The 58,045-nt window shown below is 52.1% G+C and overlaps 13 protein-coding genes and 1 non-coding gene across 14 annotated transcripts; 7 read left to right on the top strand and 7 right to left on the bottom strand.

The window, feature by feature from the left end:
* Positions 1-6,532: 6,532 nt before the first annotated feature.
* BDZ83DRAFT_156374 (vitamin B6 photo-protection and homoeostasis-domain-containing protein) lies at positions 6,533-8,809 on the bottom strand. The gene is made up of 5 exons (XM_060501365.1): positions 8,339-8,809; positions 8,127-8,231; positions 8,007-8,070; positions 7,471-7,916; positions 6,533-7,409 (listed from the first exon to the last, which is right to left on the bottom strand). The coding sequence occupies exons 1-5, from the start codon at positions 8,495-8,497 to the stop codon at positions 6,657-6,659; spliced, it is 1,527 nt and encodes a 508-aa protein (XP_060358286.1). The 5' UTR covers positions 8,498-8,809; the 3' UTR covers positions 6,533-6,656.
* A 2,400-nt stretch (positions 8,810-11,209) lies between these two features.
* Positions 11,210-14,492, bottom strand: BDZ83DRAFT_758025 (amino acid adenylation domain-containing protein; the record flags this gene model as incomplete). Its single annotated transcript, XM_060514975.1, has 3 exons — positions 11,210-13,124; positions 13,210-13,696; positions 13,766-14,492. 3 exons carry the CDS (start codon positions 14,490-14,492, stop codon positions 11,210-11,212), a joined length of 3,129 nt encoding a protein of 1,042 aa, XP_060358285.1.
* A 1,216-nt stretch (positions 14,493-15,708) lies between these two features.
* On the top strand, positions 15,709-17,701 carry BDZ83DRAFT_156128 (enoyl-CoA hydratase/isomerase). The gene is made up of 6 exons (XM_060501364.1): positions 15,709-16,234; positions 16,645-16,775; positions 16,890-16,919; positions 16,990-17,106; positions 17,204-17,381; positions 17,498-17,701. The coding sequence occupies exons 1-6, from the start codon at positions 16,036-16,038 to the stop codon at positions 17,629-17,631; spliced, it is 789 nt and encodes a 262-aa protein (XP_060358284.1). The 5' UTR covers positions 15,709-16,035; the 3' UTR covers positions 17,632-17,701.
* A 781-nt stretch (positions 17,702-18,482) lies between these two features.
* On the bottom strand, positions 18,483-20,809 carry BDZ83DRAFT_592666 (bactericidal permeability-increasing protein; the record flags this gene model as incomplete). The annotated part of the gene is made up of 2 exons (XM_060506557.1): positions 18,483-20,284; positions 20,380-20,809. 2 exons carry the CDS (start codon positions 20,807-20,809, stop codon positions 18,483-18,485), a joined length of 2,232 nt encoding a protein of 743 aa, XP_060358283.1.
* Positions 20,810-23,050: 2,241 nt separating this feature from the next.
* On the top strand, positions 23,051-29,517 carry BDZ83DRAFT_592659 (ankyrin repeat-containing domain protein; the record flags this gene model as incomplete). Its single annotated transcript, XM_060506556.1, has 2 exons — positions 23,051-24,976; positions 25,051-29,517. 2 exons carry the CDS (start codon positions 23,051-23,053, stop codon positions 29,515-29,517), a joined length of 6,393 nt encoding a protein of 2,130 aa, XP_060358282.1.
* Positions 29,518-30,533: 1,016 nt separating this feature from the next.
* BDZ83DRAFT_745371 (general substrate transporter) lies at positions 30,534-32,538 on the bottom strand (the record flags this gene model as incomplete). Its single annotated transcript, XM_060513188.1, has 5 exons — positions 30,534-31,109; positions 31,179-31,285; positions 31,347-31,481; positions 31,556-31,597; positions 31,648-32,538. 5 exons carry the CDS (start codon positions 32,536-32,538, stop codon positions 30,737-30,739), a joined length of 1,548 nt encoding a protein of 515 aa, XP_060358281.1. The 3' UTR covers positions 30,534-30,736.
* A 4,921-nt stretch (positions 32,539-37,459) lies between these two features.
* BDZ83DRAFT_797505 (uncharacterized protein) lies at positions 37,460-38,640 on the top strand (the record flags this gene model as incomplete). The annotated part of the gene is made up of 3 exons (XM_060515898.1): positions 37,460-37,528; positions 37,592-38,178; positions 38,238-38,640. The coding sequence occupies 3 exons, from the start codon at positions 37,460-37,462 to the stop codon at positions 38,638-38,640; spliced, it is 1,059 nt and encodes a 352-aa protein (XP_060358280.1).
* Positions 38,641-39,438: 798 nt separating this feature from the next.
* Positions 39,439-39,544, top strand: BDZ83DRAFT_t303. Its single transcript has one exon. It is a non-coding gene; the product is annotated as a tRNA-Phe (tRNA).
* Positions 39,545-40,764: 1,220 nt separating this feature from the next.
* Positions 40,765-42,548, top strand: BDZ83DRAFT_745369 (transmembrane amino acid transporter protein-domain-containing protein). Its single transcript, XM_060513187.1, has 4 exons — positions 40,765-41,213; positions 41,267-41,317; positions 41,374-42,352; positions 42,404-42,548. Exons 1-4 carry the CDS (start codon positions 40,910-40,912, stop codon positions 42,495-42,497), a joined length of 1,428 nt encoding a protein of 475 aa, XP_060358279.1. The 5' UTR covers positions 40,765-40,909; the 3' UTR covers positions 42,498-42,548.
* Positions 42,549-43,044: 496 nt separating this feature from the next.
* BDZ83DRAFT_724407 (aspartate aminotransferase) lies at positions 43,045-44,474 on the top strand (the record flags this gene model as incomplete). Its single annotated transcript, XM_060512654.1, has 4 exons — positions 43,045-43,221; positions 43,294-43,778; positions 43,842-44,344; positions 44,404-44,474. 4 exons carry the CDS (start codon positions 43,045-43,047, stop codon positions 44,472-44,474), a joined length of 1,236 nt encoding a protein of 411 aa, XP_060358278.1.
* Positions 44,475-44,938: 464 nt separating this feature from the next.
* BDZ83DRAFT_758017 (uncharacterized protein) lies at positions 44,939-45,208 on the bottom strand (the record flags this gene model as incomplete). The annotated part of the gene is made up of 2 exons (XM_060514974.1): positions 44,939-45,070; positions 45,140-45,208. 2 exons carry the CDS (start codon positions 45,206-45,208, stop codon positions 44,939-44,941), a joined length of 201 nt encoding a protein of 66 aa, XP_060358277.1.
* Positions 45,209-46,469: 1,261 nt separating this feature from the next.
* BDZ83DRAFT_712333 (uncharacterized protein) lies at positions 46,470-50,364 on the bottom strand. Its single transcript, XM_060511610.1, has 2 exons — positions 49,441-50,364; positions 46,470-49,390 (listed from the first exon to the last, which is right to left on the bottom strand). The coding sequence occupies exons 1-2, from the start codon at positions 50,115-50,117 to the stop codon at positions 46,696-46,698; spliced, it is 3,372 nt and encodes a 1,123-aa protein (XP_060358276.1). The 5' UTR covers positions 50,118-50,364; the 3' UTR covers positions 46,470-46,695.
* Positions 50,365-50,723: 359 nt separating this feature from the next.
* On the top strand, positions 50,724-52,193 carry BDZ83DRAFT_156031 (uncharacterized protein). The gene is made up of 2 exons (XM_060501363.1): positions 50,724-51,142; positions 51,318-52,193. Exons 1-2 carry the CDS (start codon positions 50,951-50,953, stop codon positions 52,131-52,133), a joined length of 1,008 nt encoding a protein of 335 aa, XP_060358275.1. The 5' UTR covers positions 50,724-50,950; the 3' UTR covers positions 52,134-52,193.
* Positions 52,194-52,475: 282 nt separating this feature from the next.
* BDZ83DRAFT_156021 (uncharacterized protein) lies at positions 52,476-54,633 on the bottom strand. The gene is made up of 3 exons (XM_060501362.1): positions 53,950-54,633; positions 52,867-53,888; positions 52,476-52,814 (listed from the first exon to the last, which is right to left on the bottom strand). Exons 1-3 carry the CDS (start codon positions 54,467-54,469, stop codon positions 52,608-52,610), a joined length of 1,749 nt encoding a protein of 582 aa, XP_060358274.1. The 5' UTR covers positions 54,470-54,633; the 3' UTR covers positions 52,476-52,607.
* Between the last annotated feature and the right edge of the window lie 3,412 nt (positions 54,634-58,045).

Below are 58,045 nucleotides of genomic sequence, written 5' to 3'. Positions count from 1 at the left end.
TACATACATAGTTTATTACGCCCCGGCTAAGCTGTTTAGGGCTCGCATGATTATCTACATATTCTCCACATTCGTTCATATCCTTGCCTCCCAGAAGCCCATACAAGTCTTGTTCGTCTCCGTATGTGTCTTTTTTAGTTTTGCATGTCGATGCTGCGGTTGCTCGTGGGGTTAGTAGCAGGCCATCTCGGAGTTGTTTCTCAAAGTGTTCGACGTCCTATCGTCGGCGGCCGAAGCTAGTCCTGCTGTCGATGGCACGAGGATGCGTGGGGGTGTCTCCGGTTAATTTGATGATGTTAGTTGCGTGTGGTTTCGCTGCTGGCTGATCTGTGCATCTAGCCTCTCCGTGCTCATGGCGAACTTGATCGTCTCTTTGACAACGTCTACGCTTGGCGACCAATCCTTAGGGTCGGACGCGCGCTTTCCTCCCAGGAAGTATGACAGATTTCCTCTCCGCGTTTCCGTCTGTTGGAGCATCCGAGTCCGCTGTGCCGTCCACTGTGTGCATCGAAAGAGAAAATGCTCTACCGTTTCTGCAGATTGCCCGCAAGCGCATAGCGCCGCGGCGGTTGCGCCGATCTGGTAGAGGTACCAGTTCAGCCTTGCCATTCCGGTGCGTAGTTGCGCTAGAATGCTGGCTTCTTTCCAGGCCAGTCCGTCATACAGCTTGCGTGTGTGGTTTCCCGGCAGGGCTATGTCGATCTTCTTCGAATATGCTCCTACGTTGTCGGGCAAGGCTCCGTGCTTCTGTCGCACGCTCTGTAAAGCGATCCTAAGTGCCGTCGAGTAGGCTCTGGCCGGCCGTTTTTGTGGTGTCTTGTTTACTTGGGTACTTTCCTTTGCTGCTGCTTTGGCCGCTTGCGCCAGGTCTGACTCTATCGATGATGGAAGCCAGAAGAGAGTGACTCTGTTGCCTCGTCTCTGCAGAGCTTGCACGCTGGCATATAGTTGTCGGATCTCTTGTTGGCCTGACTGCTGCCGCGGGTTGTGCATCACCAACACTGCCGCTTTGTTGCGGGTGAAGACGTGGATGGCCCGGTACTCGAGTCTCTCTGGGAGAGACTTGACCGCTTCTGCCAGTGCCGCTAGCTCTGCTACATACGGGTTCTGCTCCGTTCTCTGACCGAACGTACGCGAGGCCGTCACGACGCCACCGCCCCCTCTGAAAGATGCGGGCAGCGTCGTCGCCGTTCCAAAGCCCACAACCTCGTTCCTTGCTGAGCTCCCTGTCGCTATCCTCACTGCCCATCCAGACCGGATTGCCTCAGAGGCCTTGACCGTGTCGTCGTCGACTACTGTATCAATACGACGTTCCCAAGGAGCGATCGAATACCCTTCGATAGTCTCCAGCTTGTCAAGGGGTAGGTCGCGATAGGCCTCCGCCATCAACTGGAAGGGTGACGGAAACCGTCTAAAGGCCACCGCCCGCAGACGTCGAAGCGGATGGGTCTTGGGAAGGCTTCGCAGCCGTACCCAGAATGTCGTTGATTTTCTGTCGTACCTCTCTTGCGCCGATTGTATGCTTGCCTCCGCTTCAGCGACCGCCGTGGCCACCGTGTTGAAGGTTCCCACGATCGCTTGGGCGCCAATCCTCTGCACTCGGTTGATCACCCTCATCTGCGCTGCTCGACACCTGTACCTCCAGACGTTCGACGCGTAGTCCATCGTCGGTGCTACGGCCGCCACGAAAAGCTGTCTGGCCGTCGCCGGAGACAGGCCTTTGAGCCGTTTGAGCCCCAGCACGGCCTCCAGCCCTTTTGTCGTCGCGTCTGCGATGTGCTTTTCGAAACGGAGTTTCGTGTCCATCATCACTCCCAATACTTTGACGTGGTCCTTTGCTCGGACAGTGTCACCTTTGATGACGAAGCTGGTTGAGTCCGCCGGCAGCCTCCAGTTGCGCGTGAAGTGGATGATGGCCGTCTTGTCCGTCTCGAACGTCGCCCCGCTTCGTCGTTCCCACGCGAGTGCTCGATCGATAATATCTTGGATGCCCTGACGGTTTGCTTCGCGCGATCGGCCTGTGACCCACGCCGTGTAGTCATCGACGAAGGCCAGCGCGCCCCCGTTCTCGTCGATTTGGTGCTGTACGAGATCGGCGTTGAAGAAGAGGAAGAGCACGGGCGAAAGCGGCGAACCCTGAGGCAGTCCGGCTTGTGGTAGCGGACGAGCCTCGGACTCGTGACCGTTAACCAGGATGCTTGCCGTTCTATGGGAGCAGAAGGCGTCCACCCATCTCACCAGCTTGTCCGGGATCCCCGCGCTCTGAGTCTTTGAAGTAGTCTCTCTTTGTACACACCATTGTATGCTCCCTTGACATCGAAGCTGACCAGACTGACCACCTTTCTCTTTCTCCACGCTCTGTAGATGTACTCCTGCAGCAGTACCAGCGCCTGCTCTGCCGACCTCTGCTTGCGAGCGCCAAAGTGGCTCGTGGGAAGGAGGCCGAACGTCTCGACAGCGTGCGAGATACGTTCTGCCAGGACCGACTCCAGCACTTTTCCGAGCGTCGAGAGAAGCGAGATCGGTCGCCAGGCCTTCGCTATACCGTAGTCGCTTTTGTTTGGCTTCTTCAGCGGGATGATCTTTGCGTGTCGCCACTGCCTCGGCAACACCCCTTCATCCAGTGAGGTCTGGAAGAGTGTAAGCACCCTCTCCTTCACCACTGGCCACGTGTGCTTCCACACTGCCACCGGCAGACCGTCCTCTCCGGGTGCTTTCCACGACTTTGCCGCAAAGAGCTGTCTCTCTACTTCTCCAGTGTGAGGTTAGGGAAGGGTACCGGCGATCGTTGTGGCCGATCCCCCTCCTCCTCGATCATGCTGGGGAGAGGAGGGAAAAATGTGGAGAGCAGCTCTTCGGCCTGTTCTGCGGCGTCTCCCGTTTGGGAACCATCCGCCCTTTTAAGTTGAGGTATCTTGTCGAAAGATGCCCCTTTACTGGCGTCGAGATACTTCGCGGCCTTCCAGATATTGGCGTCGTCGGCCAGAAAGTCCTCCCAATGGCTCTTCTTCTGTTGTCGGATGGCATCGTGATATTGCTTGGCTGCCGAGCGTGCGCGTTGCTCCAGTTCAGGTTGACTGTTACCTGCCCTTCTCTCCGCTCTCGCCCGGTTTCTCCAGTGGGTATGGATCTGCCGGAGCTGGGTGAGGTCAGCCGTCCACCATCTCTTTGCATACGGTGATGGCTTGGCCGTAGGTGTCAGTGCCTCTACTGCCTCGCACACCACAGACATCAGTCGATCCGTCTGTTGCTGCACCGTACCTCCTGTTGGCATTCGCCCTAGGTTTGCTTCTACTCTCTCATTGATTTGCTTCCATGGGGCGTTCTTGAGGAGGAGCCGTGGCCGGCTTTCCATCTCAGGCGCGGCGATGTCGAAGGTCGTCTCGATCGCCCGGTGGTCCGACCCGTGGTCCGTCTCGTGCAGGCCGCATCGTACCACCGTTCTTGCTAGCTCTTCGGACGCGAGGGATAGGTCGATCGTCGTTGCCGCATCGTTCTTCTCCCACGTCTTCGTGCCACGCGGAAGGAGGCTGCGGAGCGAGTACTCGCTCATTAGATCGATGATCGGGTCCGCCTCGCCCTGCCGGCCCTCCGACACATCGTCACCTCCCCACAGGTAGTCGTGGCAGTTGAAGTCTCCTACCAGAACCACGTCCACCCTCTCCCCTGTTCCTCCTCGGACATTCGTGATAGCTTGTCTCAGCAGGTCGCACGCCTGCCGCAGCATCTCCGGCCTCTGCACCGGCACGTACACCGACGCCACTATCAGTCTTCGATCCGGAAGCCGGACGATGGCCGCAGTGATATCCGAGGACGCTATCGGCAGCTGCTCTGTCTCTACGTCTCTGTTCACCCAAAGCAAACTCCTGATTCCCCATCTTCCTTCGTCCCTCCACTCCGTTGGTACCATCCTCGTCCACCTGCTATTGCCCATCGGAACCGTAATGACCTTACCTTCTATCCTCCGCGCCCATGGCTCCTGCACCGCTATGGCCGTGAAGTCGCGCAACGCCTCATCATTCATCAGACTTTCGTGCACTGCAGCCTGTTTCCTCACGTTGAGCTGAAGGATCTGGACCTTCCTACTCATGGGAACGCGGATACAGCTTCGGACAGTTCTTGCTGAACGACTCGTGCGGTCCGCCACAGGGCACACATGTCACGATCGTCTCACGGCATTCAGAGTGGTGGTGGCCTACCTTGGCGCATCGTCCACACACCCGGGGGTTTACGCACTGGTACGCCTTGTGCTTCGTGATCTGCTGGCAGTTGTAGCACTGCTGGGGGCGCGGCCGCCGTTCAAACGCCATCGTCGTGCCGGACTCTCCTCCAACGTGGAAGAAGCCCTCGGAGATCAGTCTACGCGCATCACCGGCCTTGGTCACGAACACGACCATGGACCCATACGCCTTGGGTATCTCTTTCTTGCTAAGCCAAGAAATCTTGGCAACCGTGGTCTCGTTTTCTCGGCTAAGTGCCTCCGCCGCTTCAGCCCTGACATTGCCCTTCTCATCCAGTACCTCAATTCGCTTCACGTTGTCGATCTTCACGGGATAGAGTTCGTCTCGTAGCACGCGTGCTCCACGGCCGAAGCTCTTCTCCGCGATCTGCTTGACATACCTATGCTCCGCATCGTCGCGACAAATGATCCGGATCCTATCCGCGTTCCTTGGGTCTACCGTGACGGCCAGACACCGCCAGCTACCCTGTCCGTCCAACGCGCGCATCTCCTTTTCCACCGCAGCCCGGATCCGGCCTGGGTTGAGCTTGTCGCTGCCTTCTTCAACTCTTGATGTATCGATCGTACAGAAGGGGTCGCTGCGGCTCGGCAGCGTCGCGTTGCCCGCCGTGGCTACCCGCGAGTCGCGACCTTGCCCACCTAAGCCGCTTCGCGCGACGTCCGCGTAGGACACACTTGGGCTGTTCCGCGTCGCAGCAACTGTTGCGAGTGCTTCGAGGTTTTCGTTCGTCTTGGCGCTTTCGTCCTCCACGCGTTCTTTCATCGCTTGCAGCTCTCCTTTGACGGCCTGTAGCTCGCTCTTGACTGTTTGCAGCTCCGAAGTGACCACGCGAAGCTCTGCCTCAACGTTTTTATTCCGTGCTTCCGACTTCTTCCACGCATCGAACATGATCTTGACCGCTGTGTGTAGCTCTTTGACCTGCTTGCCCATCGTCAGGAGCAGCCCTTTGTCGTCATCCTCTATGGGTTTCGCGCGTTCCTTGGCCAGGGTTGTGGCTCGCTTGGTCGTCGTCCGCCGGCCACCACCAGCAACCTCCGTCGCTCCGTCGGTCGCATTGTCGATTATCTCTTGATGAGTCTGGTTCAGTTGGGCTTTCGCGGATGGCTTTCGCACCCTTCGTGATGGCAGGTCCTCGTCGCTCGCTGCCACCGCCTCCCTCGCAACGGTGATGGACGTCGAATCTAGCTCGAGATCCATCGCGTCGGGACGTGCGCAGAGACGCCACGCGGTAGATCGTGCTAGTGCCACGTAGCGCGTTTCGGAGCTTCTCGACAGCGCTCAACCCAACAACGTCGAATGATTCTTCACACAATCAAATATCGAAAATTCCCCAATCCTCTGATCAATACTACAGTAGAAGTCGAATTTCTCAGTCCACCACAGTTGGTTCGGTTACTGTTCAGTGTGAGAGGGTTCAGTTCAGTTCAACTGAGCACAGGCCCCCAAGGCTTGGGTGTTTGACTGGATTTTTCCACCATGAGCCAGCTGGGATGTGATCTTCATATGAACAAGATTATAAGGTAGCAAAGAAAGAGGGTAGAGGTGTGGTAGTGACCTGGGCCAACATAGTGAGCAATGCGGCCACTGACAGCGTACGGTGTACGCAGACGGAGACCAGCACGGTCACCGCCATGGCGTTTTAGGCGCATTGGCGTGCCAAGTAGCGGCACCGCTTGACACCAGGAACAGTAGGGAGCCGGGACGGGTTGAACGGGGTGTCGGGACTGACGAGTGTCGCAGACGGGACCAAGACGATCAACAAATTACCGATAGCGAGATTGGCCTGAGCATAATCTAACAACGTAGAAACCCCTAAAATCTCCTAACGCGAAAGCGACCTTAAATTTGCTTTGTCGTTACTCGAGCACAGCCGGGAGGCCTACGTGCACGGTAGAGTATCAAGTCTACTGAGCAGAATAACCTTGCCAATTTCAAATAATGCAAAGAAAAGATACAGAATAACCCAGAGATGGGTCGGCAGACATCCGGGCCGCGCTGATCGGTATGGTGTGGGCTGTCGCTGCCAACTGCGCATCTGCGTGTGTTTGGTGTTCCCACAACACACTTCCAAAATCCCACGTGTCGTTCGCATAGAGTTCTGGGGTTATCCTTTGATGTTGCAGCAATAAGTCGCAAACATTGTTCGCATCCGGCTCAGAATGCATCATCAAGGTGGTAATCTGCTGATCTATACAAGCATATCTACCTGGACGGGCTGATACTGCAAATCATCAGACGCACCTCAGAGAAATACGACGTGAGGTAGCTATTTCAGGCAGACCTGATGATATTGAAGATGACTGTGACACAGTGACGCTATGCTGCATGTTTTAACTTCAGACCAAATCTAACGGTTGCAGGTTTGACCCCGACCATCTAGATCGTCTCCTCAACCCCCGCGACCGGCGAAATAACTCAGTGCGATGTCATCTCGTCAGGCTCCCGAACAATGCGAGAGCCTGCTCGGGTCTCCAGCACAGGAACCTCGATGTTCCAGCCCGCAGAAGCCAGTCTCCTCGCGTACAGCTCGTACTTTTCATTGGCGATTTGCAAACTCTCCTCCACGTGGCACAACATTGCTTGCTGGTCGAATTCAGCTCGCACCAAGTTCGCTTCTTCCTGTCCGCTGAGTCTTCTGGCCAGCAACAGACCATGGAACCAAGCTTTCAGCTGTGACCTCGGCGTCACCCCTTCTTTCAGGACGACAATAACTTTGATTCTTGAGGCCGCATCGTTGGCCGCGGTTGATAACTGACACCAGAGAACGTACTCCTCGCGGTCGAATGCATCCATGAGTGTATACAGGTCAACACTTGAAAGCTGGAAGGACATCTCATGGGTCTTCCCATAGGCCAAGGCTTCAAGCAGGGTCTTGAGGGGCACTCCGTACTTGCAGTGGCCAAACACTGGCCCGGAGTTCCAGCGAAAGACTTCTCCCCTTCGCTTCTCGAAGATGAGTTCTCTGTGGGAAACTTTCAGTGGTGTGAGGACTTCGTCTTTCGAAAATAGTGCCGACAGAGCAATGTTGGCACGTTGACGATTTAGCTGACGTGAGTGTACTGCTCGAACGCCCCTCCAGTTGAGAAGAAGGTGAACGCCAAGGAGGACAAAGAGCACGATCCACGATAATGTTTCGTCGGTCAGGAAATACAACAACAACGTTCCCGTCTATGCATATGTTAGTAAAGGCCAAAGCTTTCGGGGTAGATTCATCTTCATGTCAACTTACAAGCATTCCTATCAGAGAAATGGCTGTCTCCTGGCTGGCATCTTTCTGCGTACTGTTAGCAACTCTAATCTTGCACGCGTCTCCCCTGTGATAAGTCCTAGAACTTACAGCATTGAGCTCGCCGAGATTGTTCCATTTGGCAAAGTGACCACTAAGACTGCTTTTTGATGCGTTCCCAACGACGCCGGATGCGGAGTATAGAATGCTAGAGAGACAGAGAACCAAAAACCTGGCTTCTTGCGGGAAATAGGGAGATGCGCAGTCGAGAACCATTGCCGAGTCGGTCAACAGGTCACAGGCCATGCGGTAAGCCTTGCATTCTGCTTCAATTGAAGTCGCAAACAGATGAGCGAACGTGATGGTTGCGAGCCTTCCCATAGACTCTCGAGTGACTTGGATGAGCATAGCCCCAGTTGGTGACGCTAATGAGTCTCCAACACCCAGACCTTTTTGGTGGTCAGCACATAGCAAGATAAGGATGATTGAGGGAGGGAGGGAGGGCAAGATTAGCCGGGACAACGCAGAGAAGTTCTTACCTTGCCAAACAGCACGCGAGGAAATCATGCCGGCAATTGTGCCAGCAAAAGCTTGAAGAGAGTCCTACTAAGGTGTGAGCTAGATTGGATACCTCTTCGTCCGCATCGGTGTTTACTCACATAAATCTGATATTCAGCATAGTCATCTGTAACGCTATGCGGATAGCCATCTGGCAAAAAGATTTCGAGAAGCTCTTGCCAAGGCTTCTTTCTTCTGGGAGGGAGCTACGCGAACGAGTGTCAAATCACATGCAAACTCTCCCCTGTCTCCCAGCAAGATATCGATAGAATGAGGGGGACCAGGGGTCCTCCATGTTGTTCGCGGAGCTTACCGTGAGATCGACCTTAGATGATCCGGCAGTCGGAGCCGACTCGATATACTTGGTCTTTAGAGCGCCGGCTTTGTCATATTCGGCGAGGACCAGAAAACCCGATCTCTTCCTTAGTATCGTCGGCGTCTCTAGGACGGTTTGTGTCGAGCGCGTTGACATGGTCTAGCGCGCTCTCAGAAGGTTGTAGATGAGAGGACGTTTTGATTCGAACTTTCAAGATTTGGAAAGAAAAGATGAGTTGGGTCCCTTTCTTGCGAGTGAAAAAGATTAGATTGAGAGAAGATCAAAGAGGTTCGAGTTGAATGACGCGCAGGAAGGAGTATGCAAAAAAAGAATTAGCAGAGGCCTTTTTCCGGCTGGGTAAGAAAAGAAACGGATACGGGGATACGAAAAGGACTGCAGCCAGCAGCTTTTGCGCGCGCGTGAGGACCGTTTTGGTTCGTTGCCATCCGCGGCGATCAACAAACATAGTCAGCACGGCCATTAATGACTCTCTACGAAACTTTCCGGGCTGTGCAGCCGCCGCGTCTTGGTCTGGCCTCCAGGGGGGGGGGGGTGTCAAACATGTTCGATGATCTGTCATTGTTCCCGCTTCTGCCCTATGTTGACAAGTTGATGTCGGGACTGGGTGTCATGGAAGCGGAGCGCAGATGTGTGTCTATGTGGGATCTGCATGGGCCGCTGGGGGCAAAACAATAAACTCTCAACCGCAGAGTGCTTCAGAACATTGAACGATTCTCAACCCGCCCCTCTGTAGATCGTTTCAAAAGATGGGATTTTTCGTCAGATTGCGGGCATGCTCGAAAAAAGCGGACATACCGTCAGCAACACAACGCTGATCAGCTCGGGCCTAATACGAATGACACGAAATGTCAGCGACGAACCACGCACGGCAAGCCCGTCGCGAAATATGGGATGAAGTGCTTCCAAAGACGTTCCGGCAGTGGTTCATTCCGGTGGGGAGGGCTACGTAAGCCTATGGATGCAGACCGCGATTCAGCTGCCTATTTCCGCGTATTTGTCTTGTTCTACCCCAAAGGCTGCACTAGAGGTTGAGCAAGTTCCAAGTCTGGCTCCGGCTTCGGTCTCGTCACTCAGGCGATATGGAAAACTTCGCCGGGATCATAGTTCTCCCATGGCGACATCAATCGCACTCATGTGGTTGAAGTTGTGAGTTGTCAGCGCCGTGAACTGAAATGTCAAGCTGCCAAAAGGCAGACAACCATTTGCCGCTTCTGTGAGTTTGATAACCGGGTGACAGAACTTAGTTCTCACCAAAAGCGCATTTCTCCCCGCCGTCGTGCATCATGAGGCGCAGTGACCGTTGTTTTGGGACCCGTTAATTGGACGGTTTGTCTTGAGTGTGGAAAACTCTAGTATTCGTATTCTGAACGATGCTGACTTGCCTGTTTAGGAAACGATTCCCATACGAATAATAAAGATAGAAAACAATCCACTTCATTTTGAGTATTGACTCAAATACTTCTTTCCCCTGTTGACCACGTTGAAAACCCGCTTGTCTGGTCAGCTACGCTTGAGGCGTCTTGGATCGGCTATCAAAGTCAATGTGTAGAATCAGTCGGTATCAACTCGCGACATCCCACCTAGCTAACTATTCGAGTACTATACTTGCCGATTTTGGAAATATTGCATGGGACTCGAGTGCCGAAAAGCTTGTATGCGGATGGGAACATTGGCGACTCATGAGCGTGCTACCTTGTTCCTTGTACAATTTAACGCTACAACTCCAAGACGGCAAGCCCACAATATCTTCATCCCACTGGGCCGGAAGAAATTGAGGCGACGGGAGTTCCGGCGGCACGCGGTATGTAACGCTACTCTATTCCGATCTCGTTCGCTCCGACACATCTTGCTGCCATGATAGCTGATACTGTGTTCCAGTCTCCGTGTCAACTAGGCAAGTAGACTAGGAACCAACTCGTTTGTTCTGCGTGCTTGATACACTGCCACGTACCCAGACACACAGGGGTTGTCTGGATGAGAGAAACGGTGTTGGTATACACGTCAGTAGGGTAACCGTACCGTTGGTACGAATGTCAATATTTGATTGTTTTGCTGAGTAAGTTGTATGGGAGGAGGAGGAATTGGGCGATGTCACCAGACTGTTGCCCAGGAAGTTGTAAGTACCTTAAGTGGAAGAACAGTTGGTACGGCCCCGACCGCTTTTCGTGTCCGACTACCTACGCAGAATCCAACAAACTGTCTTTCATTTACACCTTGCGATTCTAAGTCTAAAAAAGCCCCGTACCTTGAGTTGACTTACGCGGGAACGGAATCTTGACGTATTAGTTCTCAAAGGTTGTCTTTTCAGCACGTGTAGAAGAGAGCCTCTTCAGAAAATTATGAGATGACATCGTACGAGTGATACCAAAGCGTACAAGACTGCATAAAGGTTGACTGGTAAACTAGCAGCCAAGCTTCTGTCGTCCTTGATATCACGGCAATTAACTATTTGTGGAGGCAATTGCGATTACCTAGTCTTATTTTGCATTGGCCTCCGCCCGATCTTACACGTGCCAGTCAACATGAGTGGAGGGATCCACAAGCATTGCCAGTTTCTGGTTTAGAGAAATGACGTCGGTCTCTCGAGCGATTACATGAGGGGTAAATGAAATGGATGTCACGCAAGGACTGAACACAAGCAAGCCGAGATACAGACGATGATGATTATGGATTCAGATTGGTATTTGACAGTCTACAGCTCGTCCAAGATACGAGAGACGGGTTAGACTAGATGCTAATTTATACGAGAACAATGAAATGACTTTGGTATGATACTCAGCGAAGGATAATTCCGCCCAAAAAACAACATGAGGGTAAAAGAAAAAAGAATAGAAAACAACGCAACGCTTATGAATCCCAAATCGGTCCAAACGCAGGAATCCCCCTCGCCTCCATCCGATACACAAACTTATTCACAGTAGGCCCGTTGGAAATAATCGCAACGCACTCGGCCTCGCTCTCCTTATACACATTATACGCCAGCTGCACCAAATCAGGCCTACCGCGCTCGTCCGTATCCCAAATCAGCGCGTCCGGATCCGCCTTGAGAATCAGATCCATGACGCCCTGCCCGTACGTCTTGAGCGGGTTCTTGGTCGACCAGACGACGCGCGCGGGAACCCGGCGCTCCATGAGAACGGGAAGACAGGGACCGATGCCGGAGCCAGTCGCGACGAGGACCATCTTCTTGAAGAGCGGAGCGACGGCGAGGACGCCTGAGGCAGGCGTGCCGCGGGTCCAGATCGAGGTGGGCGGGTTCTCGATGATGCGCTTGGTCCAGTCGCCGGCCTTGGAAACGACGATGGAGAAGCCCTTGCCGCTCGGCTCCGGGATGGCGGCGAAGGCGTGCCATTCTACCATGGGTCTGTCTGTGATGCGGACACCGCGCGAGGTGCAAGGCCCGGGTGTGCAGAAGTCAAAGTGCAGACGGACGGCGTGCTTGGAGAGCGGCTCCGGGACGACCTTTACGCGACGGAGGCGCATCCAGGGCAGCGCGATGCTGAGGGATGTAAGGGCCACGAGGTAGAGCGCGGGTGTCTTGGCCAGGGCCGGGCCGAGGGGCTCGGCGGACATGGAGGCTGCCGTGGCGATGACGTGGGCCCATACGAGGGCGAGGGCCGACCAACCGGCGAAGCGGTGCGTCCACTCGAATTGGTCGTGCATCTTGGCGCGGATAGAGGGGTAGGCCATGACGAGGATCATGACGAGGAGGAGGAGGATGAGATAGGTTAGGACGAGGGTGATGAGGTTGACAGAGTAAAGGGACTGAGGCGCGATGAAGTTGCCGGTTGCGGCGCCCGTGAAGATGACCCACCACACGGTGGCGGAGACGGCGCAGCCCGAGTGGACGCCGCCATTGTGGTAGACACGCGCAAAGTGTCTGCGAATGGCGAGCGGCATAGAGGTGGGCACGCGGGAGCACGCCCAGAAGATGAAGTTGACGACGTAGTCCTGGCGCAGGAGAACGGCCCCGAGAAGGTTGGCGGCGACGGCGGTGGCCAGGTGGTTCAGGGGCAGGGAGAAGTTGCTGTTGCGGCTCTCATACAGCATCCACACGAAAACGGCGAGGTTGGAGAGGAAGATGACGCCAAAGAGCTTGCGGTAGGCGTTGAGTCCGCGGTGACGGATCCATCTCCATCCGTGGAAGCCCTTCTTGGAAGGGAGTTCATACTCTTCTTCCTCCTTCTCGGCCGCTTCCTCGACGAATGCGGCCGTCTTCTCCAGGTCGACGTTCCTTTGCTGGGAATCGACGACAGTGAAGGTGCGAGAGTCTACGAGCGTGAAGCCGCCTTCGCTGGTGGGGCTGACGGCCGTCTTGATGGATGAGGCGCTCGACGATTGCTGGGGCGTCGACATGCCCGTCGGGATATCTGCCAGAGGCAGCGGCGGCGGAGTCTGGGCCGCACCACCGGCGATGTCGCGGAGGGCCCGCTTGTCGACCTTGCCGTTGGGGGTTAGCTCGATTACGGTGAGGTACTTCCAGACGGTCGGGACGGCGTAGAACGGTTGGCCCTCGCCGACAACAGTCTTCAGCTGAGCTTCGTCGATCGGCGCAGGGGCAGAGTAGAAGCCCCACAGACGATCGTCGATTTTCAGCGCACATCCCTTGACGACGCCAGGGCATTTTTCAATAGCGCGAGAGACACCATCGAGCTCGACGCGGAAGCCAGAAATCTTGACCTGGTCGTCCTTCCGGCCGAGGGGCTCCAAGCTACCATCTTCAAGCCAGCGGGCGAGGTCGCCGGTGTTGAACATCATACGACTGAGAATGGTGTTGGTTAGTGTACTTTTCTCTCTCTTAAGTCTCGGCCGGAAGAACAGGGAATAAAACGAGGCGCAAAACTAACCCATCCTTTGCGAACTTGTCGACCTTATATCTTTGTGCCGTCAACTCCGGCAAGTTGAGGTACCCCCTAGAAACGCCTGGACCGCCGGCCCACATGACGCCAGGTTCGCCAATCTTGACAGGGTTCTCATCTTCGTCGAGAACGTAAACGTTGGTGTTCGGGTTAGGCTTGCCAATCGACAAAGTCTTGCCAGGCTTATGAAGATGCGCAGTGTTAAGAATGCTGATTTCGGTAGGACCGCATACGTTCCAGAACTTCACGTAGGGCGCCCACTGCTCAGCGAGTGCCAATGGGCAGGGCTCACCACCGACTGCGATCGTCCTGATGTTGGGGAAGTCCTCGCGACTGGGCATGTGCTTGAGGACTACGGAAGGCGTCGCGATGACAGTGTCGACGCGCTGCAGGCAATCCATCCAGAGATCATTGCCGCTGCCTCTGATGTGAAGTGTTCCGCCGTTCATCATGGTGCCGAGAATCTCCCACGCGCCTAAGTATCCATTGCCGCGTCAGCGTGGTCGGACACTAAGAGAAATAGAGTTTGAGACATTTGACTTACACATATCGAAACCGACGTTCAACTGTTGCGCTACATTCTTCCCGACACGGATGCCCAGCTTGGAAGGCTCCGCTAGAAGGGTGTTGGTAACGCCCTCGTGTCTCACATCCACTCCCTTGGGTCGCCCGGTAGTGCCCGAGGTGTAGATCACATAGGCTCCATCCTCTGGCTTGACAATGACACCGGGGTGCCCATTGTTGCCGTGCGTCCACAGCCAACTATTCGCATCGAGGTCGATGACCCTCACACGGTCCCACCTTTCAGAGGGCACGCTGCGCAGCACCTTCTCCCTGAACTTGGGAAGGCACAGCACAACCGGCGCGTTGGAGTCGACGATGTCATAGCCGAGCGTGTCTTCGGGGATGATGCCGCCATCGAGAGGGACATACTGACCACCCGCCTTGAGGACGGCAAAGATGAAGACGACCATTTCGATGCATCGGGAGTAGACAAGCACTACACGGTCTCCTTTTCTGAGGCCGTATGTTCCCCTTAGCTCATTGGCGAGCACGTTGGCCCTGCGGTTGAGCTCCCGGTATGTGATAGTCGTGCCATCGTAGTGTCGGACAGCCGTGGTGTCAGGATGTGCTGCCGCGATGGACTCGAAGGCATGGTGGACGACTTGGTAGGGAATGACATCGCTCGGCCCTCTGCTGAATTGGTTGAAGAGAACTCTGTCCGCCAGGGACAGGTTCTCCAGAGAGTGGAACGAACGCGGGGGAGACATCGTGATGAGCTTCTGGATGTTAATGCCCTGCGGTGATGTTGCCTACCAGTAACACGCTTCGTAGCCACATCTCGAGAGGTGGGCACTTCGAACCAGATATATCTCCTCCTGGGACCATCGCGTCTGTGTGTTTGTGCGCCAATGTCCTAGAGAAACGGAGAAGCACCAGACCCTGCCCGGCCTTGTGGGGGAGCGCATTCTTCGTTTTGGTAACTTCGCCAACAAAACCTGCCTAGATTGCCTCAACCTCCGTGTTCAAACAAGGTTCCATGTTCTCAGAAGCCCCCCCGTCAGCCATGGCATGGTCCATGGATGATATCAGGGCTGGACTCTTTCCTTCTTTCAGCTCCTTCCTATGCAGACAATTGTTTTAGATAGTGTGGAGAACGGACGACTCTGTGATGAACTAGTGTAGTAAAGACGGGGTCACTTACAAGGAACCTTGCAAGACTATGGATGTGATCAGGATCCCTCGATGAACGAATGCAGTCTCTGTACGGAGAAGCGGATCCTCGACCATGGATGCAAGCGCAATAGAGACTAAGAGTAGAGGGAGACTATATTCCTCGTAACAGGCACGGCCGCCAAGGGAGCGTCTGGAGCAGTCGAGAATCCGCCTCCTCCCCTTTAGATGTGGGCAGAAATTTTGTCGTAACGACTGTCTCCATTCCGCGGTAACAGGACCGCTGGCCGCCCGGCGGGGCCACGCCGGATGAGATGTCCAAATCCGGGAAAACCGGAGGGCAATCCGGACCACATCCGCCCAATGCGGCAGCTGTCGTCCTCTGTCTCGTCGATGGAGCACCTTACGGTCCTTGCAAGGCGTTGCCGTGGGATGTAACAAGGGGCACGGCAGTGGAGGACGGACGTCTTGAAGATGGATATTGACCGGGGGGGCTGACAAAGTTATTGTCAATCAGTCGACATGTGCCATCCATTACGTGCCGCGATCGTGGAGGAGGAGGGAAAAAGGGAAGCTAGGCGCCTGTGCGGGTTGTGCCTTGCTTCTGCCATGGATGGTGCCCTGTCTGCACATCGTCCCGGGGGTAACCCTGGCTTCCGCGGCTCATGATGCCTGTCGACCGTTTGGACGCTCACCCCTCTCCCTTGAACGACCCTAATGCGAGTTTCGTTCTTCTTCTGCGAGTTCACCCCCAGCCGAGATGTGACGCTACTCCAGGTCGACACTCCCCTCGGCCGAATTCGGTCATAACCGGGTGGGATTCTCTAATAAAGTGCGGTGATGTTGTTGCTGGCGAAGAAGAAAAGGGTCCCAGGAAGAAAGAAAGCAAGACCCGGGAGAAGAAAAGATCCGACGACTTCCAGTTCTTTGTCTCTCTGCCATGTGCTGAGCACGCTGCTTCAACAAGCCATCAACAACAACAACACTGCCCCTCTCTCGCCTGAGTCACCTCGCCTTACCTCCAAGTTTCCACGTTTTTTAATCAATCGCCGCACTCCGGTGATCCGCTAGCCCCGAACTCTTTTTTCTTCCTTCTTGTGGCTTTATTCATACGGCAACTCCTCCGGCTCCCGAGAAATCATGGAGAACCTCACTACTCTCAAGTTAACGGTTGACTCCGAGAAGGGCGTCGCCCTCGTCCGATTTGACCGTCCAGCCAAGAGAAATGCCTTCTCTCAGGTCATGATCGGCGAACTTGTTTCGACTCTGGCTCATCTCGATGCCTTGGACACCATTCGTGCTGTTGTCGTTACGGGTGGCCCTGAAGGTCCTTTCTGTGGTACGTTTTGCAATTCTCCTCATAATACCAGTCGAGACAGATTTCAGAGTTGGGCTCCAGAAAACCATGTCTGGAGGGGGCGCAACAAGCTTACCCCCGTCGTCGGATCCTCTATCCTCAACTCGTCTTCCTCGGCTTCACTTCCCTTTTCCTTTGCCCTTCCACGTGCATCTGCACACTCATCATCGTTGGCGCCGCGCACGGCAGTCAATGATTTCCCGACCAAGCAACTGCCATCTCAACTCCATCCGATTCCCCACGGACTTGATACACAGGGGGATGTCCGTTGTCGTTCTTGTTTCCAAGTCCCTGAAACGTCATGAAAATCCGCACCAGGGTCCCACTGGCAGGCCCCCCTCTCATCTAATCTAATGGAGGCGCGACGTTGGCTAATCCGTTTTGTGGTGCAGCCGGGATGGATCTCAATGAGCTGGTGCAGATCTCCACGGCAGCGGCCCACCAGCGCGCCTTTCTCAAGGACCTAACAGACGCCTTTGCCAACTTCTCCAAGCCCATCATCGCGGCTGTGGTTGGTTTCGCAGTAAGTTGTGGTGTCGGAAGTGGGAGCCGCCTCCAAATTTCTGTGCTTTTCTTTTTCTCTGTTGCCTCGCCTTCGCATGTCTCACAGAAACAAGGCTAACGTGAGAGCCTCAAGTTGGGCGGTGGTTGCGAAATCGCTTTAGCAGTAAGTCAAGAGCTGCCCCCCCACATGTTTCTGCGAGGTAAAACCCAAACGGCTCACCCTTCACGATCAGTGCGACATGATCTACGCCGCCGAAGATGCTTCGTTCGGACTTCCAGAAATCAAGATCGGAACAATCCCAGGCGCGGGCGGCACTCAGCGTCTAGCTCGTGCGCTGGGCAAGCACAAGGTGAGTAGCCAAACCCAGCTGGTTGACTCGTGGTGGCCGACTTGAACAGCCGAAATCTTCGCTCTCACCTTGAAACTGGTGAACTGACCAGCTATAGGCCATGGAGTTCGTCCTTACCGGCGACTCAGCCAGCGGTGCCGAGTTTGAGCGTCTCGGCGTGGTCAACAAGGTGTTTCCACGTCAAGAGGTCGTGCCAGCCGCCATGAAGCTCGCTGAGCGCATCGCCGTCATGTCGGGCCCCGTGACCCAAACTGCGAAGCAAGCCGTTCTCACAGGTGGGCAGCTCCGACTCCAAAATCGCTACTACGGGGTGGCTCCGGATTCCACCAAGGGATCGAGGGGGCGGGCCCCTGTGCGGACCCCGTGTTCTGACTCGCTAACCCTGCTACAGTCGAGAATAGCCATCTTGACGCCGGGATGACCATGGAGAAATCTCTTTACTACTCGACTTTCAGCCTTGGCGATTTCAATGAAGGAATGACCGCATTCCTGCAAAAACGACGTCCCGACTTCAAGCACACGTAGGTTTCGGGTGGCCCGTACGTAACTTTCGGGAGAGAACCGCAGCAACTGTCACGCGCCGGGTACCGCGCTGCGTGGTCATCATACGCACTATAAGGTAATCGGTAGACTCCGTACGCTCGGATGACTCGATGCAACTACTCTACTCGAGTCCGTGGATTCCACGCGCCTCGGGCTTATCGATCGTTCTTGACTCGTTGATTACTGATGGTCGGAGACCATATTCGTAGTGATGCTGGGCAGCAAACTCTACTAGATACGGCAGCTGATGAATCGAACTTTCTTTGAAATGCCACCGTGCCACGTCGCCTTGGATTTCGGAAGCAAAAAGAGAGTGATTGCAGTGATTGCACTTTAGAAGTCCATCATGCACTCTTGGCATTGATATCGGGATAGTGTGCACCTCCTCGATTTGGATGGCGTGTCAATGTCACTGCACCCCCATCAACTTGTAAAGGGAGGACGGTTATGTGAGCAAGGAGGAACTTTTGCGCCGAATGTTGCTGTGATCTGCGTAGCGTGCAGTGTGCAGCGCGTTAGATGGTTGCAGTGCCATTCGTAGTCCAACCCACCACCCGAATCTTCAATAACCCAAGCCCACATGCAAATGGTCGTTTTCGTAAGGTAGCCTTGGATTCATACGACTTGCCATTTTCGCCTAGGTCCTGTTTCTCCCTGCATGTGTTATTGCCTCTAGAAATACATTGATTGAAACAAAGAAAAAAACGTCTTGCAGTTTCGAGTCCATACCATGCCTGGTCTTGTTTTGCTCTCATGCTTGGCACCGTTGTGCTCCCCTGGCGTGACAGCGACTGCGCCATTTTACCCGCGCGCGCGCAGCACCTGGTGCAACATTAAAGCGTTGTGCCCGTTGTTCCGACATCAAAAATGGAATTGCGCCACCCGTCTCGTTGATACTCGTGCACTCTGTCGCCTGCCAGCGCAGCCTCTTCGTTCCACATTTTAACGAGACTACCAGGGGCATACACACCCTTGAAAACTCCCCGTCCAGGCTGCGCGACACCCACACGGGTGTACAGATCGGGGTCCTCGGGGGGCACCAGCCTGGCCGCCACGGCCTTGAGGAATGTCCACATATCCTGCGGGTCGGCAATACGAGTGGCCCTCAATCGTTCGCGTGCGAAGAGGAGTTCTCTGTTGGCGAAATGAAGCAGCTCGCCAATGCTGGCTGCAATCTGGGCTTCCAATGCGGCCTTGACCGTTGGCCGAATCAGAGGCTTAAGTAGCCAAGCGAGCCAGGAAAACTTGCTCTTTCGGAGGCTGTAATTGAGATGGTGGATGCGGACGCGGACATTGTGCAGCGTCAATATGTCCTCAAGCCGCTCCTTTCCAACCTCCACATCAATAGCAACATCGATTCCACGCTCATCCAGGTGAAAGCCCGCAATGCCAGCATCTGCCAACCTCAATATTCCCGAGTGGAGGCGCAGCCAATATCCGAGGTCTTCGGCAGCAATTGACAAGCCTGATACTGTAATCCTCATAAGAGTCTTCACCGAGGACGTGGTACGGAAGCGGGCCTTGCGGATCTCGACATCATTCTGTGTAGAAATATTGATCTTGAATGGTAGGAAGGAGCTGTTGTTAACGGTGCGGCCGGGTTCCAGAATAAGGTTCTCTAAAAGGAGATCGATAGCCGGCACCGATACTTCCACCCGAGGAATCGGGATGTACTGAATTGCCTGTACTACCATGGGTATGAAGACGTTGATGGAGTCCGCCACCAGTTCTCCGTTGGTGTATTGATGTGCAGGCGACAGAATTCGCAAGATTCTTCTGGTGGTGTTCATTGCCTTCTTGATATCTGTGTCTTGAAGCACAGAATTCAGAGCAAGATAGACCTTCTCCAACAACGCATCAAGATCATCGCGTATTGAGGACTCGGATGTCAACTGTCTCGACTTGGCTCTCAATTCCTTGAAGCGGTCCTCGGCGTGATCGAAGAAGTCAGGATCTGTCAGTATGTCCTGGAGCAGATTGCCGATCTGCCTGACGAGATTGTCAAATTCTGGATCGCTTTGACCATGCTCCATGACAGCCTTGAACTGTGCCTCAACATCATCCCAGTGCTCGCAATTACCCAAGGACGTAAGGAACAGCCAAAAATTGTGGAGTGCACGATCAGCCTCTGGGTTGGTGTCGATATCTTCTTGGGCGACCTGGATGGTATCGGAAACTGCATGCGAGTAGGCCAACAAATATCGCCGGATGAGTAATGAGAGAGTCGATACCGAGTCGGAGTAGTCTTTCCTCTCTCGCAAATTGACAATGGTGCTCTTGAGCCTGTGCACCAGGGTCTCTTGTTCGTCGCCGGTGACATGCTCCGTCAGGCTCTGGCCCGCTTCGTCAGCGACACGGGCGACACCGTCAGTGACAACCTTTGCGATGTCGACAACCTCATCTTCCAAATCGTCCTTGGTCGGGGGAGGCTTCGAATCCCCGTTGGGGTGCTTGACGGCTTCTTCTTCCTCTTTTGAGGGCTCAATATCCTTGGCCGCCTGCTTCGAGACGTCCGACAGGGTGAACGCAGTATCGCGGAAGACCTCTCGACCAATAGTGCTCAGATCCGAAAGTAGCAGGCGAAAATCCGAGTTGGTTAATATCAAGGAGCCCACCGTTTGTAAGCTTTTGTAGGCTTGGCAATTGTCAGTTCAAACTCTGAACAAACTTTCTTTCCTTGGTCGGAGCCAACGTGGGGTTACTGGTGTTATTTAAACAGAGACGACCCACCTGCTACAGTGTCGGCTCTGGCCTTTGCCTTGGAAGCTCGTGCACCGATGTCGTACGCATCAACTGACAGACGAGCCTTGGTGAGATACCAGATGAAATCTTGGATTTGATCCCTGTCATTCTTGTGTAATAGTAGCTCAATGAGTTGCTTGATCAAAAGCTTGACGTTGAGAACCAGGGCTCGCCCAGAGTCGCTGAGGTCGGGGGTATCAGGGTTGAGGACGTCTGCAGACAGTAGACTGCGCAGGTTGATGATAAGCTGTTCGTTGGATGGCATGTAACCCTTCCCGATGGCGCGAAGCATCTGGTACGTGTGCAGCTTCTCGTGCAGTCGCTGCTGCAAGGCTGTGTCGTCATTGTAACGCGGCAATAGAGGTTCGCGCTCGCGTTCCTCGCGCGATGGGCGGCCGAAGCCGAAGAAGGACATCATTTCGTAACGTGACCTCAGTCGAAGCCTAGTATAGTGCTCGATGCACTTTGATGGTTGCTGATGGACGGGAAGTTCTCAAGCTGGCGAAGGTGTCGTTGGTCTGTTTAGGTTGGATTGATGCTGTGTCGTTGAAAATCGTCACCATCCAAGCCAAGTCGACAGTCACAGCTAGCTACCTGTGCTACCTTACCTGACCTTACGCGGGAAGGAATGAATGAGCACAGCAGCTTCCGATAGTGACTGGGCAATGACGTAAGTAGAGAGCTAAGCTAAGATGCAGCCCCACTGCCTGCCACCAATGGAACGCCGCAAATTCCCAGGGCGGAGCATCATGTCCGAGCATGGCCCGTGCATCCCAAGTCCAGCCAGGAGCTTGGGCCCCATAACCGTCCTTTGAGACCCTGAATGGGAAACATGGAAATTCCAAATCATTAAAAATTCCCATCACCCAGTTAGTTGCTAACTCAACATTTCGTTTCTGCTTTGTCCCCGCGATCCTATTCGAGTCCTCATGTTTGGTCTTCTACCAACAAGATTCGAACATAGGTTCTAAGGGACCTTCCAAGTTAGTGCTACCAGTAGGGAACCCAGGTCGCGGATCTAAGTGCCGTACTGGCTCTCCGGATTCGTCATCTTCTTCATGCAGCGATTTGGCTGTCATAATCCACCCATCCATGCCAGGTGGCCCAAGGCGCAGGGTCAGTGTTTGGTATCTGTAAAGAGGCATCCGTAGTCCGAACAAAGTGGATATCTGGGGTCACCTCATGTCAGTCTGGCGGCTGGCAAGCAAACATCCCAGCCTCCAACTAGCTGCATCAGGGGTTATAGGCGAACTTGGGAGTCTTACTATCTTAGACTGCAGATATCGGCCGAAGGCTGTCAGCCCTATTCCATTTCTTTGGCGTCTGGTCTTTATGCCTCCATTGGCATGGATTATGTGGCCTGGGTAGCACGGCTCCTGCGATGCGACCACACAGCTATCCCACACTTTTTAGTCTCGGATGAGACCGTTTGGGTCGGCACCCTGGGCCTTCACGAGAATGATGACGCACACCACTAAGTAAAGGGTCCACGTATCCGCGGTTATGGCGCTTATCTTTCTAGCATAGGTACTTTGAATATGAATGGTGTATCATTCATTGATTGCAAGCCGCCCAACCTTACATCGAATTTTCTATCTCATCCCATCTACTGCGTGTTGGCATCAGTAGAAGCATCTCCATATCTTTTCCAGCTTTCGTACGAAGGAAGCTTGTTATACCTAAAGAGAGAATAACGTGAATAAGATTGGACTAACATCTCGCTGGCTATCCCCCTAAATATGTACATGCTTTGATATGCTGACGCAAGTCTAGGTTCATGAGATAGCTCCGCGGAATATCAAGCATCACATCATGCCCCTGGGTTCACCTGCACTCGCTTCAACTTACACAAACGGACTTGCGAGAGCCTTTTAGGTATTATGTTGATCTAGCCTTTTTCCATTCGATCAGCTTGAGTCTGAAGACTACATGTAGGGTCAGGGTTCTCCCTTGAAGTATCACGTAGGCTCTACAGTCTCCACGCTCCATATTTCTCAAGAAGTCTCCTGGCTCCAATGAACCGGTTTTCAAGTCCTGCTCATGTATTCGTCCCACCTTCTTCTTGGCTTTTGGGCTTCCCTTTGGCAAAAGTGTAACCAGTCTTCCATACAAATTTTGCTGGCAAGTGATCCAGACTTCATCCATACCTACCTACTATATGTAAAGTAGGAGATGCACCAATCGTTGTCGGGTAGTAAGTCAACCATGTACTTCAACTTTCCAATTGCGGCAAGACAGTTGCGATCCACCAGACCATTACCCCTCACACCATAATTGCTGTGCCTGACAACATCGGAAGGCTGCAGCCAAGGCGTTGCTTTCCATTGTTAGTGATCCCACCAGGCAGCCGTGGTGGAACCAACAGCTCGCGGGAAGCAGCCGCCTCGGTTGACCCGCTTACCAAAGCAGGATACACGCAGGCAACAGCTCAACCCCCGTTGATATGCAGCTGCCTGGTCGCCTTATTTGATGATGTGAGTCAAAAGAACTTCAGCAATTCTCCATTTGATTACACCTTGGCCCTTGTTTAGCGTTGCTGGATCATCGGCATATCATCTCGCCATCCAGTTCCTGCTCATCTAAATTAGTGTCAACTTCTTGAATCTGTCTCCGACTCAGCACTTTCTTAGGTCAGGCAGATTCCTGGGCTCATTCCGCGATGGTTTCCCAAAGCAAAGATGATGCTGTAATTATCGACCGCGACGATATCAGCAACTACAATTCCGAACAGATTCTCCCCGAGTCTCCCCAGGTTATCCAGAAAATCAGAGCCTGGCTGAACCCCACTTCATACGACTTCGAAAGCAGCGAGTACCGCAAGCACCTAGGTTCGCACATCTCAGGCACAGGAGACTGGCTGACGGCCAGCCATTCTTATAAGCAATGGCTACAGAGCGAAGATACCGGTCTGCTGTGGATCAAAGGGATCCCAGGGTCTGGAAAGTCGGTGTTGGCTTCGAAGATTATCAAGGAGCTCTCGAGTAATAACGAAGGGAACCCGGTGTTGTACTTTTTCTTTCGACAAATTATTGACGCGAACCATGAACCGGCTGCACTTCTCAGAGACTGGCTAGACCAGGTCTTGGCATACAGTCCGCCGCTCCAGAAGCGTTTGAAAGGGTACGTGGTGAAAGAAAAATACAGCGACAAAACTCGATTGTTTGCCACCATGTCGATACAAGACCTGTGGAACGACCTTCGACTAGCGTTCTCGGGACTGCCTGGTAGAGTCTACTGCGTCGCTGATGCTCTCGACGAAATGGATCGTGGCAACGACATCTTTCTACAGGCACTGGCAAAGCTTGGTAGCTGGAATCCTTCGAAAGTGAAAGTTCTCATCACAAGTCGTCCGGTCCCCGCCATTGAGGGTCCACTCCGACATGCTAAATGCAATCAAATTCGCCTTCAAGAGAACATGGTCGACGCTGATATTTCGACATTTGTGCGACAGGCACTGAAAGCTTCAGATATTTCCGACCATGATCGACAGCTCATCCAGGAAGCCATTCCAGGTCGGGCTAATGGCCTCTTCCTCTATGCCAAGCTGGCCATGGACTCTTTCCTCGAGGCAGGGGCCGATATCAAGGTAGTTCTCGCCTCTTTACCAGCCGACATGAACCAGATGTACACCGACTTACTCAACGAACACTCCCGCAGGTCGGGAATCTCCGACGCTGTCCAACGTCTGATCCTGCAATGGGTTACCCATGCGACCCGTCCGCTCAGGCTCCTCGAGATAGCTGAGATGATCGACGTCACCCACAACGATGTGGTTCGTGATTTGAAGGGCACCAAAGACCTCGTTAGAGCTGCATGTGGTCCTCTCTTGGAAATCCTGCCGGACGAAACCGTCTGTGTCATTCACCATTCATTTACAGAGTACCTCAAGCGTACGACCAGATCATCATATGATAACGGCTACCCCGTGCTTCGCTTTGGAGACACGCACGCTTGCCTCGGCTCAGCGTGTCTGGCTTATTTGGTCTCCGGTGTCTTTGGTGAAGGAAAAGAAGCAAAAGACACTCCGATTGTCAAACTGAAGCTCAGGTATCCATTCCTGGCTTATGCTTTGGATAATTGGCATGTCCATGTTGCTAGATCAACAGCTGCAGGCCATGATCAGACCGACATCAATGTGACACTGGACAAGCTGATGCGTGATCCGGAGACTCAGGATATCTGGATCAAGCTCCAGTGGTTCACAATCGGTGATGCGAACTCTGGCATAACGCCTCTCCACGTCGCTGCAATGCATGGGCTCACTGCATATGCAAAACATCTTCTTTTGTCTCCCGAGACCGAGATAGACGCGGTCGATGTTCACGGCAGAAATCCCCTATGGTGGGCTGCTACAAATGGGATGGCCGACGTTATTCAGGCACTTATAGACGCTGGTGCAAATCCCGATCAGGATGAGACTGGTAGTGGTCGCAAGCCATTGCACGAGGCCGCCTCGAAAAACCACCCAGAGGTTATCAAGGTCCTCCTCAGCGCTGGAGTCAATCCCTTGACGGAGAAGACAAGGGAAAATCCTGGGCGTCGGTGCGGAAACGCACCTCGATCTATCGGACATACACCCCTAATGGTCAGTGACCACGTCTTTGCTGACTACGTGCTTGCGTATCTGTTGATCGTTTCGCTGAACTTTGAATAACGCAGTATGCTTGCAGAAACGGGCACCTGGAGGCCCTGGAAGCATTCTTGCCTTTTCTCAAAGATAAAGAACCCCTCCATCGAGCCCTTGCCTGGTCTGCGGGATCGGGCCGGCACGATTTAGTCCGACGGATCCTCCAACATCCTGAGGTCGATATCAATCGCAAGGTCCGCGGCGGAACGCCCCTGTTCATGGCAAGCCAGAGCGCTCACATCAAGACCATGGAGCTCCTCCTGAATGAAGGGGCGGACCCAACAATCCGATGCGAGTTTTATGACGAATTTGCTGGGATGGGCGGCATGAGAATGTTCCTGCGTCACGATGAAGACGATCAAAATCGAATCATTGGAACTACGCCTTTATACGCCGCTCTCGAACAGTCTCGCAGAGGAAATTCTCCAAAAGCTGAGCCAGATAAGCTCAAGAGTCTGCTGGAGTTATTCGTAGAGAAGGGGGCTGACATTCACGATCAGTCTCCTTCCGGGAGTTCTCTACTGCACATAACCGGCGATCCCGTATGGCTGAAAATTCTGCTCGATGCAGGCGTCGATGTCGATGTTATTAATTGCGATGGCTGCACTGCCCTTCATGGGAAGATGCTGTCAGTTGAGTCTCTGTCTCTTCTTGTTGAAATCGGCAAGGCCAATATCAATAGGAGGGCCTCTTCTAATGGGAAAACGCCGCTCCTTATCTCGCTTGAAGACCACCACACAGACACGACCCTCAAGCTCATCGAGTACGGCGCAGACTGCACCATCGCTGATAAAAACGGCAATGGGCCTTTGCACATTGCCTTGCAATCCTACAGCGCAGAACCCGAAGTCATAGAAGCACTCTTACGCGCTGGCGCAGACCCGAATTTGAGAAACAAATCTGGACAAACACCCTTGGACGCCATGTTCTCGCGGAACTCACGAGTATTCGATTTGATGGACGTGATGGTTCAAGCCGGCGTGGATATCAATACAAGAGATAAGAATGGCGCAACAATCCTTTTTCAGACTGTCTCAGGAAGGGCCTCCAGCTCAGAGAATGACTTGCAGGACACGATAATCAAGCTCCTGGACCGGGGTGCTTTGTTGAAAACTCGAGACTTCGAGGGGAGGACCCTTCTACACGAGTTAGTCAAGTCACAGAAAGTGCCTCAGGCCTCTTTCGGTCGACAAGACTCTGGTCCTTCCACCTTTGATTTCCTCGTGGATCTGGGTCTAGACGTTCATGACACAGACTACCGGGGCAACAATTTGCTTCACGAATTATGCTGGCGAATCAATACCGAATACAGACCCAGGGACATGCTTGAACTGCTGAAGGCGCTGCTCAAGTTGGGCCTTGACGTCAATCAACCCAACAATCGTGGTCGAACACCACTTCATCGGCTTTGTACCAAGGCCGAAGATAGTCACATCGACAAGGGCGAGACTTGTCTTTCACTGGTTATTTCTCTTACAAAAGATATCGACGTTCGCGACAGGGACGGTGTTGCCCCGTTGCATCTAGCCGTAACCGTGTCAGAGTATCTCACCAAAAAGCTCCTTGATGCCGGTGCGGACCCTACGATCGAGACATACGAAGGATTAACGCCGCTTCACCTCGCGGCTAGATGCCGGCAGGGCAATGTTGTTGGTATGCTTCTTGACGCGCTGCATAAACGAGATTTGGGCGAACCACTTGACGGTCTGATAAAGAGAGGGGCCTGGCTGAAAGCGGCGAGTGAAAGCCCAATTACTGGGGTCAATGCCACAGCCAACGAATCCATAAACGGGTGTGACTGCACACCACTGTACTACGCTGCTCTCTCAGGGAGAACAGAGGTAGTGTCAATGTTGTTCGATGCTGGAGCCCATGTCAAGGGAGTGAGTTTACGGCGTGCTATTACCGGGTTCGAGGATGAGCTCGAACTATGGCGTGTGAGATTCCCTCACGACAAGGAGAATGGGGCGTGTGGGGGTCTGACGAAGGAAGATGTCACACGTCCATATTCGAGTGGTGGGCGCAACGCCAGGGATAAACTCGATCCCCTCGAGGACACGGCAAGACTCGAAGAGATTATAGAGATGGTCTTGGAACACGGCGCTGATCTGACCAAGCAGAACTTCTGGGGTACGATTGACATAGCATACGGTTCTCTGACCGACACAACCATGTCCGGCTGTCGAGACTATGCGCTCAAGTGCCTATCAGGTGCAACCAAGAAGCACTCGTTGAAGAGCTCGCAAGCAGCATCACAGCGTGGCCAGAAGTTGCCTACCTATGACGAGATAGTCATCCCTCACCGACGTGACGCCATATTTAAGGCACTCCGTGAGCCTGGAGTCATCGTACCAGGCAAAGCAAATGAGATTTTGTTCATCACGCAACTTAGACGTCGCGAGTACGACGTCATAGAAGAACTGCTCAACCTCGGCGTTGACTTCCTGGCCCCTCACCAGAACAGCGGGCTTACCAACTTGGGGACCCTTGTCAGAGGAGGTTATACTTCTCTTGTCAACCGCATCGGCTTGCTCGTGTCTCAAGCACAGGACGAAAAGGGCATTTGGCACGCTCCAGCTGATGGAAAACACGCTATACCTGGCCACAAGAAGACATGGACCCACGGCGTGTCAAACTACAATGGCAACGAAAATCGCCAAGCATTCCTTTGGCAGGCAGTCCACCAGGAGGTTCCCGTGTTCGACATGATACGTCTCCTTGTAGAGACCTTTGGCGTTGATATCAACGAAGACAGTGCCCTTCACTCGCTTGCCAAAGGCTATCACTGGTGGCAAGTCGCTCAAGCTTTATCGTACCTTATCATTTGGGGTGCGGACCTCGAGATCAAAAACTCTAGAGGGCAGACACCACTTCATATAGCCTTGGGCATGGAAGATGGCGTCGGATTGTTCCACATTGACGCCGCTCATCAGTTGATCCTAGCTGGGGCAGATGTTAACGCTGTGGACAAGGCTGGACGAAGCTGTCTTTCTTATGCAAGGCATGATGTCGACCTAACTCGTTTTCTGGTAAAACACGGCGCGGTAGTTCACGCAGATGCGATCTTTGGTGCTATCAACGAGATGCAACCAGGAGTGCTCGATGCTCTCTTGTCTGCCGGAGGTGATGCCAATATTCGTACTGAAAAGAACGACAAAGAACCCTGGAAGTCCGGGAACAGTCGGTGGGACCTGAGCAGGCTTCCAGACGCCGAGTGGTACCCTTTACATCGGGTTGCGGCGAAGTCTGGTAACAATACTTATGACCAGAAGGTGGGAACCGAGCTTCACTCATCGGCTCTCAGCTTGATCGAGGTCCTCTTGTCCCACGGAGCCGACCCGCTGTCTACCTTTTCAAGATGCTCTGGGCAAGAATGCTACCATCAAAAGATTTACTCCCGACTGCAAGCTAAAAAGCTGTACATGTTTGACGAAGGGCCCGATGTTTATGACGCTATGGGTGACCCAGACTACTCTTTCGAGCCGCACCTACATGAGGACTGTGTCGTTCTACACCAGCTCTTAGCTGATGGACACATCGTGCATCCTTTCTTGAAGCTGCCGGCGATTGACGCAAATCATCGTGACGGCAGTGGTCGAACTCTTCTCCATGCTGCTTGCTCCTCTATTCGGGGTCCTGATGTGCCCTTGGACTTACTACCAGGAGATCCATGGGATCCCCAGACATCGAAAGAGGAATCGGTCTTCGGCCATCTCGTCTCCCTCGGTGCGGATGTGGAAGCGCAAGACAACCAGAGGCAAAACATACTTCACCACATGCTGAGACCCCCTTCGGGGCGAACCTACCAATCACCAATCATCCGGGAGTCACTCGCATTCACGATAGAGAAGCACCCATCGATTATTGACCAGAAAGACAATGAGGGCAAGACGCCGCTGTACCTAGCCATCCACCGAGGTCTTTACGAAAAGAGTATGACAGCAGCCGACGCACTCCTCAGAGCCGGAGCGGACCCTCTCATCGCAGACAACGAAGGCAACACTGTTCTCCACGTTCTCTCTCGCATGCTCTGGGTTTCCTCTATGCGACCGCTGTTCAACGCGCTCGTCGAGCGCGGATGCGACGTCAACGCTCGCAATTCGAAGGGCGAGACGCCGCTGTTCTGGTACTACGCAGGGTTCGAGAAAAGGCAGCATGAAGTCTACACGCACAATCGTGACCCGAAATTGTACGACGAAGAAGGCGGGATCGGAGCGTTCGAGGCGGTGGGCGCAGACTTCGGGGCGGTAGATGACGACGGACGGGGCTTGTTACACGTTGCTGCGGAGGGCCACGTTCTTCGGTTCAAGACCCTGACGGCGAGGGGACTCGATCCGTTGTTGGAGGACAAGAGCAGGAAGACGGCGGTCGATGTCGCGGCTGCGTGTGGGAATAAGGGGGTGTTGAAGCTGTTCAGGCGGGTCGATGCTGTGGATGGTTCGGAGGAGGATGACGATGATGAGTCGCTTGATCTGGACGATGTTTTCTGGGCTCGTTAAGCTAGTCTGTTAGATGAATGATTCCATAGCAACGAAAAAATTTCCTTCTAAAAACTTTCACGGCTTCCGCGGTAAACAGATTCCAGAGGTGATTGGACGGAAGCAATTGTTGTCACTGGTGTAAAGCAAGATCTTACAGGATAAGTGCCCAGCCAGACTGCTGAGTCCAGCAACCGTAATTTCCCCTCTATTTCCATACCAAGGCCGAGTATAGCGCCGCCAGGTATCATTTTCGCCTACGAATAGGCGAAAACACCTACTTAAACATGGAGAAGGGCGCCTACAGCTGCCTCACGGGGAACCTTGGCGTGACGCGGAAGCAGGACTTTGTGAACATGGGTGAGATCTTGGCAGGCTCAGCATTTTCTCTCTCTCACCGAGTCACCGAGCCTCACCTCGATCGATTGTCTCTTCTAATGCAGTCCGCGGGTCCGGCCACGGCTCAAGAATAAACGCGCATTGGGAGGTTTTTCAGTAAGCTTAGCTCGCGTACGGGGAGTGTCGGCGTGCTAGTAAAAGCTCAGGGCGGGGAGTGTCGGACAATGTGTCGCGCTTGGTGGCCTGTTTGTCTGCGTGAGCGTGAAACAGACTGCTCTCGGTTCCGGAATTTGCGCGGGCGGCCACCGCGTTGGATGCCGAAGCTAAGAGCCGCCGGATTGTTACCCATCCCGGTAGCTGAAGAGGGAGAAGTGGTCCAATGGGCGTTAGTAGTTGGTTTGCCGTTATGGGGTTGGACAGGGGTGAGGCTGGGGATGGAGTTTTGGGGGAGCGGAGATCCTTGTTGATAGGGGCTGTGGGTGAGCGTCGCACTTGGGATGTGGAGAGCTGCGAGAAGGAAGTCAAGTGACTAGTAGATTTGAGAGAGAATGTGTTTTGCCAATAGGGGCTAGAAGATGCCGTGGGGATGGTTTCTAAGCGATTTCGGGCTACATATTGAACTGTATGTTTAATGTGATCTTGGGCTCCGTTCAGTGGGCTGAGAACCAAGCCCGTTGGGATGGAAACTCTCCGCTGCCCCCAAAAAAAATCCGTCCAAGTTGAGAATCCCCGGAAAGCATCAGACTTGTACCGGGCCAGTTGCCTGCGTTGCCAATATCGCAATAATGATCGATTGGTACTAAGGTACTTCATCTCACAGGCCACGCTTAACTTTCCACTCTGCTCTATAGACCCATATGAATCTAGACCTATGCATGCGACACCATCCAGTCTCCACCATCTAACTCTTGTGCGTGACCTCCACATGAGAAGCTTCCGCCTCCTTAAGCGCGCTCGAGGCATTACCCGTGCCCACCTCAGCAGACTCGCCGTCAAAGAGATACGCCATGTTTTCCAGCGTCCGGCCCCTCGTCTCGGGGTAGTAGAACCAGACGCTGATGAGCATGATGACGAGCACGGCGAGGAAGACAAAGTAGTACTTCCATTCAATCGCCTCGAGGGCGATGGGGTTGACGAAGGTGTTGAAGAAGACGCAGCCGATGCTCACCATGAGGGCTACCGTAAGACCCTTGGCGCGTAGGCGGTAGGGCCAAATCTCAACGGGGTAGGAGACCATGAGCGGGGTCAGGGCAATGTCATAGCCGAGGTAGAAGCTTTGGGAATGTTTAGTTGATTGTGTTGGGGCTTTCATTGGGGCCAGTGGTTACTGGGGAGTGTCTTACATGAAGAGGAAGGGGATCACTGCTGTGCCGGTTGGTGCGTTGCCTGTGTTGGCGAAGCTACCGGAGAGACCGGTGACAATGGAGAACGAGATCAACATGATGGTGCCCTATCTTTCAGTCAGAGGTGTTGTTGGACATTGACATGTGCACTGGCTTCTCTTGGCTTACCGAAGCAAGGAACAGTCCTCGCCGGCCGGCCCTGTCAACCATGATGGCAGCAGTGGAGGCGCATATGAGGTTCCAGATTTGGATGCAAGCTGAGATGAGAGTTTGGTCGTCGACAGAAGTGATGCCGACAGAAGACTAAGATGCCACATATTAGACTCGGCCTGGTTCTACTGTGCAAGGGATCAAGTGTTTCGGATGGGTTCACTTACAAGTACCATTGCCAGATAGTAGCTGACGACGCCAACACCGCACTAGAGTTAAATAAGTATAATGTCTTGATGGCGGATCCCCAAGTACTCACCCATTGTGCAAACACGCCCAAGCTGACGGAGATGAAAAGTCGGTGTCGGTTTCCGGGGGTGGCCCAGAGATCCGACCACTTCGTCTCAGAGTGAGCTTCCTTTTCGGCTCGGATAGTATCTTCGATTTCCATCATCTCAAAGTTGACGAGAGGTGAGTGGGTGTCGCCTCCGGCGTGATTTCGAGCAATGATGGCTCTTGCTTCGTCGGTTCGGTCTACCGAGACAAGCCACCGAGGAGACTCCCCGATGAAAAGCAGACCGGGGATCGAGAGCACGGGCAGAGTGACTTGCAACAGCGAGGGCAGTCTCCACGCCCAGTGATCGAGGTTTCTGGTACCGTACGTCGCCCAGGCGGCCACCACCGCACCAAAGTACCAGCCGCAGTTGTACAGAGCAGACACCATGCCGCGATGCGTCGGGTAGGCGTTCTCCGTGATCAACAGAGGCGCCGAGAGGAAGAAACCAGAGGCACAGCCGATGAGGAAGCGAGCGCAGACAAAAGCGGCGTCGTTGGGTGCTGCAGTCTGTAGGACAGATCCGGTGCCCAGACAGACCCAAGAGACGTAGATGCCCATCTTGCGGCCGTACTTATTGCAGACCCATGCGGCGATGGGGTACACGAGGACGTTGCCGAGGGAGTAGGCGGCGTTGACGAAGCCTAGCCAGGCGCCTGTCGGCTGCTTCATGAAGGCATGCCACTGAGGCAGCGCGAGAAGGCCGTTCATCATGGAGCCGTCGTACCCGTTCGCAGAGGCACACATGATGAGGGAGGCAATGCAGAGGTTGAGGCGGAGGATATGAGGCTGCTTGTACCAGGGGCCAATATCTGGTAGCACGGCCGCCAGTTCCGCACCGACAGCTTTGGCGTTTGCTTCTTTGACGTGGCCCATTCTGAAGGATATGAAGTTTGAGGAACTGGTTGAGATGGTGATGTCTCAAGCAGAAGTTCTACCAGGTGGACGGGACACAGCGTTGCTATATATCGTTTGTCCAGGATCCATAGCGTGCTATGGGGTTGCGTTTCTTCCTTGGAGTTCAAGGTAACAGATCTTGCTCGGCTCGGTCTTTGATGGCCAGGGAATGGCAGCATCCGCGTGAACTTCGGAAGGAATCAACATGGCTCAATGGCTGATGCTAGCCTGCTAGGTCGTCCGATGTTTCTGGTGTGCCAATGCCCATGTTACTTGCGGAGAGAAAACCCCGCATAACTCCCTGCTGCTTCAAGCGCGGCAGTGGGCCAATGACGTTGATGATCAGGCCCCGGACACGAGTTGTCAAGAATCAAGAGGTTGCGAGAAACTCCGCTCCTCCCACTGCGCTGCCCATGGGGCCCCCCAGGTTTCCAGGTTTGATATGTGTGGATTTGTGGGGGATATAACGCGGGTTGGAACACCTGGTCTCTCCCACGCTAACGGGTTTATTGGCCTCGCCAAAATGGGGCCAGTGCTGCGGGCGGCAGGCAGTCGGGAATACGGGCATTAGGAGGGGGCTAAAGAGGAGGGCGGCGGCTCGCCCTTCCCATTCTTTCTTTCCAAACAAATGACTCGTAAATCTCGGTGAGGCTATGCAGCTTTGCTTAGGCGTGCGGATTGACGGACCGTTTCTCCCACGCGTGAGAACCAGGCATACAGGCTCATCGATGTCTTTGTAAGTTTGTGGCAAGTCTAAGTAAGTTCAATTACAATGTTCAACCTTACTACAAGTTGTTGCCCAATTACTAGAATTATTGAGTCTATCTCTCGCTACCCTTGCAGCGTTGCTTTCAAGCGCGATACATGAGCAATCATCTAATCTAAGAATCCGGTATCAAGGCATACGGAAGATGTAATGGGAATGCGAGATTTTGAGCGGATTGATCGGGAGAGGGTTGCCACTGCATTGCGGTCAACCGAGGTATTGAGTTGTCTCACTGATGACTATAGGTAACGTGAATATGCTACCCGTCTCCCGGACGCACAAGTCTCCAAGTAGTTACGCCATCAACACTGCCAAACTTGAACCATGCAATTTGGTGCTGCGGGAATCGGCTGTTTCTCGGGACCAGTGTAGGAGAAAGGCACCTGAAGGTCCAGAACGGTGTAAGATGAGCCCACATTCCGGACAATGCTAGAGCCCATGCGACATTCCATTCGGACTTTTCTGCAACGTTTGTTCGTTCTTCACATTTGATGCAATACGAATGCTTTCTCTTCTTACTTAAGCAATACTTCATCAAATTCAGCCTTCTGAGATCACTACAGGTACACTCCACGGACTCCTATCGTATCGCTTTGTACGGAAGTTGAAGATAAGGCTACTTATCTGAGGTGATGATGGAGGCAACTGGGATGCTCAGACATTTATCACCTCACATACCCATGTTGGATTATATCCTTGAAATTCTGTAGCTAGGGAGTTGCCTGGGTATGGAAATAAGGAAAAAAGAGAAATAATGCACCGATCGCCACAGCCGTCACCGCAACTGCGAAATCCACTATATGAAAGATTTCAGGGGCTGTGAAAGCTGAATAATAGAGCGGTCTCTTACGAATTCGACAGCTTCCAAAACAGATAACATTGCAGCTTTCGTGGCAGCATTCAGGGGGACCGGCCGGAGTGTTGTGAGGTAACTGATCACGCGTAGACATGAGAGTAGATCGATGTCTTCAACTGCCATCTTAGATAGGCGATTCATTTTGCCATGGAGTATTAGTCGGTTCCTTTTAACAACTGGTCTTAGGCTTGATTGTCAACTCTAAGTTCATTGCAAGATACGTTCGTCTAGGATCCAACTTTACTCTACTTTACCTACTGCAAAGGCTCACACCACCAAGAAGGCGGCCATGTCATCATACTCATCAAAGGGCTGTCTTGCCTAATTAGTCTCGTATTGATCATCATTGGCTTTCCATCATTGTTAAAAAAAGGGGGAAAATTGTCAGCACACAAGCGTCACATTTGATTGGTATCCCGACAGCGAAATGGGAATATTAGGGCTAGAACTGTTCACCATAGGCTCTGAGTTTATGATTGCAACCAGATTGAAGGTCTGGAACTTGAATTAACGTGCTTATTCGTCATTATTGAGCGAAAGACCAGCCGGCAACTGTGCTAGTCGCTGCTTTTGCACACTCAGTGGCCTAGGTTTTCATAATTAAGGACTGAGCTAGACTTAGTATACATAAACACTGAAAATTAAAAATTCCATAGCAGCCTGGAACTTTGCAAACATCGACGTAAAGAAGGGAGAAATCAGACGTGGTTTATATGTAAGTAAAGTAACCTATCTTTCCCGGAATCTCACCAGCTGCCAAGGAGCAGACTTGTGGTATCTTACAGAGCGAATTAATGGCTATTAAAATCTCTCACGAGAGAAACATCTGTTCTAAATGCACAGCATTGTAGTCCTAATCAGTGTGTTCATAAACTGATCTATGAACAAGAGGGGGGCGAGTGTACATGACCAGTACACTCTGTTCTATGCGCCACATCCACCATTTCTAATGAATGAAATGAGTGTAGCTGACCATGCTAAATAGACATCATCGTTGTTTCATACAAGTCTGCGAAACTTTTAACCAGCGGTTTCGCAGGAAGAGATACTCTTCGCTCTTTTCGAGGACTGGAAATCATGTGAATAGAAAGACGACCCGAATGGGGTGTTGCCCTTGATATAGAAACGGTATGTTAGATGGCTTATCTTGCGTGAATGGAACATCCGAAATTCCTTGAGGAGGTTTTATTCTTTGATTTCTTTTTAGTAAATACTACGAGTATATTTTTTGGATGGTGCTTTCGATTTGAGATGGGTTAGTCTCTTCAATTGTATGTTTTGTTCAACGTCAAAAGGGGGCATCGCGCACCAACTCTTAATACTTTGGAAAAATGAAAGATGTGATTCTTCGAATTATTTATTTGCTAGTTCGAGCTTTAGACCGAGAATATGTGAGTGGTAAGTATAATATAACTGAGTATATTGCTACTTTTGCCGAGACCACATGATAATGCCATCAACATTTACGGGGCGGGTGGTCCCGACATCGCACGACACCTTTTTATGGAATCCGCGCTCACGTTCGACGGCTTGAATGATAGTATGCATTAATGAGTCAGTTTGTCCAGGATTGCGAAAGTTGAGTATAAGAAACGTTTGGTAAATTTGGCTGTTGGCATATGACGCGTCGCTATCCGCTTCAAGGCTCAACATCGGGCTGGTGGGGTCACGGAGCGGATGTCCATCTCGTGAACCCGGTATGGATGACTGAAGAAGCTCAAGATTCGAACTCGGGTTGACGTATGTTTTACGGGCCAATCTCAATTCGAGGTGCAATTTTGGCGAAGTTGGCTGAGTGTGTCGGCTGCTATTACAGGCGCTTACCTTAAGGTACGTTGATAAGCCCTCCATGCCAGCACGCTGATCGTTGAGGTCTACATTTCTCGTAGATCAAAGGCGTCATTTCAATGCGTCGTCATATGGTAGACTGGTATGATCTCAATACAAAGTATCGGATTGGACCATTGTTCATTTACACCTCACGACTATCGCATCGTGTATTGGTGACCGAATTTTGCGGGTTGAATCTACCTAGTGGATACCTTCGAATTTCAATGTTGAGACGACTTAGTCAAGTCAAATGTGGCACAGATGCTACCCCGGACTTACAGACACTGTCGAGTCAACAAGGTGAATGTGGGAATTCACCGACTATATCTAGAGTCGAAATATCAGTGCCATTGACAGTTTCAACATGGGTGGGTCATCACCGAGATCGAAGATCTACCAACTTAGCTTTCAGTTTCAGCATTTTGCCCCATGAGCTTAATTGAAACCCTCTACGCGACCGGCGGAAACAGATGCCTCACAAGTACGATTCCTCAGCGTGGCCAGCGCCTGCCGAAGCTTCCACTGTTGGCAAATCGACAACGAAGCAGCCAAGTTGCGACCTCGAGCATGGGTCGACGAATCAGGGTACTGTTATCTGCAATACTCATCACCTTGGTCACTGGGCAAATTGAGGAAACCTGCTTTCCGGGGAGGCTATCAGCTGTCATCCGGGGACGGTCCAAGTACTAGAAGAACGGCGCCTGGCCCGTGTGTGTGATCCGAATCCTTGGGAATTGCCCTTTCCGACGACCTGGACTTCAAAGCCTACCAATCCGATCAGGTCTGAGTCGAATTGTATGACTCCAACTGACCAGCTAACTCGATTCAGTTCGAACCTCGTCTGATAGTCGCACCCGGAAGCCCGACGGCTTCCGGTTTTTTGTCAGATTTAGCCCCATTAACTACTGTTCTAATTCTCTTGGCTTGCGCCAACCGCACTACAGAACGCCACCGTCACGGCAGATCTGCGCTACTGCATGAATTTTACCCAATTTGATGATTGGTGGCTCTGAGACACCCCCGCATCACACGTGTAAGTCGACTCGCATGGTTGATGTCAAAAGAAGACGATTTTGGAGCGTCACCCGAGGGCCAGGGGTCAAAGAAACGAGAAGATGGGCTAAATGAAATGCATTGTCTGGGGTAATGTGGAAACTCCTTGCCAAAGTCGCACTGCATGATCATTAGGGAATAATAAAACAAAGACCATTCGGTCCCGTCATCTTCGCTTTCGAGACAATCATTTTCCCACCCTTCTTGTTCTTCATCTCTGAATTTGGAAGAAATCTACCATGTACTTCTTACCAGTGGCTGCGGCAATCGCCGTCTATATGCTCGCAGCTCGGGCCTTGCGATACCGTCGTCGAGATGGGTTCCAGCGGAGGTTCCCCCAGTACAAGACACGAGAAGAAATGGCTTCAATGCCGTTATCAGACGCAGCTTCTATAATGCGTGAGCTTTCGGAAAGAGAATTCCCCATAACGTTCTACACATCCGTGTCTTTCGCACTCTTTAAGGTCAGCCAAAGAAGGAAGCGAGGAGCGGTTCCGAATTGGAATCTCGAGCTAAACCGTTTGCAGACATATGGAATTCCAACAATCTCCAAGCTCTTGGTAGCCACCAGCCAGCTTTCAGGAGATCGCACAGCATCAAAGCGTCGGACAGACACCGGCGTGTTGATGTACGAAATCATCTACAACACACCAGACTCTCGACGCAACATAGATGCCATCTCTCGCGTCAACTTCCTCCATAGTCGCTGGAGAGAGGCGGGGAAGATATCAAACGATGACATGCTCTACACTCTCAGCCTCTTCGTCCTCGAACCCATGCGCTGGACCGCACTATACGAATGGAGGGACCTGACCATGTTCGAGAAGAACGCCTTGGCTATCTTCTGGAAAGACCTGGGCAATGAGATGGGCATCTCCTATGATTGCTTGGTTCCTCACATGAGCCAAAAGCATGATGCTTTAGCCTGGTTGGAAGCGCTACAGAAATGGTGCTTGGAGTACCAGGAGCACAACATGGTCCATGCTATCTCTAACGAAAAGCTGGCACATGCGAACATCACTCTTCTTCTGATGGATTTCCCCAAATTTACGCATAACTTCGTGTTCAGGCAGTTACGTTGCCTGATGGAACCTGTGCTCCGAAGAGCCATGGGGTGAGTAATGCGACCGACGGATGTCTCGGGCGAACAGATTGGCTGATCCATTATGGAAGGTACGAGGACCCCAGCAAATTGGACTTCTTCATCTTCGAGAACCTAGTGGCTTTCAGACGCAATGTTCTGAAGTACTTCTGTCTACCGCGACCAAAATGGTGGACCAACCCGATGATCCAAGATGTGGACGAGAAGACCGGCCGAATGTACTTGCCAAGCTACCTCGCGCACCCATACTATGTCAAGCCGGGCTTCTGGTGGCGATGGGGTCCTTCTGCTCTCTATACTAGACTGATTGGTGGACATTTGCCTGGCGATGAGGGTTCAAAGTATCACCCTGACGGATATACCATCCCGGAGGTTGGCCCTGACGCACAGAGATGCAAAGGCAAGGAGTATATGGAACGCACGAGAGAGAGAATTAGTCAAGCTAGGGGCTGTCCGATGGCTTTCCAGGCTTGACTTGAGAAAGGTCTTAGCGTTGTAAGGTACATCAGTGAGCTCCACACGGATCTTGCTACAGATCCATTTCTTCTTCGTTGCTACCATCAAACACGTTTCCATTCTTATGTCATCAAGCACGAGCAGTATTTTCCAGGAATTACGATTGCCAGGACAGACTCTGAAATCGTCTGCAAGTAGTTGTAGCTTGGTAGCAGCATTATGAACTTATGAATGACCATGAAATTTGAAAGATTGGTTTTTACGTTGGTACGCCATGGATAAGTAATCGTACGTGCGAAGTGCCACGGCGCAAAATGCTACCTTGTCATTTCTTGAGCCCGATAAGCGTTGAGGCACACCAACCGACACGGCCCCCGCTATGTTCGAGTATTGTTCTTTTCGGCTCTTCCATCTTCACGCCTTCACGGTTTGTACCAGTCCACCAGCACCCTGAGTTGTTGCACTCAGGTAATTGACTAAAGTACTTTGCCTACTTTGGGCAGGAGGAAATATCAAGATCACTCTTCGAGACTCAGCTATCTCCCCTATGAAAACTCATGTTCTCTTCGCGCGTTCGTCTTTGCGCACAACATGCTCTACAGAATGCGCTTTATTCACTTCTACGGAATTCCGACTTCGAGCTCCTCGCGCTCGTGTGAACTGCACCGTCACAAGACGTAGCAGCCACAATTCAGGATCGATCCACCTACTGGTCGTTGTCGTCACCGACCAGAGTAAGACTGCTTCTCAACCACCCAAACAGCGAGCAACAATCCATGATGGCGTAGTAGCCTCCGCTGCCTATGAACAACAGCGGCGGACATAGCTCAGTTGGGAGAGCGTCAGACTGAAGCGGACTTCGTGCCCGAGAAACTTCATTCAATCAATCTGAAGGTCGTGTGTTCAATCCACACTGGCCGCATATTCATCTTTTGCCGTTCTCCTCCATCTATCTGCAGATGCCTGCGTGAACGAACATTTTTTGCTCCATTTGTGGACTGCTGCTAGATAGAAGAAGTGAGAAATTGAATAAACTCAAGTTAACAACAACGTTAGAATTCTAGTCATGATCTTAGTGGAGTGTCATTCCATCAAGTTAAGCATGTGGAGCAGTGAACCCCTGATGCCCACTGACTGAGCATTAACTATCAACACATGCAATCAACCCTCAAGGAGTTATTTTCCAATTGCAAAAAAAGACTTCCGAAAGAAGATTCCTAAACAATTGCTGGTAGTCGCTGGATACTTAGATACATAGAAAACCATCAGCCGTTCAGTCGGCTGTCATCAAGGAGACAAGGACCATTTTTATTCACATTCACAGCACCAGATATCCCGACTACTGGACTTGAGCACTCCGCACCAAAAAATTTGACAAAAAGGCACGAAGAGAAGCCTTGCTCACCCGAATTCGGGCCTGAGAGTCGCCCGCGACGATATAAAATAACATCGCCGCAAGAGAATGCTACTATTCGCATGGGTCCCACGTGAACTTTAAAACCAATGAACAATGAATCAGGGGTCAAAACCTGGCCACGTAAATGCCACAGCAACAGTAAAGTCGTATCCATGGTCCGGAATAACTTGGCCGATATGACGAATAATTCGACAGTGCACTGTTACTCCGGTTCCTTTCTGGGCCAGGTCATTGGTGTTCTTATTATCACGTCCATTCCCTATCTGTGTAGAGGAGCCGGAAGAAGCGGTGGCCCTGTAGTGTTGTCCAAATATCAACCAGGGGTTCAGTCCCCGTACTGCAGGCCTGAGAAACAAAGCGAATCGAAGCCTATCTGGCACATCCGCCAGAGCGGACATTGGATACCGAATGGCCGGGACAACTCTGCGAGTGCATTAGCATGGCTTTAGCGTGTGATAAGGATCGCCCATTCTCTTTTGGATTGCAAGCAATCTTCTTAACATTCGGATTCATTGGTAGTCAGATATGGTCCACAACCGCAGCGTAGCATGTTGTTATGTGGTGGTGCGCATCGGAATTGGGTCGGGATGTAAGACGGTGCCCGACTTGCGACCGCACTGTATGCATTTTCGTGGATTATCTCCGCGAAGCTACCCTTATCTCGGCCAGGGTGCGCATCAAACGGCTGCTACACTTAACTGTTCAAGGGCTAGCATCATGATAAAGACATGGGGAAAAGTTGATAAATTCAGATAAGGTAGTCCTCCCGAGTGCCGATGATGGGGCATTTAATAGGACCCACGAAGCCGACTCTCCGCATCTGTGGTTCCAGGAGCGTCTGCATCAAATCACGAAAACTTGACTGTCAAGATGACTGCCCACGAAGTTGATGCTGGCCACGCTATGCCTTCCGGGATGAATGACGATAAGATCAGACCGCCTTCGGTCCACAACGAGATATCCTCACTCAAAGAACAGGCTCTGACGACGCACGAAGTCTTCAAGGATACAGAAGATGGCGTCCAGTTCCGCACGGTCACCTGGCAGAGCGCCACGATTATGTTCCTCAAGATCCAGTTCGCTATGAGCATTCTGAGTGTCCCCGGAGCCTTCGCCACCCTTGGTGCCGTAGGCGGTGCTCTCTCTCTTGTTGGATGGCACGTTCTCAATACTTGTTAGTCTTAACGAACTCGAAGTCAGAGACACCAATGCTCATGAGATCTCCAGACACCGCAGTTATCCTCGGCGAGTTCCGCAATCGTCATCCCGAATGTCATAGTGAGTTGATTCTCGCCTGCACCTCAACATGAAGACATACTGATGGCTGCAAATAGCTTTGGCTGACATGTGCGGTCGCCTATGGGGTCGCGTCGGCAAAGAACTTGTCGGGTTGCAGATCCTCATTGCCCAAGTCCTCATTTCTGCAGCGGGTATTGTCTCCATCTCGACTGCTTTCAATGCCCTGTCTAATCACGGAGCATGCACCGTCATCTTCACCTTGGTGGGCGCGATCCTCATCACCATGTTCTCCGCAGTGCGCACATTCAGCCGCCTAGGTTGGCTCACCTGGTTCGGATTCGCCACCTTCTTCATCGCCGTCTTCATCTTCGTTGTTGCTGTCACTCAACAAGATCGACCTGCCGTCGCTCCTCCCGGTGACTTCGACCTCGGCTGGACGGCCATTGCTCACCCGACGTTTGTTGCTGGTATCACCGCAAGCGCAAATATCTTTATCAGCAATAGTGGCTCTTCCATGTACCTCCCAATTATCTCGGAAATGCGTCGTCCTGATCAGTACAGAAAGGCTGCTTTGGTGACCGGTTGTCTCGTTCTGGCGATGTATCTCTCATTCTCACTGGTTATTTACCGGTGGTGTGGTGTTTGGCTCGCTACTCCCGCTTTTGGAAGCGCTGGCCCTTTGTTCAAGAAAATATCGTATGGTGTTGCACTTCCTGGTCTGATCATCGGTGTCGGTATTTACCAACATGTGGCAGCGAAATACCTCTTTGTGCGTATCCTGAGAGATTCGCAACATCTGCAGGCAAACACCGTCATCCACTGGACGACCTGGATTGGCAGCAACATGACGCTCGGAATCCTAGCGTTCATCGTGGCAGAAGCCGTCCCCATCCTCAACTATCTTCTCGGACTTGCGGGCGCTCTCTGCTTTGCTCCCTTCAGTCTCATTTTCCCAGCTCTGTTGTGGATGCAGGACTTCTCGTCGTACAGAAAGGGAGGTGCATCAAAGAAAGCAATGTACGGGTTTCACGTTTTCGTCGTCCTTGTGGGCCTCTTCATGGTGGTCGCCGGAACGTAAGTATATCATATTCCTTTCCCGAAGAACGAAAACTGAGTAGGCAACAGATACAGTGTAGCCGTGTCCATCAAGGACGCGTATGCATCGGGGTTGATTTCGAAAGTTTTCAACTGCGCCGACAACTCCGGGACAATCTCCTGATCCGAACACCTTTCAACCAGGTACGCGGGAAAAGATCTCAACTGTCTCGCAAAATTTCGTGTCTAGAGTAACTTTAGCGACGGCTGTCATTACCGCAGTGAGTTAGAGTCAATATGAGAAATGTTTGCTTTTCTGGCAGAATCCCATGACCATGGATCGGGCAAGATGTGCCTACTTCCGCGAGTCCGCAAAGTGAAGCGCACCCTTGGGAAAAGCAACTTCCCCCCTTGCTAGGCAAAAGGAAGTCAGGCAGGCGGTGTGGCTCAATCCTTGCATCGTGAACCCAATCGCCCTGGATCTCGACCAACAGATGTCATCAATGTTTGTTTCTGTCACATCCCTGGGGCCGGCAGTCACGTTCGGCGGTCGGGGCCCAAAATGACAATTGTTTGCTCGCCCAACAGGCCTTGTTCACGCACTTTCGGCGTTCGGACCTCAGCAATGGAGGGCAAACATAAAATGACGAGATTCCACCCTTTCTGAACAACAAGAATTAATTATTTCTTGTAAACACACTGATCCAAATCACGAGTACTTTACTGCCACAATGGGTTCCTTAGCTGTGCAGTCGCACTTTTCCAGCCTGATCGAGGCTCCTTACGATGAAGCATTCGTTGTGATGCAGTCAGTTGCAGCAGACCCCACGCCTGATAAGGTCAACCTCGGTCTTGGCGTCTATAGGGACGACGATGCACAGCCTTGGACATTGCCGTCCGTAAAAAAGGTGGCTTATTATCCAAAACGATCAAACGTCGTTGTCGAGCCTTACGCTAACCCCAATCTACCCGACGTGTAGGCACAAGCGCAGATCCAAGACAACCACGATTATCTACCCGTTGCTGGACTTCCAACATTCATCGAAGCTGCTAGAAAACTCCTTCTAGGAGATGTCCTTGAGGCCGTCAAGAGTCGCTTGACCACTGTACAGACCATTGCTGGGTCCGGGGCCATTCACATGGGAGCCTTGTTCTTAGACAAGGCAGTTAGACCTGAGAACGTCTGGATCTCAGACCCATCCTGGGCAAGCCATGAGCAGATATGGGAAAATGCTTCACCGAAGACTCAACGCCGGTTCTATCCATACTTCAATCACAAGACCAAGTCGCTCGATCTGGAAGGCATGGTGAGGACGCTTAGACGAGACGCACGACCGGGCGACATCATTATTCTGCAAGCCTGCGCCCATAACCCGACAGGATGCGATCCAACACAGAAAGAATGGAGCATCATTGCCGATATTTGCGAAGAGCTCAGCATCATTCCATTCCTGGATATTGCCTAGTGAGTCCTGTCCTACTCTTGATCCGACTTCAGCGGTCAACTTTACTGACTAACGCTCTCTAGCCAAGGATTTGCATCTGGCGATGACCACCACGACGCCTGGGCCGTCCGTCACTTCGTCAGCAGGGGAACGATGGAGGTCCTGGTCGCACAATCATTCTCCAAGAGCTTCGGTCTCTACGGCCACAGAGTCGGCGCTCTCCACATCCTCGCTCATGACTCTGCCGCGGTTCCTGCCATCAAGTCCAACCTGCTTCAATTTATCGGCTCTGAATACTTGACTCCCTCAGCGTGGGGTGCACGCATTGTATCAACAATCCTCAATGATCCCGAACTCACAAGAGAGTGGCGACAAGACTTGAGGAAAATGAACGCTCGCATCAAGAGCATGCGAGCGTTTCTGTTCGTCGAGCTCACGAAACGAGGCACTCCTGGCTCTTGGAGACATATCATTGATCAGATCGGCATGTTCTCCTACACCGGTCTCACTGCTTTCCAAGTCAAGACGATGAGGGAGAAATATCACATCTACCTCTTGTCAACAGGAAGAGCGTCTATACCAGGATGTGAGTTCAACATCAATGTTGTCCCACTTGATGGCTTTTCGTACTAATTTCATCAACAGTGAATAGCAAGAATGTGTTTAGGGTTGCAGAGGCAATTGACCAAGTTGTACGAGCGGATGCTGGCGTTTGAGAGTCCGGGAATATCCATTTGATTTGAGTCTGCTTGAGCGTTTATACACTATTGTAGTTGGGTTGGCAATTTGTAACACTGCACATACTTTATTCTTGCTCCATACATATTTAGCAGTAATTGATTTCAAGAATCCGGCATGCACCTTCCAGTATCTTTGTATAAATTCTTTCGTCGCAATTCTTGATGTCACGAGCCGCCTCGTTGTGTTCAAAGCCAATCAACTAAGCGTAATCTTGACAAGACTTTAAACATATTACAGGTAGGATGAAAAGGCCAAACATAAGTCGCTATGAATATTGAATAAAGTATTCAGTATTTAGAGACAGTCAGGTCTATGGCTATTAAGTTGGGAGAAGATGTCTTTTTCGCGCCTCAGTTACCACATGGACCTACGTCGCTGTGACACCTGGGATTTGTCCCCCCAGCATGTACCGTGCGGAAAGGCCGCCGTCTGAGACCGATTAGAAGCTGGGATCATCGCAGCCACCAAGACTGAAATTAATGAAGTTGAGAGGGCATCCGGCATCGACCGAATCTCTGCACGCCTGGCTCTTGCAGCTGTTTTGCTTGAACTTCTCGCGGGCGTTATTTTGCTACACTCGCATTAGCTACGATACAAACATCGACTTGACGCTTCTTGTTGCAAGTAGGATACTACTCACGGGAACTGCGGCCACGAGGGTGCTCATGGTGAAAAGAGCGATGCAAAGGGAGGAGATGCTGAACTGCATTGTGGAAAGTTTTGGCGGTTGAATTAGGAACTGAGAATTGAGTTGGCCGGCAACAGATGAATTGAATAGAAGGCTGCGAGAGTATGGATTTGATAGCGAACTGGAGTAATGATCAACTGATGATGTGCGCCGAATTTCGTGTTTAATATACGAGCCAATCCCACCGGCGCGCATCAAGCTTGGCTTCAAGCTTACCTTCTGTTCCATCGTGTGATCGACATTGGTGACTCAAAACGTCGCAGCTGTCCGGACTTATTATTATGCTTATTATGGCTATGGATACAATGTCGACCTATTGCGCTTACGACCCAGTGACACCAAACATCAACTGCAACTTCAGGTGATTCATGATCGATGTCATACGTCTGACTTTAGCCACTTTAGCTACTTGGTAAAGAACTCATCTTTGAGGTTTGTTCTTGTCGAGCAATTGAGGCAACTGCAGAGTTTGGCAATGCACGGGTCGCGCATCAGACGCCTTGAGGCCGCAGTGACGCTGGCTTGATGGAAATTGATCACAGTGAAAGGAACAACCAGTTGTGCGTTCACAGACGTCAGCATGGCTCTGAAAAACTCACTAAGCACGAGAATGGAACTCGCAACGAAATTCCACAGTCGTGTAGTCCCTGTCTCTCGGCCTCGGTCGTCGAGCTCCTTGGACTTTAGATGACAACGGCCGGGCCCAGGCATTGGCACCGGTGCAAAAACTTGACAGCTGAGGTGTGCTCGGTATAGCCGAACTACTATTGTAGTTTCAGAGGTGCGGCTCGTTGAACCAGGATCCTTATAGCGTGTGGTCGCTGACTGAGTGTTCCGAGGAGGCATAGATCCAGGATCTTTGCGACTTGTGCGGGGAATGCAAAGCTGGGCGGTCCCAAGCTGTGGTAATAGGGGTCTCCCCACAAGTTGAGACTAACTTTCGAAACACGTTGCTGTGCCTCAGAGTCTGCGCAGATGTGACGGTCGCAATGCGGTTGGAATGTTATTGGAAGAATGCAGGGAACATAGGGTCGGTTGGAGTTCCCAATAGCTCTGCGTGCCAGACAGTAGACCAGTCTTCATACAGCGTGCCTTGAGCAGAAAAACAGGCTCTCTGTAGGTCGGGCTTTGATGGCCTTAACGTTGGCTTACTAGTATATGGAGGTGACGAGACTGAGCGAAGAAATGTTGTCGTTTCACACAGGACAGGTGGTACTGAAGCAATAGAAGGTTTCCTGTAGCGACGGTGATCAGTGAACTCTTGGTTAAACAAGAGACATCAACCTGCATTTTCAAAGACATCTCGTCTATAGCTTGCATTGGTAATGAATCTGGAAGTGCCACAACTTAGGAACAACAGTGCGATCAAACTGCAACAACATGAAGTAAAGACTAATACCACAGAGCAGGCAAACGGACTCCCTAAATCTCGATCGCGCGACGTAGATGAGACACAGAAATCCCAATCGTTGTCTCGGCTCGAGCTACCTGCTCACATTTGAAGCATTTTATGATCGCCTCAATCTTTTTGGAAATCTTTCCAGCTCAGATCCTCGTCCTGGATGACGAGTCATCTCAGAAGCGATCATCTGGGCTAGGGGTTCACTGACATACGTAGGGCACCCTTGAAGTATAGCCGACTTCAGCTCGCTTAGGTCTCCTTCTCTGCTGCGGCAGTGCTGTATGAGCTTCTCCAAGACTAACATGGTAAACGTAGCTCTCGGCGGGTCAGCTGCCAATCTTGCTGTGAGGCCCTTGAGCTCGTTGCAAAATGAAGCTAGAATTGACTCTTCCGGGTGTCTTCTCGCTAAGTTCCCAAAGGCAGCTTCTACAGTTGAGCCATCCTGCCTTTTCAGCTCGGGCACACCCAGACTAGCGCCTGCTCGCAGAAATGCATCTAGGGTTCTTGAGTAGTCTTCGAAGCATTCTTCTCCAAGGAACTTGGACAGGGAAATGTCCAAGAAGTGTGAGAAAACGGTGCGTGCTCCCGGGCGGTCCAGCAGAGGTTTGTTGGGGTCCGCGCCGTGAGACAGCAAGCGGCTAAAGGTGGCATTCTTCAGGGAGTCGTTCCATCGTTTAGCAGGGAACATGCACGATCCTGAGAGCATATTGAAGACAGACATGGTGCTGCGAGAGAACGCAACCCATGACGAAGGTGCATCAAGATCGCTCACAATGCCCAATTCTCTCGGAATTGAGTTTGGATCCTCTCCACGGCGAAGAAGGATATCGAGAACCTCCATTGCAGGCGCAGCACTTTCGCCACTGCTGCGAGACATGGGCATAAGCGCTGCGTACAGGGGCGACTCATCGAAGACATCGAAGAAATCCGGCGACTGTTGAATCTTCTTTTCCAAATAAGGTGCCAGATCATGTCGGAGGAGCTCCTCGCGGAATAGGACTCTTGGATCGTATCCGCTAGATTTAACGCCTCTAATAGTCAATTGACCGCGCCTGACCATGTTCACGATTGCTGCCTCGTACTCATCTAAGAGCTCTTCGACCTGCCGACCCTGGCTGGAAGCAGGCTGTTCTGTCTGTTTTAACGCTTCGGACGCGTAAAGCAGGGCTTGGTTCAGATGCGCGACGAATGGACCGCTATTCAGACCTCGCCCTTGCCGGATAATGTCTGCGACAAGCGAGTTATCTTGGCGTGTGGCTCTAAGGAACCCGAGATATGCAGCAGCAATGGAGATGAAGCCATTATAGCCAGCCGGGAGCTTTCCCTGGAGGTACTCGCCGATGTCTTTTGTTGAGACGAAGTCCTTTACGGTCCTGTGAAGAAACTCGACCCGGTTGTTGACAAGCTTGAGTAGTCCTTTTGTCTTCTCATTGATACTGTGACTGGACTTCTCTCTCCGCAGGACGACATTTTGGTCGGGGGTTGGTGCTTTTGCTTCCTCAGAGAGAGAGTCGACATCTTCTAGTTCTCTTTCCAATTGCCAGTAAATGTCAATATGAAGCGGCTCCAGCGCATGTATGGCACCTTGAAGGATCCCCGCCATTACACGATGATCGGCAGGATTCACGCTGTCCAACATATGTTGGAATAGATGATCCAAGTCTGAGGGTAGTCGGCTGAAGCGTGCCGCCAGTTCTTCCAATCTCTCGCCATTCGAAAGACCTTCTCGTAAAGATCGCGTTACAAAGAAAGCCCAGAGAAATACACCATCGGCCTGAGCTACGATTCGATCGACGACCTCAGCCTGCTCCCAGAAAGCGTTTTCAGACGTGTCGAGACTCCAGCGGGGATCAGCCCTCAGCTGATCATACACGAACTTTCGAATGTCGTCCTTTGTTAGCTCATGAATATCAAGGCTCTCTTGGTCGTCTTGACCGAAACTCCTTTCAAAGACTGGCCATCGACGGCTGGACAGACACATCTTGATATGCGGGGATTTAGCCATGTCAAGAAGCACTTGGCAGAGTTCAGCGTGGTTGCTGTCGTACTCATCGAGTCCGTCAATGAAGAAACATATCTTCAGAGGGACGTGATCAGCTGTTGATAATGATCGCAACGCAGCAGCCAGCTCGAACACAGACCAGGGTTCAGCAGCGGTCTGCCATCTTCCAGCCTTGGCTGCCGCCCATCGATGAGGGGAGGCGATGGATACAACGTCTGGGTGTTCATGTAGCAAGTCGTAGAGCAGAGACTGGAGAAGCCCCTGCCATGACTTCTGGATCGGCGTACCCGCGATCCAGAAACAATGTGACGCAACAGCTAGTGAGCTGGATGAGCCTGCCCATCGTTCCAGCGACTCTCTCGTCCGAGAATGATTGGCAATGAATTTCATGAAAGTGGACTTGCCAGATCCGGGCTTGCCTGAGACCCAAAAAGTTCCACTTCCGGAGACAAACCAATCTGACAACCGAGAGTCGAGTGCCCACTGGAACGTATCCTGGTGAGCTTGCGGGATAGAATCAAGGCGAGCAGGTCGACTGGTGTAATTCAGGCTTGATACAATCGTGTCGGCGAGTAAGGTATCTTCTGACTTGGTCAGTCTTGTGAGCAGGACCTTCAACTGTTTGACGTCGGCCTCCGAGTAGCTTGCATGTGGATCCGTGAGCTGCTTATGCGTTTGCGATTTCAGGTCTTCCAGGTCACTTGACATAACGTCAACCTGGGATTTCTGTTCTGGTCGGGCATACCGCCCCTGACTCTCCAGTACTTTCAAGGACTGGCTTAATCGGGATAGACGGGCGCTGTGATTCGAAGTCAGATAGTATCATGACATGGTCTTTGTACCACGTACTTGAGTAAAACAGTGACTTGACGCGTCACCGTAGTGTTAAGGCGATCAATTTCACGCTCGTAGTACGCGTCTTCCCGCTGAAGCCATAGGGAGCCTCGCGTCTCTGTCTCGGCTATCGTACTCTCGGAAGACCGTCGTACGATGGACTCCAGGTTCTCCAAAAGCGCGATGCAAGTGTCTCGGGAGGTAGGTACATCTTGTAGCGAAAGTGAAGTACTCAAAGGCCTGGAATCACTCCCCGAGAACATCTGACTCTCTGCCAGAGCAAGTTTCAATCTTGTGACAGTGCCCAAATCGACTTTTTCATTGTTGTGACTTCGGCTTCCGGTGGCCTGGGACGCTGAGATGATTGCCAGAATGCATCTCGTTGCATTCAAAATGAGGCCCGCGGTATCGAGGGCTACGATGGCATCCATACTAGCGACGTGAGGTAGAACGCATTCACGTTCGGATGGGTGGTGAAAAGATGTTAGTAGGAGAATTTTGGACACAACAGCATGTGCGGGGTCAAGTGAAAAGGGGGAGAAGACACATTTGCCTGAATGTTCATGACTGATAAGAAGCCGGGCTCGTCCAGACAGCGACTGGAAGGCACGTACGTGGGAACACACATTAAGGGCGTATTCTCGTGGCCCCTTCCATGCAGGACAGGGGTGTCTCAAACTCACCTTACCCATGTGTGGGGGTGACCGTCTTTTGCCTCGCGGCTGATTGATAACGCGGAACTGGCCAGGTTGGAAGCATTTTCGGCGCTCACGGGGTTGACATCGTAGAGTGCAGATCAATGTCCGTACATGTGAATGATGCGATTACCTAAAGTACATAGAGTATTTGGGCATATTAGAGCTCAGAGCCATGACAAAGACGAAGTGCGAAGGAGCAAAACTTCCCTTTGCGCCGTTCCAGTTGATGATTCTCCATTCACTGGTCCATCGTAAGATCTTAGCGCTGAGAAAAGTCTGACAGCAAACACTGGGGTGGGAAACGTCCAGTTTCTGGTCAAAAGTCCGCCCAAACCCTGGCGGGCTTGCAGGGGTGGTCGTCAAAGTCCCCTTTAGTATTATTGGTCATTCGTAAAACTGTCCAGTAATGAGAAGAAATGAATTGTTGGCTGGTAAGCATGACGATTCAAGTGGCCGGGAGGTGCAGTGATAAGCACCTTAATTTGTGAGATTTTGTCTGACAGAGCGTGGGCACCCTCCGCCTATTGTGTCTCAGGGCCGTGTCGCTTGCGCAAATAAAGAGAATTGGGCCACTCAGCTTGATGGCACCAACGTAGCCATCATAAAAAAGCACTTTTGTCACCTGGAAATTTCCAAGCCGTCGGCAGAAGAGCGGGCTTTTGGACCTCGGTTGCATAAATACATGCTGGGTCCTCGTTCTTTCCACTGGAGTTTCCACAGTACCTTAGTAGGACGATATTCAAACACCAAACCTCAAAATCGCTGTGTGCAACTGGAGAATTGTTAAGTCGTGAGATATCAGACTGATAAAGCGAAAGTCAGTGATCATGTCGCTTGCCGGAATGCGCAATCTGCTCTCTCAGTGGTTTCCTCCACAATCAACCTACACCGAGCAACACGTCCCATCTCAGAAAGGGAAAGTGTTCATCGTCACGGGTGCCAACCATGGCATTGGATTTGAGCTTGTCAAGATTCTATATGCAACTGGGGCTAAAATATACATGGCATCGCGATCTAAGGTGAGTCTCATACTCTCATTGCAAGGGCAATATCTCTGAGCTTGGCATAGTTGCCGACATTCTCGATACTTGAGTGCTATCTTAAGTCAAGGGTCTTCAACTTTGGTTTGTGATGGAGGCGGTTGTGTGAGTCTTGTTACCGGTCGAAGACTGACCAGACCTACTACTGAGCTAGGAACGTGCCGGGAAAGCGATAGAGACCATCACAACCGCCAGACCCGCACCTGAAACCCCTGGCACCATAGTCTTCCTTCCCTTTGATCTGAACGATCTTGGAAGCGTCAAAACAGCCGCCGCCACCTTTGCGCAACAAGAGCCAAAGCTCCATATTCTCTGGAACAATGCTGGTTCAGGCGCTTATAGAATTGAAGAAGGCGCCAAGACGAAGCAAGGCTTCGAGCCAATGATTGGCATGCACTGCATTGCTGCGCAGCTGTTCACGCACCTCCTCCTTCCTCAACTCCGAGCAGCCGCGGTAGAAGCACCAAGAGGCTCGGTGCGTGTTGTCTGGACTGCGAGTTTCATGGCGGAACTGTCAACTGGCGAGAATGGCGTCGACTTTGACCATCTCGCAGAGGGCACGCCTGATCGTGCGCTGAACTATGCCGTCTCCAAGTTCGGCAACTGGCTTCTCGGCCGCGAGATGGCTTGTCGCTATGGTTCTGACAACATTGTCAGCGTCATCCAAAACCCTGGTAACTTAAAAGCGGGCGCCTATGACGGTGTCCCGGCGTTTTCAATGCTCTTTATCACTCCCTTCCTGTACGAAACCAAATTCGGCGCGTACACTGAGCTGTACGCAGGCCTATCCCCCGATATCTCGCTCGACAACAATGGCGCGTACGTAATTCCCTGGGGACGCATTCGCGTTGAGGAGGATATTCCAAGGAAGGATATCGTGAAGGCCTTGAAGCCGCAGACGGAAGGGGGCCTCGGTTATACGACCAAGTTCTGGGACTGGTGCGAGGAACAATGGAAGCCCTTCGTCTGAAAACAGGCAAGTTTTTATTCTCGCTCTAAGGCACCTTACTCTGACAACATAGGTTGAAGGGGAAGAAATGTGGGAGTTAGTCCATGTCTCTCAGCTCTACCATCCCAAATTACAAGGTATCAACGCCATGAGAAGTGCATTAATAACGTTCTACTTGCCTCAGCATGTGGTGAAACATTGCTCAAAATGACCTTTTGCTGACAACAAGCCTCGGCACGCCACGACTTATTCCAGGATCGCGGAGATAACCTGCTCGGCAGTGGGGCGACGTCGGGTCCGTACCCGGAGTGGTGGAAAGGCAGAGGTACGTGTAGTCCAATTAAGAAGAGTGAAGCCATATTGGGTAGGCATCTCCACTCTCAGAAGAATAAATGGCACTGACTGTCAAGGTCTCAAAACACTTGGATTATAAAGTATCAGGGTATCTATCTCGGCCGCAGCCAATTCATTATACATAAAATACATTTGAGGGGTTTAGGCCGCAATGTCCTTGCCCTTCTCCTCAATCTCGAGTTCGCGAGTGGGCTGTTGCGCCTTGCTGCCCCAGCGGCCCATGAAGAAGTTGCCGAAAGCTTGGGTGTTGTTCCTCATGTTCATGGCAACAATTTCGCTGGTTGGCTTCTCGAAAAGACGATCGATATCCTCGAGGGTCTTGTCCTTGGTCTCGGGCATGAAGATCATCTATGGATTGTTAGTCTGCGTTTTGATGTCACATATCAATGGAAATATTTACCTGGTAGAACCATCCCAAGATGGCAATGCCTCCATAGAAGCCAAGAGTGAGACCGGTACGGGTCATGGCCTCCTGCATGGCAGAGAAGTTGTAGGTGACGATGAAGGAAGACAGGAAGAGCAGACCAGATGAGGTGGTCATGCCGTAGGATCGGAGGTAGGTAGGGTAGACCTCAGAAGGAACAACCCAGGTGAGACAAGCGTAGCAGCCGAAGAAGCCCATGTACAGAGCCAGACCGATGAGGTAGCAAGCCACGGCACCAGTAGTGTTGGTATCGGTAGGAATCTGGTAGCTAGCGCCAATGATGACCAATCCCACGAAGAAACCGGGAAGCATAGTGTTGGCCCAGAAGCGACGACCAAACTTCTCCATGTAGAAGCAGGCGGGGATGGTACCGATGAGCAGAGAGCCACCACCGACAAGAGACATGTAGGTGGCCTTCTCGTCATTGAAACCAATCTGCTGCATGAGGATGGACATGTAGTACATGATGGCGTTGACACCAGTAAGCTGGCCAAGAAGAATCATAATGTTGGCGTAGACCAGAGCACGACGGGCGCGGGGGACGGTGATGAAGTCCATCCAGGGGAAGCGCTTGTTCTTGGCACCCTCGGAGACCTGCTGCTTCTCATCGACGACGGACACTTTCATGACGAAAAACTCCTCTCTGGCCTCGGGGGTAGAGGTGCCACGGATACGCTTCCACACCTTGTAGGCTTCGAGCGTCTTGCCCTTGTGCATCAGGTAACGAGGAGACTCGGGCAGGAAGAGCATGCCGGCGAACATGATGGTGGAAAAGAGAAGGGATGATCCGAGAATCCAGCGCCAGTTTCCGGGCACATGGATAAAGATGGCGGCGACGGCGTAGCCGAGAACCTCACCGAGGGCGATATTGAGTTGGTATAGGGAGACGACGTTACCACGAATGCGGCGTTCGGCAGTCTCAGCGACGTAGACAGGGACAGTACCACCCTCGAGACCGACACCCATGCCAAGAATAACACGGGCAGAAACAATCATGCCTTCAAAACAAGTTAGCCATGTCAAGCATGCAGACCTGGAATGGGTTGTAGATGGACTCACCAAAGTTCTGTGCGCCGGCGCAAAGTGCACCACCGATGGTGTAAAGGATGCAAGAGATGATGATGGACATCTTTCGGCCGAGGTATTCGTTCGAGGGACTGAGGATGATGGCACCACCGACGGCACCGAGAGGCATAGCAGAGTTGACGAGAGAATTTTGGCGGGTGGTGAGACCGAGATCGCCGGGAAGGAAGAGGTTGGCGCCAGAGATGAGAGACTGATCGAGACCGGAAAGAAGACCACCCATTGAGGCGAAGGCTACAATAAGCCAGGTGAAGTACTTTGTGTTGGTGAACTCCAGTTGGAAAAAGCCCTTCTTCAAACCACCAGCAGCCTCCAACTCCCGCTCCATGCTGTCGATGAAGGCATCGACCTCCCAACCACCAGCCGCGGCGATGGCGGCAGCATCCTTCTCGTTCACACCAGGAAGGGCGCTGGCGAGGTTCTCGACGTGAGCCTCATTTTGGCTGTCCGGGTTGTGTTTGCCCGAAATCTTCGGGGCAAGATTGACTCCGTGCATGTTGTTGGGGTTTTCCGCGCTGCCGCGAGCCAAGACCTCGTCTAAACAGAGATTGGCCCAAAGGGGTAATAGTAGATCTGATTAAGGCTGATGCTAAGAAATGCGGCTCTGATGGTCCGGAGGGAAAAAGACACCTGCCAAGCAAAGACAACTTATACCAGAGACTGGGACGAGCCGGGCTTTTAATCACACTGCTCACTTCTCACCACTACTCACGACGACACACTAGTAGATCAACAATAAGAGCGGCCAATATTGCAAGTCAGCCAACCCGAAGACGGCATTCATGGATTGTGGATTCCTCGCCCGACTCTCGACGTGACCGTCTGTCTAACCTCGACACCAACATCGTCATCCGAAATTTTTGTCTGGTGTTAGTGTGGAGACCTGGAGAGAAACGGCCGAAGTAGGAGCGACCTCTTGTCCGCATTTCAGGCCTCTTCTCCAGTGGAGAGACCCCAGGAACACGGAACATGCACTTGGAGAACATTAAGCAGGCTGGGGCAAAGGCCGGAGGGATGGCGGAGGGCAGCTGTTGCGGGCGCTGAGCTCTATTGCCCTTGGGGCTCCAGACTTTCCTCACACACAATCTGCAGAGCGTGACCATGGGGCGACGCGGAGCCCGGGGTCCCAGTTGTCTGTTCTGGCCCCCAGTTCTGGCAGGCAAAAGCAGGCCAAAGGACTCGCGGAGATCAGGCCGCGACGACCGTTCTTCTTCCCATCTGACTCGCGACTCCACATCCGCGCAGGATAGCGTTTGTGCGAGACCCGCCCGAAGGGTGGGTGGTTTGACCGAAAATTCTCCCGGTACCGCGTTCTGGATCTACTCGGTGACAATCCGAAGGCCGCACCGTTCGTTCTCGTGACGACGACGGAAACATACGGACTCTCCGCGTGGAGAAAGCAGACTCCAGAGTCACCAACATGTTAAAATTTCTCACTCTGGGGATTGGATTGGGGAAGGTTTTCTGGGACCTTGGAGATGTGGGCTGACGTCAACCCTAGGGGAAAAAATCTAGAAGCGGCACATGGACAGTCAGACTGGTGTTGTTTGCGAGCAAGAAGTTTTCGGCGGTGCTCGGCGATGATAGCCGTCCGTTGACGACGTGTTTCTTATTTTTTATCTTCTTTTATCTTTGTGGTGTTCCTCTGTTAATATTCTTTTCCCAAATACCCATGGACAAGATCTAGCATCCCCCTGGTCTTGCTGTATCTGTTACTTTACAGAGAACGTGGTCTGACACATCACCACGTGCTGAGAACATTTCTCCTTCGGGACGAGCAGATCGCCATCGTCGTGCCTGACCGCTTGGTGGCTTGTTCCTAGCTCCCGCCAGCTACAGGTCCCGGTCCGGGTGGGAAGCCGCATTCTTGGCTGATGACAAGAATTATCTGGCCGGCTTGGCGCTCCGTCAGGCGGCAGGGGAGTCTGCCAGGCCGCAGCCGCCGCACCGATCGCGCGATGCGGCGAGCAGCGCACTAAGGCAGGCGAAGAGGAAGAGAAACGGCTTCCGACTGGTGCTAGTCCAAAATTCGGCCTTCTAGCTCGTAGACCGGCTTAGCAAGGCCGATACGACACTCATCCTGTTACAGATTGTCACGAAAATTCGTTCATCCCTTTTAGCGTCGCGACAGGGCTCTCCTAGGCTTCATGTGGGGGGCAAAAGAAAAATTGGCAAGATTGCAAATATCAAGGAAACAATGCCTAAAAAACCTGATTGTAGCGCTCAAGACATGGGTTATCTGTGCGAAAATGACACATTTAGAATCTCTTTGAACTCTGATGGATCATTAAAGTTGTCGAACCAACTGCCACCCCATCGATTCAAATCACTATGTATGTTTTGCTGCTCATCGGTCTTTAGTTATTTAGACCTCCTCTCTGGAGGTGGTTCACTGTTGTTCTTCAAAAGTCTGCCCGAATTCGCCCGGCATTCATGCAACCCACAGAAAATCCCTTCTTTTCCCCTCACAGACCATTCGAACCCCCGCGAAATGGAATGGAGCAAGCATGGCTGGGTCACATCAGCAACCTGTGGATCATTCCAATCATGTCTCATTGGCCTTTGAACCCTGCAAGAGTGTTCCGTAAGTCCGAAAGATAACTTTGACCATCAGGCCGGTTCAGCCGTTCGATCGTTACACTTCATCTCTGCATGTGCGTTACCGGCGGTATGGACTTTCCTTTGTCAAAGATAAGGAATCGCTATCTTATCGTTTCCCGCCGGACCGCGAGATTTTTGAGCACGCCGATCGTATACTGACAATGATTTTCTTGATCGGTTGCCGTTGTGGCTTCACGAGTCAGACTAGAGAGCTAGTCCTGCCGATCTTGGCGCACCTTGTCAAGCTTGCCGCCGTTGTGAGCCCGAGGAGAATGGGCTAAGGTTTCTAGCACTACAGGTAGGCCCAGAAGTAAAGCCGGCGCTACATGCAAGCCTTCTGCAAGCCAAGCGATGCTAGATGGACACTGTATCCGTACTAGTTTGGTAAGCTTATGATGTCAATAAAGCCTATTCAAGCTGCCACAGCCATCGTCTCATCAACCCTTAAACATACGCTGGACCCTTCCCTGCGCCTCATCAAGCTAACGATCAAAAAGTCGGCTCTTGATTATGGTTGTGAGGCTTCGTATCGTTATGGGAAAAGCCACTTGAACTTAGATGAAAAGCTTTCCGCAAACAGAGTCTCCTTGGTTCATTCCGAAGACACCAAGGCATGTAATGGTTTCAAGTTTAGAGACACAGACATTCCCTCAAATCGAGGGATCCGCATACCTTGAAGCCAACTGCACCCGTTTATCGTCCGGGCGAATTCCATACTGCCATCGTTGTCTTTGCGTGTTTGCTAGAGTCTAAAGGAGCAGGGTCTGAATACTAGGATCTAATTCCTCAAGGCAACCCGTTCTCGCCGTTCGATTTCTGTGTTTCGAATCAAATCTGGAAACAGCCTCCATCTCCTTCCTAACAGCCACAGCCAGCCTCTTTTCTCTTAACTCAATACTTTGCTATCAGGGGTTTTGGCCCTTCTGGACATCGAGTTTCAGAGCGAAGCCGTAGTGCAGACCTATGAGCAACCCTCTAATTGCCATTGAGTGTGCAGCCGTTGATTGCAAAATTCTTTTGCCGTCAAATTTCTCGCCAGCCTACAGAAGTTAACAAGTCTCTGTGTGGACAGTAGCATGCTGAAAGGGGTTCAATGGACTCCTGGTCAACAATGAAGTTTTTTTCTTATTTTTTTTTGGAGACGACCTTTTCTATTTCGATCATTCATCACATAGGTTCAAGAATAAGTTGATAGAGACTAGAAGCAAGATTATCAAGCTTAGTACATCGCACAAAGATACATCCTCATCGATGATCCTACTGAAGCAAGAGAAGAGACTCAAGACGCATATCTCCACTCACTAGGTTCTCCAGAGACCCTGTCTTGCTCGTCCAAATCTTTGTTCTTCTTCCGACAGTACCATTTAGTGATGAGAACGAAAATCACTGTCAACCCACATCCAGCAATGATAGCACCGCCTCCCGTCTGATAGTATGGCTCCTGGTTTCTCAGAAAGAAGTAAGGCGTAAA

The sequence above is a fragment of the Colletotrichum acutatum genome, assembly GCF_030867785.1.
Source record: "Colletotrichum acutatum strain CBS 112980 chromosome Unknown BDZ83scaffold_196, whole genome shotgun sequence".
Classification (NCBI taxonomy): domain Eukaryota; kingdom Fungi; phylum Ascomycota; class Sordariomycetes; order Glomerellales; family Glomerellaceae; genus Colletotrichum; species Colletotrichum acutatum.
This window is presented reverse-complemented; position numbering and strand designations above follow the sequence as displayed.

What these genes read in the sequence shown, in the direction of transcription:
- BDZ83DRAFT_712333 (XM_060511610.1), bottom strand. Translation starts at nt 50,117, where the DNA reads ATGGGTAAGGTGAGTTTGAGACACCCCTGTCCTGCATGGAAGGGGCCA. An exon ending in CAAGTCACTGTTTTACTCAA is followed by an intron (nt 49,391 to 49,440) that starts GTACGTGGTACA and finishes TTCGAATCACAG; the next exon opens with CGCCCGTCTATCCCGATTAA.
- BDZ83DRAFT_156021 (XM_060501362.1), bottom strand. Translation starts at nt 54,469, where the DNA reads ATGCACGGAGTCAATCTTGCCCCGAAGATTTCGGGCAAACACAACCCG. An exon ending in CGCCGGCGCACAGAACTTTG is followed by an intron (nt 53,889 to 53,949) that starts GTGAGTCCATCT and finishes CTTGTTTTGAAG; the next exon opens with GCATGATTGTTTCTGCCCGT. An exon ending in TCTTGGGATGGTTCTACCAG is followed by an intron (nt 52,815 to 52,866) that starts GTAAATATTTCC and finishes AACAATCCATAG; the next exon opens with ATGATCTTCATGCCCGAGAC.
- BDZ83DRAFT_745369 (XM_060513187.1), top strand. Translation starts at nt 40,910, where the DNA reads ATGACTGCCCACGAAGTTGATGCTGGCCACGCTATGCCTTCCGGGATG. An exon ending in ATGGCACGTTCTCAATACTT is followed by an intron (nt 41,214 to 41,266) that starts GTTAGTCTTAAC and finishes TGAGATCTCCAG; the next exon opens with ACACCGCAGTTATCCTCGGC. An exon ending in TCGTCATCCCGAATGTCATA is followed by an intron (nt 41,318 to 41,373) that starts GTGAGTTGATTC and finishes GGCTGCAAATAG; the next exon opens with CTTTGGCTGACATGTGCGGT.
- BDZ83DRAFT_156128 (XM_060501364.1), top strand. Translation starts at nt 16,036, where the DNA reads ATGGAGAACCTCACTACTCTCAAGTTAACGGTTGACTCCGAGAAGGGC. An exon ending in CCCTGAAGGTCCTTTCTGTG is followed by an intron (nt 16,235 to 16,644) that starts GTACGTTTTGCA and finishes TTTGTGGTGCAG; the next exon opens with CCGGGATGGATCTCAATGAG. An exon ending in GTGCGCTGGGCAAGCACAAG is followed by an intron (nt 17,107 to 17,203) that starts GTGAGTAGCCAA and finishes GACCAGCTATAG; the next exon opens with GCCATGGAGTTCGTCCTTAC.
- BDZ83DRAFT_156374 (XM_060501365.1), bottom strand. Translation starts at nt 8,497, where the DNA reads ATGTCAACGCGCTCGACACAAACCGTCCTAGAGACGCCGACGATACTA. An exon ending in CATCTAAGGTCGATCTCACG is followed by an intron (nt 8,232 to 8,338) that starts GTAAGCTCCGCG and finishes TCGTTCGCGTAG; the next exon opens with CTCCCTCCCAGAAGAAAGAA. An exon ending in TTTCTCTGATAGGAATGCTT is followed by an intron (nt 7,410 to 7,470) that starts GTAAGTTGACAT and finishes ACATATGCATAG; the next exon opens with ACGGGAACGTTGTTGTTGTA.
- BDZ83DRAFT_156031 (XM_060501363.1), top strand. Translation starts at nt 50,951, where the DNA reads ATGTCGCTTGCCGGAATGCGCAATCTGCTCTCTCAGTGGTTTCCTCCA. An exon ending in ACATGGCATCGCGATCTAAG is followed by an intron (nt 51,143 to 51,317) that starts GTGAGTCTCATA and finishes CTACTGAGCTAG; the next exon opens with GAACGTGCCGGGAAAGCGAT.